Source organism: Mus musculus, chromosome 10 (assembly GCF_000001635.26).
Source record: "Mus musculus strain C57BL/6J chromosome 10, GRCm38.p6 C57BL/6J".
In the NCBI taxonomy this organism is placed as follows: Eukaryota; Metazoa; Chordata; class Mammalia; order Rodentia; family Muridae; genus Mus; species Mus musculus.
This window is the reverse complement of record NC_000076.6, coordinates 16,494,912-16,567,000: the sequence shown is the minus strand read 5'-3', so window position 1 is coordinate 16,567,000 and position 72,089 is coordinate 16,494,912.

Here is a 72,089-nt window from a genome sequence, read left to right as displayed (position 1 = left end):
TATATATATATATATATATATATATATATATATATATATATATGTTGAATAAAGAGTCAATTATATTTGTATTATTTAATTTTCTATTGGTGTGATAAAACTCCATGAACCACAGAAACTTCTAGAGGAAAGGTTTTATTTCATCCCACAACTATTAGGCAATACTCCAGTCAGGGCAATCCTAATAACTTTTACATGATATTCCAGTCAGTGCTAAAACACAAGGCAGAAACCTAGAAACAGTCAATAAAGCAGAGGCTTGGACTAATGCTTCTTACTGGTTTCTTTTCTTATATGTTTCAGGACTACCTTCCCAGGAGTTTTACCATTTACAAAAGACTAAGCCTATGCCTCATCAATCATTAATCAAGAAAATGCCCAGTAGTAGACTTTGCCATTGGCCAATCTTACGGGAGGGTTTTCTTAAGGAAGAGCACTTATTTCCAAGTGATTGCAACTAGGTACACGAAAAACTAATTCAAGCCAATCCTGGGCAAGAATCTGAGTTCTTAGGATAAAGACCTATGTTAGGAATTCTTATGGCAAAATGGCTACCACTAAGCCATACCTTCATTTAATTCTGATTTACCCCTACTTACAAAGCTTTGATAGTGTGGCTCCTTAGATGTTGAAGTTTTGTTTGTCTGTATAACTTACACACTTATTTTTTCTTATTGTTAAATCTTGCTGTTTATTCCAAAAAAAGTAAGCAAAAATTATTCAATTTCTTTATCAATTTAAAGATCACCTGTCTTAGTCAGGGTTTCTATTCCTGCACAAACATCATGACCAAGAAGCAAGTTGGGGAGGAAAGGGTTTATTCGGCTTACACTTCCATACTGCTGTTGATCACCAAAGGATGCAGGACTGGAACTCAAGCAGGCCAGAAAGCAGGAGCTGATGCAGAAGCCATGGAGAGATGTTCTTTACTGGCTTGCTTCCCTTGGCTTGCTCAGCCTGTTCTCTTATAGAACGGAGACTACCAGCTCAGAGATGGCCCATCCACAAGAGGCCTTTCCCCCCTTGATCACTAATAGAGAAAATGCCTTACAGTTGGATCTCATGGAGGCATTTCCTCAACTGAAGCTCCTTTCTCTGTGATAACTCCAGCTGTGTCAAGCTGACACAAAACTAGCCAGTACATCACCCTCATTTCAGATTTGTCAGATTTATTCATAAATGCAAAATTAATTCACCTAGGAGTTACTGATACAAACATCAAAGAATGGTGGTGGTATTGGCATACAGACAAGATAGCCAACCAAAAATAAGTTAAAACTAAAAGCAAAAAGTAGGAAATGATAGTTGAGAGTAAACTAGAGCACGGGTGGTAAATATTTTACTGCAGAGGATAGGAAGAACTCCTTCCTATAAAACTATCCTGTATTAATTGAATATACCTTGTAAAAATGTATTCTGACTCTTATTTAAATCTGTAGTAAGATTTCTCCTGTGAATATTTCTTCTCATAAAAAATAACATTAAAGGGCTATATAAAACAAAGCAACATAATGGGCAATAATATTTAATGGTATTTATAATTCATACAACTGACAACGAATTGACCTTTCTAATATTTAAAGAACATCAGCAAACAAATAAAAGTAAATTAAAAATAGACCAGCTAGCCATCTAATTTGTGAATCCAATTAATATTTTTGATATATATGTGTATTTTTTTATGTGAGAGGCTCTCCTGTATGCATGTTTCTATGCAACATGTCTCAGCCTGATACCTGCTAAGGGAAATCTGGTACCAGGGTACCTAATATTGTCACCAAAAGAGAACTATTCAGTCTTAAAAGTGAACTGACTTGCTCTAATCTCAATCCATAACAAAATGAATGAGCTGTATTTCATCAGAATAAATCAAGTATAAACCAATTTATTGTGAATCACATTCTTTTGTTTTTCTTTTTAAAAAAATGGTATTTCAAGTCAGGACAGAAGTAATCTTTAGGTAGCATGTCATTCCCTCTGCATATGTGTCTGTGTTGTGTTTTGTCTCTCTTTTTCTACTGATCAATAAATAATGAACATTTTTAGCTTACATGCTTCATGTTTCACAATAGACATTTACTTGAGGATGTTTTATGGTCAAATAACTTGAAGAATTACATTTAGGAAACTCGTTAAAATTGAGTAAGTTCCATTTTTCTAGAAATTCTTTAAGCCAGTAATAATTGAATTTGCATTTTCTTATTTAATATATAATGCATTATGTATTATTTCCCAATTATATTTCCAGAGAACACATATTGGGAAATAGGCCCTTATGCTAGTTATTTGAAAAGCACGGGAACATCTTGATGTATTCTCAGGTTCTTTTTTCTCTGTATCTGTTTTTCTCATTTTCACATTTCTGAATGTGAATCTTCTAGATTACACGGGCTCTTCAACAAGCCCAATTGTTTCTTTTCTTCCACATAAAATAATGATTCTTTTGCCTGAAATATTTTTCCATTTAAAACATGTTTAAACCCTGAGTAATTTCAAGAATCAAATTATACTCATCTCCTTTAGGAAAAAAAATTGTAATGTTCTTAGTCAGGGATAAATATACGCTTTTGAGTTCTCATAAAAACAGACCCCACTCTGTCAAAACACTTCTTAAAACTGAGTGTGCACCCTATGAGCTTGGATTATTTCATTACAGTGATGTCCCCAGCTGCAAGAGTGATGTCCCCAGCTGCATCCACGTATTGGAACTACATTGTTTACATATTCATTGTATTGATTGAATACTACATGACTCCATTCACATGAGGTGTCTAAAGTGGCAAAACTCAAGAGAGCATAATGGATAATGGTTTCCCAGGGCAAGTTGAATAAGTTCTGTTCACGTAGTAAAACAGCACCATGTTTATATTTAGTCGTTTCTTTTATTATTATTATTATTATTATTATTATTATTATTATTAATTTATTTGTGTGTGTGTGTGTGTGTGTGTGTGTGTGTGTGTGTGTGTGTATTTAGTACTTTGGTAAGAGACTAGATCTTTGTGAACTGCTCATCTCAGTGAAAACAAACAAACATTAAAAATACATGAGACAACCTAAGGATCATAGGTATATCTGTTTGCTATTTCCAGTCATGATTCCATGCTTGTATCCCATAATGGAGATAAGGCTTTACTTCCATGTGTTTAGTGATCCTGACTGACCGTGCAAATTTGTGTACTATTGCACAGGCAGTAAGAAAAAATTTAATATGAATTTATGCTACCCAAAGAACTTGCAAAAAACTAAAGTTAAAACGAAAAATGGTAGTGGTGGAGCACAGGTGACACAGCAGTTTGAGGAAGAACTCTCTAATTTGGGTTGTATTTTTCTTAGAAAAAAATTCTTAGGAAACATAACATACAGTGATGTAACTCAGTGTTAGTGAGAGATGCAACCTGTATAAATTTTTATGTTCAATACCTAACATCATGAATAAAAGAAAATGTTAGTTCATGTGTGACTGTTCTTGCTTGTAATATCTATAATCCCAGTTTTTGGAAGCAATAAGAATTGGAATCAAGGTTATTTTTTGGATATGTAGCAAGTTAGAGGTCATTCTGGTCATGAGGCACTGTTTCAAATAAGAAAGGATAACAACAAGGGGAAATATGAGTATAAAATCTGTTTTAACACAGTGTGGTTGAACAGAGTGATGGCCATCTGCCATTCCTCAATGGTCAGAGTATGTGCTTTTTCATGGTTGAAGAATATGGCTCTCACATGAGAATGCAATATCCTGTTTGTTGTTTTCTTGATTTGAGTTTATTTTTAATCATATGTCTCTGGTGGATTTGCACATGTGAGTGCTGGTCATTTAAGAGATTTGAAGAAGGTTCTGGAACCTATGAAGCTGGAGTTACAAGAAGCTTGTGAACCAACCACCTTGGGTGATGGGAATGAAACCTGATTCTTCTGCCAGTGCAGCACATACTTTTAGTGCTGGAGCATATGTCTCTAGATTGCAGACCACAGGTTTGTTGTTGTTGTTTGTTTTGTTTTAAGTACAGCTGAGATTGGAGTGTCCTTCAATCTGCTGTTTCTCATGGGACATTCATTCATATTAGTTAAAATTCAAAAGCAGGAAAATTTGAGGTGTTGTTTTCTGGTATTGCTCACTATTAATGTTCAAATGCATCAATTTGTGCACATTCACAAAGTATAACAGTTTAACCACAGTAAGGTTATTTTCAACCAAGTATTATAAGCTCTGTGAAGTATCTTCTTTTTCTCTGGATCTATCTTGGTTTCAGCTCATTAAGATTCTAACAGTGAGTATATCCCTTTTATAAATCAAAAGCTTTTAGTTCCATCTTCATTTGTAAGGAGGGAGGTAGAGGCAATTAAGTGGTGTTGTGGCTTTTTCATGCCTATATATACTACATAAATGGATTACCAAGGTCAGATTTTACATTTCCAGGTTTCAGGCATGTAGCTCTTTTGACCACAGTATTATAAAGGAACACCACCTTGCTAAGGGCATATCAGCACTTTCCCTTCATTCCAACCCTGATGCAAACGTTCATGACCATAGGAAGCAGCATCTTAACTGCAGATTTCCTTGCAGATGGATGGATTTTGAGGAATCATGAGTCTGCTTTTCTCGGAGTTTCTCTGTCAGTACGTGGAAGCAGATATAAAGAGTTTTAATCAGGAAACAATGGCTGATCTGACATCTGGAGTTCAACCCTATATATCCTGTGTTCAGACCTTAGTATAAGGGTTAATTGGTATAATTTTGTAGAGGGGTCATAACAGTGCCTGATACACTATAATATATATTATCATTATTTATTAACTGATAGAAGTTTCTTGTTATTATGGATATAGATCTCAGAACACATAATGTATGTTTTTATTGATGCACATAGAGGCTGAGATAAATGGAACAGGTGAAATAAATGTGGAGAAAGAGGAACACTCCTCCATTGTTGCTGGGATTGCAGGCTTGTACAACCACTCTGGAAATCAGTTTGGTGGTTCCTCAGAAAATTGGACATAGTACTACCGGAGGATCCAGCAATAACTCTCCTGGGCATATATCCAGAAGATGCCCCAACTGGTAAGAAGGACACATGCTCCACTATGTTCATAGCAGCCTTATTTAGAATAGCCAGAAGCTGGAAAGAACCCAGATGACCCTCAACAGAGGAATGGATACAGAAAATGTGGTACATCTACACAATTGAGTACTACTCAGCTATTAAAAAGAATGAATTTATGAAATTCCTAGCCAAATGGGTGGACCTGGAGGGCATCATCCTGAGTGAGGTAACACATTCACAAAGGAACTCACACAATATGTACTCACTGATAAGTGGATATTAGCCCAAAACCTAGGATACTCAAGATATAAGATACAATTTCCTAAACACATGAAACTCAAGAAAAATGAAGACTGAAGTGTGGACACTATGCCCCTCCTTAGAAATGGGAACAAAACACCCTTGGAAGGAGTTACAGAGACAAAGTTTGGAGCTGAGATGAAAGGATGGTCCATGTAGAGACTTCCATATCCAGGGATCCACCCCATAATCAGCATCCTAACGCTGACACCATTGCATACACTAGCAAGATTTTATCGAAAGGACCCAGATGTAGCTGTCTCTTGTGAGACTATGCCGGGGCCTAGCAAACACAGAAGTGGATGCTCATAGTCAGCTAATGGATGGATCACAGGGCTCCAAATGGAGGAGCTAGAGAAAGTAGCCAAGGAGCTAAAGGGATCTGCAACCCTATAGGTGGAACAACATTATGAACTAACCAGTACCCCGGAGCTCTTGACTCTAGCTGCATATGTATCAAAAGATGGCCTAGTCGGCCATCACTGGAAAGAGAGGCCCATTGGACACGCAAACTTTATATGCCCCAGTACAGGGGAACGCCAGGGCCAAAAAGGGGGAGTGGGTGGATAGGGGATTGGGGGTGGGTGGGTATGGGGGACTTTTGGTATAGCATTGGAAATGTAAATGAGCTAAATACCTAAAAAAAATGGAAAAAAAAATGATAAATAATAAACAGTAAACCTCAAATTAATGAAAGCCTTCTCGTGGTGCTCATTTGTGCACGAGCTTCTGCAGAATTGACAGCAGCCTAGTCACAGTACCACCCATCTCCTGTATGTCTTTCTATAGGTGAGGTAAAAGAACCTTTATAATGCTAGTAGTGTTAAGTACTTGCATATAGAAAAATGGGATTGTAAGTTCCAAGGATGAAATGAACAATTTAAAGGTGCTAATATTGCTCTCCATTTCCCCCACAGAACTGCTTTCTCAGATTCATCCCTTAGCCCTGCAAGGGAACACTAGCAGCAGCCCCTCTTCTCTGTCTTCAACCTTTTGTAGAACCCTCAAACCACTTTATCTTGACTTCCGTCATTCAACTCAGGTGGACTAATTCCCTTAAAGAAAGCTAGGGACACACAAACAGTCAATTGCAGGAAATGAATACATTTTTAAAAGAAAATCAGGAAAACAAAAATAATTGGCACAAATGATTAAATCTCTTAAAGTAAGCTGAGAGGAAAAAATAAAACAGTTGAAGGAAACAAAACTGTTCAGGGAAAAAAAACTGAAATAGAAGTAATAAAAGACATGAACTGAGAGAATTTTGAAAATGAAAAATTTAGGAGTATGAACAGAAAGTACAAAGGCAAGCTTCACCAACAGAATACAAGAGATGGAAAAGAGAATCCTAAGCATTGAAAATATGAAAGAAGAAATATATACAATGGTCAAAGAAAAATTTTAAATCTTCAAAAAAAAAATCCCTGTTATAAAACATCTAGAAAATCTGGGACTCTATGAAAAGACCAAACCTAAGAATCCTAGAAAGAGAGGAAGGAGTTGATTTCTAGCACAAAGACTTAGAAAATACTTTAAATAAAATCAGAGAAGATTTTTTTTTTCTAATCTAAAGAATGAAATGAATATAAAGATACAAGAAACACACAGAGCCCCCAATCAATTGGAGCAGGAAAAGCCCCTTGCAACATAATAATCTAAACAATAAATATATAGAACAAAGAAAGAATATCTAGCGCTTTAAGGGAAAAGGGCCAAGTAACACATAAAGGCAGACATACATGGACAGATATACATCAGATTCTAAGAGGCCACAGATGCCAGCCAAGACAAATATAACTAGCAATAATTTTAATCAGAATAGATAGAAAAATCAAGATATTTCATGATAAAGCCAAATTTAAATGTCAATAAATCCATTTCTACAGAAGATGCTAGAAAAAAAAGTCAACCCAAGGAGGTTAATAGGCTTTTTGAAAACATTCAACATCCTTAATCATCAGGAAAATGCAAGTCAAAACAACCTTGAGCTTCTACCTCACACCGGTCAGAATGGCTAAGATCAAAAATTCAGGTGACAGCAGATGCTGGCAAGGATATGGAGAAAGAGGAACACTCCTCCACTGCTGGTGGGATTGCGAGCTTGTACAACCACTGTGGAAATCAGTCTGGCGGTTTCTCAGAAAATTGGACATAGTACTACTGGAGGATCCCACAATACCTCTCCTGGGCATATATCCAGAAGATGTTCCAAGTGGTAAGAAGGACACATGCTCCACTATGTTCATAGTAGCCTTATTTAGAATAGCCAGAAGCTGGAAAGGACCCAGATGTCCCTCAACAGAGGAATGGATACAGAAAATGTGGTACATTTACACAATGGATTACAACTAAGCTATTAAAAAGAATGAATTTATGAAATTCCTAGGCAAATGGATGGACCTGGAGGGTATCATCCTGAGTGAGGTAACCCAATCACAAAAGAACTCACATGATATGTACTCACTGATAAGTGGATATTAGTCCAGAAACCTAGACTACTCAAGATACAAGATACAATTTGCAAAACGTATGAAACTCAAGAAGAAAGAAGACCAAAGTGTGGACACTTTGCCCCTTCTTAGAACTGGGAACAAAACACCCATGGAAGGAATTACAGAGACAAAGTTTGGAGCTGAGACGAAAGGATGGACCATCTAGAGATTGTGACACCCAGGGACCCATCCCATAATTAGCCTCCAAATGCAAGATTTTGCTGAAAGGACCCTGATATAGCTGTCTCTTGTGAGAGTACACTGGGGCCTAGCAAACACATAAGTGGATGCTCACAGTCAGCTATTGGATGAAACACAGGGCCCCCAATGGAGGAGCTAGAGCAAGTACCCAAGGAGCTAAAGGGGTCTGCAACCTTATAGGTGGAACAATATGAACTAACCAGTACACCCCAGAGCTTGTGTCTCTAGCTGCATACGTAGCAGAAGATGGCCTAGTCAGCCATCATTGGGAAGAGAGGCCCTGTATTAGTCACAGAACTCATGGATAGTCTCTATATACTACAGGAATTTATTGATGGCTTACAGTCTGCAGCCCATTTCCCAACAATCGTTCAGTATTAGCTGTAAATGGAAGTCCAAGGATCTAGCAGTTACTCAGTCTCACACAGCAAGCAGGCAAAGGAACAAGAGCCAGACTCCCTTCTTCCAATGTCCTTATATTGTCTCCAGCAGAAGATGTAGCCCAGATTAAAGGTGTGTTCCACCCACACCTTTAATCCCAGATGAAAGGTGTAGCCCAGATTAAAGGTGTGTTCCAACACACCTTTAATCCCATATGACCTTGAACTCAGAGATTTAATCTTCTGGAATCCATAGCCACTATGCCTCGAGATCTCCATACCAAAATCCAGATCAGGGCTCCCAATGGAGGAGCTAGAGAAAGTACCCAAGGAGCTAAAGGGATCTGCAACCCTATAGGTGGAACAACATTATGAACTAACCAGTACCCCGGAGCTCTTGACTCTAGCTGCATATGTATCAAAAGATGGCCTAGTCGGCCATCACTGGAAAGAGAGGCCCATTGGACACACAAAATTTATATGCCCCAGTACAGGGGAATGCCAGGGCCAAAAAGGGGGAGTGGGTGGGTAGGGGAGTGGGGGTGGGTGGGTATGGGGGACTTTTGGTATAGCATTGGAAATGTAAATGAGCTAAATACCTAATTAAAAAAAAAAAAAGAAACTTCTATCTTCAAGCTTCCAGATAAGGGTCACTGGTAAGCCTTCCAATTCTGGATTGTAGTTCATTCCAAATATAGTCAAGTTGATACCCAGGAATAGCCACTATAGGCCCCTTGGTCTTGCAAACTTTATATGCCTCAGTACAGGGGAACACCAGGGCCAAGAAGTGGGAGTGGGTAGGTAGGGGAGTAGGGGGGAGGATATGGAGGACTTTTGGGATAGCATTTGAAATGTAAATGAAGAAAATATCTAATAAAAAATCCACATGAAATACATATTCTCACACCAGCAAAACCAAAAGACATGAAACACCATGAAACACACACACACACACACACACACACACACACACTACTACCTCCACCAGTATGAGTACTACAACCAGCAGTACTGACAAGAAATTAACAGAAATCAACAATCACTGGACATTGAATGATATGATTGAATATCAACAATCTCAATTTCCCCCATAAAAGGCATAGATTAATAGAATGGATTCACAAACAGAATCATCTTCCTACTGCATATAATAAACACACCTCAGCACCTAGGGTGAACATTGCCTTGGGGTAACAGGTTAGAAAAAGATATTGCAATCAAATGGACCTAGGAAGCAAGCTGCTCCAACTATTTTAATATATTACAAAATAGACTTCAAAACAAACCTAATCAAAAGAAATGAAGAAAGACAATTCATACTCATCAAAGAAAAAAAAATCCACCAAACTAATATTTAAATTCTATGCACCAAACATTAGGAAACTCACTTTTATAAAAGAAAGACTATTACAGATTAAATCGCATATTGACTCTCACACATTATTATTGGGAGATTTAATACCCAAATCTCACTAATGGTCAGATTATCCAGAAAACAACTAAACCAAATTAGTCTAACAGATATTTACACTACATTCACTTAAACAGAAAAGAATCTACCTTTTCCTCAGCAAATCTTGGGACATTCTCTAAATTTAACACATACTAAAAGTAAAGCAGTCTCAACAGATAAAAGAAAATTGAAATAAATCCCTGAATCGTATCAGATCATCATGGATTAAAACTAGATATCAACAAGAGAAACAATAGAAAACTTATAAATTCATGGAAATTGAACAACACTCCTGAATGAAAAATGGATGAACACAAAAAGTAAGAAAACATTAATTTTTTTCTATAATTAAATGAAAACAAATACACAACATATTTAATTTTTTTTGTGATACAATAAAAGCAGTTCTGAGGATAGTTCATAGCATTAAGCTCTTATATTAAAAAAGAAAGAGATCTCATACTAGCAACTTAGTACACCTGAAAGTTCTAGCACAAGACACAAGCACTCCCATGAGGCATTAATGGAAGGAAAGGGCTGAAATCGACAAAATTCAAACAAAGAGAATATTGAATCAAACAAAGAGTTCATTCTTTGAGAAAAATGAACAAGATAGACAATTCTGATTCAAACAAAAAGAATATTCAAATTAATGAAATCATAAATGAAAGGAACACAGGATTAATGAAAAAGTCAGTAGTCCCTCTATACACAAATGAGAATTGTGCTGAGATCAATAAATTAAAAAAATAATAAAATAATTAAATTTAAATAGGGTACAGATCTAACCAGAGAATTCTCTGGAAAGGAATTTCAAATGACCAAGAAACATTTGAAGAAGTGTTCAACATGCTTAGCCACCAGGGAAATGCAAATCAAAACTACATTGAAATTCCATCTTACACCTGTTACAATGCTAAGATCAATAACAGAAGTGACAGCTCATGTTCAGGAGGATGTGAAACAGAGATAACTCTCTTCCATTCTGATGGGAAAGCAAACACTTACAACTACTATGGAAATTTGAATGAAGTTTCATTGGAAAAATTAAAAGTTGATCAACCTCAAGATCCAGCTATATCACTCTTGGTCAGATATCCACAGAACATTCCATTCCACCACACCAACACTTCATCAACTATGTTCATAGCAGCTTTATTCATAATAACTAGAAAAGGGAAAAAACCTAATTGTCCATCAACTGAAGGACGGATAGATAAAATGCGTACATTTACAACATGTTTAAAAAAATCATATCATGGAATTTGAAGGCAAATGAATGGAGCTAGAAAATTATCTTGAATGAGGTAACCCAGACCCAGAAAACAATGAATTTATGAAATTCTTGGGAAAATGCATGTATCTGGAGGATATCATCCTGAGTGAGGTAACCCACTCACAAAAGAAGTCACTTGATATGCACTTACTGATAAGTGGGTATTAGCCCAGAAACCTAGAATACCCAAGATACAACTTCCAAAACACAAGAATATCAAGAAGGAAGACCAACTCGTGGATACTTCATTCCTCCCTAAAATAGGGAATAAAATATCCATGGAAGGAGTTGCAGAGACAAAGTTTGGAGCTAAGACGAAAGGATAGACCATACAGAGACTGCCTCACCCTGGGGTCCATCCCATAATCAGCCACCAAACGCAGATACTATTGCATACACCAAGATTTTGCCGAAAGGACCCTGGTATAGCTGTCTCCTGTGAGGCTTTGCCAGTGCCTGGCAAATACAGAAGTGGATACTCACAGTCATCTATAGGGTGGAGCACAGGGCCCCTAATGGAGGAACTAGAGAAAGTACCCAAGAGCTGAAGAGGTCTGCAACCCTATATGTGGAACAATATGAACTAATCAGTACCCCCAGAACTTGTGTCTCTAGCTGAATATGTAGCAGAAGATGGCCTAGTTGGCCATCATTGGGAAGAGAGGCCCCTTGGTCTAGCAAACTTTATATGCCCCAATACAGGGGAAAACCAGGGTCAAGAAGTAGGAGTGAGTAGGTAGGGGAGCAGGGTTGGGAGAGGGTATAGGAGACTTTTGGGATAGCATTTGAAATGTAAATGAAGAAAATATCTAATAAAAAATTAGAAAAAAGAAAAAACATGGTATGTAATCACTTATAAGTGGATATTACCTGTAAAGTAAGGATAACAATGCTATAATACAGATCCAGGGAAGCTAAGTAACAATGAGGACTTAAAGGGGAGAATGAAGGGATCTTTCTGGGAAGGAGAAATAGAATACATTTTGTAGGGACTGGAAGAACATGAGTTTGAGGGTTCAGGTAGAATGAGATGAATAGAGGAAGAGGATTTTGGGAGAGATGACTGTAATTAGGGGACTTTGGGAGAATAATGTGGAATCTTTAAATAGTATATATTCACTAGTACTCTCCTGAAGGTCTCTCCCTCTCTGTCTCTGTCTGCCTGTCTGCCTGCCTGCCTGCCCGCCTGTCTGTCTGTCTGTCTGTCTGTCTGTCTGTCTGTCTCTGTTCTCTCTCTCTCTGTGTATGTGTGTGTCTGTATGTTCGTGTGTCTGTATGTATACATAAAATATTCTTTTAGACAACCTGTTGTTTGCTGCACAGTACTGCTATTGTGAATATTATGAATGCATTTTTCTAGTGACTAATCTTTTCCTTATTTTGGTGGAATTAAAATGGTAGCCATAACTTCACTGTACACTGAATAGCTTAGTGCATTGTAAAATGATAAAAATTCTGGATAATAGGACTTCAAACTCTATAGAAAGATTTATTTTCCTTTAGGCCTAGGACTCTTGCAATCCCCTTGGTGTAGTTTGCCAATTTATGAGATTTCAGGTGTGAGCTACAATAGAATAGTGGTACTTATTACTTTTATTTTGGGTATATATTTTTTGGGGGTATATATTTTTAACTCCCTGAATAGTTGAAATAGTACATAATTGATACAAGATTAGTTGCATGCCAGAGTTGAATAATTTGCATCAATGAAAATGGCAACATGTGGTTTTGATAAGTAAAACATCTTATGACATCACTCATTGAAAATCATTCCGAGGAAGTTTGTGACACACTTATGATTGAATTGTACATATCTGAGTAAACATTTTCTTTTCTAAATTAACACAACCACTTTGCATCTATCCATGGACCTCTCTTTATACAAGGTTAATATTTAGTACCATAAAATTTCATATTCTATAAAAGTAAGGTGAGACCTCATTGAAATCGAGTCATTTATGCAGAGCTTGACATCCAGGTAATCAGAACTTTCCAGGATTCCTTAGTAGCTATTTTATCCATGGAATAACCCTCTGCTGTTGAAGTGAAGACAGTGTGCATCTTGTATGCAGAAGAGCAGGGACATAAATTTATAACATCAGAGGAAAAATATGAACCCATAAATTCCACATGGTGAAACTGTATCCTGCTCATGCCTCCAAATATGACTCTGCTTGAACACAGGTCTCTTACACAAGTAATAACACAATAAAAATAATTAATGTGTGTTTCTAATCAAATATTATTGGTACATTTATTTATAAAAAAGAATGTTGGAAATGGACAAGCACACAGAAAAACAAGTAAAGATAAAGTTAGTAAGAAGCCTTATGACTAACCAAGGAATGTTGGCAGACCACCAGAAACTTAGGGTGAGGCAAGATGCTGGTTTGCAATCTCGCCTGTCAGCAGACTCCACACTGTCTATCTTGATCTCAAATTTCTAGCCCCCAAGAATTATGAGGCAATAAAGTTCTGTTTTCAGAACGGCTCATCTTTCTCTTGCCATGGCTCACTAGAGAGTGAGTACATGATTTCTTACAATCCTTACATCATTTTTGAAACTTTGTGATACTCCAATAATCAGAAAAGTTACCATTGCCAATTTTCTGGAACTATAAACAGGTTTCTGATCAAACCAAGGGTTGTTCTTAAGAAGGTCAAAGGAACTTGGTCAAATCTGAAAACAGAACTGGCAACTCTAAGAAAGATTGTTCCTTTGTCAGGAGGTTCCCTGACACTCCCAGGATACTGCAATTGTTTCAAAATGGCCTGAACAGGAAGCATACACTATCTAAGGGTAGATACCCTCTGTAGGACCAGTCAGGAAGGAAAGAGAGGACTCTAACTCCTAAGGTTCCTCTCATCTCTTGATGGTAGCTATTTGTCAGTAATAAAGTTAGTGGGTTATTTGTTTGTTTGTTTGTTTGACGATATGTCTGGCATTTCTATTTGCCTGTCATTCTATAAGGTACTTTCACTCTGTCATTTGTCCTCAGGATCTGTAATTATTATTTTGTTCCCCAGACCCTCAATATCTCCTTTTTGCTCAGAGATGTTTCTATTTTGCTGTTCTCTACTCGGGTCTAGAACCCTTCGTTTCTTTCCAGGGCCCCAGGAGGATCTCTGCTCCTTTCTCTTGCCAGTCACTGCCTGTTTTGATACACCCCTCTCATACTTCTAGCTGTCCTAGTCTGTCAGTAGTCTCGATCTCCCTGTGTCTCTGACTATCTGTGTCTCTAACTTGGTCAGTCTCTTAAGTCTCTTGTCTCCATCTGTCTCTCTCTCTCTCTGTGTTTGTGTTTCTGTCTATCTGCATGTGTATGTCTTTTTTCTCTGTGTCTGTCTCTCTCTGACTCTGTCCCACCTCCCTCCTTTCTCATTTTCATTCTCTCTATAATAGTGGCTTCACTTTAATTTCTGAGTGAGCTTCTTCCTACAATTTTTTGGACATCTCATGGAGTGAATTTAGCAGATGACCACTCCTGACCTCTGAAACACACTAAAGCTATGATCTATCTGTTTAGATGCAGGTTTCTGGCTCCAATTTTAGTGCAAGTAGTGTTTATAGCTGGATAACACAGGGGGTTACTTTTATCCTTATGTAGATAGCTATCTAGTAGTTCTTAGCACAAAGGAAGTCTACCAATAATAATGATGCTTCCACATTAATGCCAGCTTGAATTCTCCATGGTCTATGCTTTCTTTTCTCACACAACAGTGCAGTTGAACATATGAACTCACAGCGACTGTGACATGTACAACACCAGTGCCAGAGTAAGTCAGACAAAATTCCATCATGGAAAGTGGTAATAAAATCTTACTTCTAACTGAGGAGGTATTAATAATAACTTCTAGGAAAGATTCCTTTAAGGTGTATATCCTGTTTGGTTGACCTCATTTCTTTACATACTCAAATACTCAAGAGGAAATAAAGAACACTAACTGTACTTAAATGGTTTTTACAAATCTGGACACAACAGTGGGCTGGGTATAAAATTGGGGCACTGGATTTGGGAAAAGTTGGGGGTAGTGAAATACTACAAAAATGCAAGGTAATAAAATTCTCAGAAAAAAAATTCTGATATTGAATCTCACTATGTAGGCCAGACTGGCCTGGTATTCACTATGTAAACCAAACTAGTCTCAAATTCACAGTTATCTGTCCATGTCTGCTTCCCAAATGCTGAGATTAATGAAATTAATGAGTGTGTGAATACACCTGTCTCCAATCTTTTATAGACACCTCTGTCTACAGTTATGAGTAAACAAAGCCACATGTGCTTAAAAGATGTTTGGAGTTGAAGTCTTTTTATAGTGGAAATAATCATCACATTATGTATTTAGAGTAGAAACGAAAATAGAATCAATCTGAATATAATAAACACTATAAATTAAATATGTATAGTTTCAACCTTTATATTATAATATATATACACTGATAGATTTTAAATTGGGGGGTGTTAGATTGGACACTTGACTACATATGAAGTTTTTTGGCTGTCAAAAAAGAGTAAGAGTGGATGAGATGGCTCAACAAATAAGGGTGTATATTGTTAAGACCAATTATCCTGTGTGTCATCCCTACTACTGCATGTTCTTCTATGTTCTCCACTTGTGCACTCTTGCAAGCATACACCCAACACTAAATAAATGAATAAATAAATAAGTACTTAATCTAATAAACAAACTGATATATAGGATAACCAATGCTGAAAAGAGTATAGCCTTATCCATACATTGTTTTTTAAATATTAGTCATGCACCAATTCATCTTTAGGACTGTCAGATTCTCTTACAGTGTTCTATAACAGAGAACAACTCAATATTCTGAATTAGCTAACTTGCTTAAAGTATCATATTTTTGGTTGGAATAGTCTCACTGTTCATTCAGTTTAATTTCTTCATAATAATATCAATTACTTAGATACAGTTACACTATATCAATAATAATATCAAATGATTACACTAGACAATTGTCATATTATCAAATCAACTGTTTTTATTTTTCAAATAATCTACAAAAAAAGATTCTCATTGTTGGGCTGGTGAGCTAACTCCCATGTTGTTTTGGAGGGTTACATGCCCCCTATTAAAACTTCCATCTCAGTATCCATATTTTATGAGGCTAAAACTCAATAAAACTTAATTCATTTTGGATAGCTTTCTCTATTGTATTAGACCATGCAGTTTATAGGCATGGTGCCTTAAAAATAAATTCAACTCTTTGTTTTTCTTTAAATATCTCAGAATGTCCAGTGGTTGTGTTAGTTTTGTACAGTCTATGGTAATCCAAAATCCTATTTTCAAAAAATATTTTTATTCTGACATTTCTTTTGTTGTTGTCAAATTGCTTGCAGATTTTTCCTCCAGTGCCACATGCATGTTTGTTGAGTGTTTTTAATGGTTATTGAACTTGTCCCAAGTAGAGTAGTAATGAGTCTATTCTAAAAGAATCATGCATAATTATATAATAACAATGCCTAGGCATATAGCATAAGAAAATTATTCAATGGTAGTAGACTGTAAAGCTAAAGCTAATGTTTGTATTAGGACATTTTTGTGTGCAAAACCTGTGGTTACTGAGGTGTCTATGAAAACCTATAGAAGCTGCTAAAATATATGAATAGGGAGTAGAAGTATAATTTATTTATCCATGGCTGGCATATCTGTGTGTCTATTGATCAACTTACTCTTATCTATCACCATCATCATCTATCAGTCTACTTATCTTTCCTATTTATTTATCATCTGTCTATTAATAATGCCTAGTCACCATCTTTTTTACAAGTTCAGTGTTATAACTAGCAGAATATAATGAAGATTTCTAATGAAAGTACATGAAAGCTGTAGAATTTTTCTAGTGTATTGAGGTATGATCAATAAATAAAACTCTGCCATATCAAAGATATATGAGCTTTTAAAAATATACTCAGACCTAATGAAATGATTACCAATAGTAAATAAATCCACATATCAGTCTTTCACCAAGTAAGTACCCTTTAAGATTTTTTGGTGGTAACACTTTAAATCTTTCCTTTTGCAAATTTCAAGTGTGCAAACTTGTTATGAATCAAAATCACCATGCTGTCCATTTGGTCTCTGGTACGAGTTAATCTCATAATTGAAGATTTGATCAGTGTCTCATTTTCTTTCCCTACCAGACCCTGTTACCCACTTTTCTGCTCTTTGTTTCTGTGGCTTCTATAATTTTATAGTCTAAATACAGGTATGTTCATGATGGTTTGAAAATATGCTTTCATACATATAAACAAAGTTTCTGTTTTGTTCTAGAAGCTCAAATTTTACTGTTGTATTTTTTATTAGATATTTTCTTTATTTACAGTTCAAATGTTATCTCCTGTGATGGCTTGTATATTCTTGGACCAGGGAGTGGCACCATTTGGAGGTGTGGCCTTGTTGGAATAGATGTGACCTGGTTGAAGTAGGTGTGTCACTGTGGGTGTGGGCTTAAGATCCTCACCCTAGTTGCCTGGAAGTCAATTTTCTACTAGTAGCCTTTGGATGAAGACATAGAACTCTCAGCTTTTGCCTGTGCCATGCCTGCCTGGATGCTGCCATACTCTCACCTTAACGATAATGGACTGAACCTCTGAACCTGTAAGCCAGTCCCGATTAAATGTTGTTTTTTATAAGACTTGCCTTGGTCATGGTGTCTGTTCACAGTAGTAAACACTAACTAATACATCTCCTTTCCTGGTCTCCCCTTCGTAAATCCCCTATCCCATCCTCCCTTTCCCTGCTTCTATGATGGTGCTCTCCCACCCACCCATCCAATCCTGACTCCCTGCTCTGGTATTCCCCTACACTGGGGCATAGAGCCATCCCAGGATCAAGGGCCTCTCCTTCGTTATGACTGGGTTACCTCATTCAGGATGATATTTTCTAATTCCATTCATATGCCTAAGAATTTTATGAAGTCATTGTTTTTAATAGCTGAGTAGTACTCCGTTGTGTAAAAGTACCACATTTTCTGTATCTATTCCTTTGTTGAAGGACATCTGGGTTCTTTCCAGCTTCTGGCTATTATATATAATGCTGATATAAACATAGTGAAGCATGTGTCCTTGTTATATATTGGAACATCTTTTGGGTATATGTGCAGGAGTGGTATAGCTGGGTACTCAGGTATTACATTTTCTGAAAAACTGCCAGACTGATTTCCAGAGTGGTGGTACAAGCTTGCAATCCCACCAGCAGTCTAGGAGTGTTCCTCTTTCTCCACATCCTCAACAGCATCTGCTGTCACCTGAGTTTTTGATCTTAGCCATTCTGACTGGTGTGAGGTGGAATCTCAGGGTTGTTTTGATTTGCATTTCCCTGATGACTAAGGATGTTGAACATTTCTTTAGGTGCTTCTCGGCCATTCAATATTCCTCAGTTGAGAATTCTTTGTTTAGCTCTGTATAATTTTTAAATAGGGTTACTTGATTCTTTCCCGTCTAACTTCTTGAGTTCTTTGTATATATTGGATATTAGCCATCTATCAGATGTCAGGTTGGTAAAGATCTTTTTCCAATCTGTTAGTTGCCATTTTGTCCTGATGTTTACTTGATATTATGGACATGACACCAGAAATAAACATTGACCGTAGAAACCACATCCCTCATTTCCATTTTATAATAAGAAGTGCTCACATGGCCATATGACAATTTATTAAGTGTTTCCAATTTTATTTCCTTAGAAACATCCTTCAGATTGTTATGTACTGTTTCTTTTATGTAAAGTGGGTTCATTTATTTTCTTTACAACCATTATACACAATGGAATTATACTGATCTTATTCATTTGTATGATGATTGATCATACAAATGATCATTTTAATTTATGAAATCTAAACTCAACCATGAGCTTATGTTTTAAGTAAGCATCATGAAAAAGTAAAAACTAAATAAATGAATAATTTTACCAGTGATCATTCAATGGCTATACTCTATCTGGTTATAACAGTAAGAGAAAAGAAATACTAAATATCTAAATATTTTCTTCTTTGTCTTTTTAAAAATTAGACATTTGGAAACTAGTCTTCATAATTTCACTAAAGAACAAACATTACATTGTGTATGTGTGTGTCTTTGTGTAAACTTTTATGTCATTCATTATTCCCCTAGAAAATATTTTCTAAAATGTTTTAATAATTGATAACCTTTTATAAATTTATTATTTGAAGCTTTTCTTCTCCTATACATTCTGTGGTCCATTAATATCTATCGTAACTCAGTTATTGAAAATTGTTTGGAGATCATGTGATATTATATTAGACCATGCGCCCTTGACAGAGAGTGGACACACATACAAGAAGGAATATTGTAGTTGGATTATCTTTCATTATTATGATGGCTCTGAAATCGTACCATATATGTCTTATTAGCTGCAGAACATGGGGTGCTAGAAGTGTAACTTAGTGGAAGTCTGACCACTAAGGCCAGAGGAACATATAAGTAGAACCAATAAATTCTCAGTTTAAAGTTGCAGACTGACGACAACCTAGAACCTCACTGAAGCACATCCTAGATTCTCACCCTTCAGAAAGCAGACAGTTCTAGTGTCCAAGAACAAAAGGAGGAAGTCTATGAATTATGCATGAGAGCAAAGAATTATTGTGTATGACTCCTGCATTTCTTTACCATTCCCAGTTCCCTAGCTGGCCAGATATTGACTGTATGTGTTGAGTGGTGGTCTTCACACAACACTGTCTTGACACTCTTGCAGATGATACACCCAAGGTAATATTTCAACAGTTTCTAGCTAGTTCATCTAGCCAAGTCAACAACTAAAGTTTATCTTTACAAAATTTATAGAGTTTTATACCTATTATTATTGTTTCCTTAAACGGATATTTTAAAATATAAACATAACAAAGACAAAAAGCAAATCGTGTTCATATTAGAAAATCATCCTTCTCTCATTTTATATACAAACACATCCTGTTTTTAGAAATACATTTTGATAATTTTTAATGACACACGCCAAAATATTGGGATGTGCATGTGTGTGTGTATGTGTGTGTAGGTGTGTGTGGGTGGGTGAGAGAGAGAGAGAGAGAGAGGGAACCCTGGATTTATTTGCTTCTTTTTAAAATTTCTTATTCATTTGGCATGATTTTTATGTGTTAACATATATAACAAAACCATGAATGTCTTTCACTTTAGTTACACTAGAAAAATTCTCAAATGTTGGAAATAATTGATTTTTTGAAAACCCACAAACTTTAAATAGCTTTAGACATATTTTCTAAGAATTCACCATTTTCTTTCACATGCTAATAGATGTTAAATTAACTACTCTTTGAGCTTAAGAATGCTTCATTGACATAAATGCAGTTATAGCATATTTTGCAGATCCTTGCAGAGAATCCGCCAAGTCATATCACACTGACCCTTATCACTACCTTCATCAGGTATATCTCAAACCTTTTAGCTACAGAGTCTATTTTTGGTATTGAAAAAGCAGTTTGGTCACAAGCCCTAGTGGGATGACTGAAGGCTTTGGTAATGGGCCATAAAATCTTTCCCATCTAGGTCAGTGAGGGTTTTAAGACTGTCACTGAGGTAGGAGAAAAAAATAGTGATTCCTGCCATACAAAAACTGTCAAATTATATGAAATGAGAATATGGTCTCAATTCCAGGAGACATATTTTCCATCTTGTTCTTAACTTAAGATGGCCCAACACACACACACACACACACACACACACACACTCATTCCTCAGAAACACATTTCAATTCTTCCTAGGCTCTTTTAGAGTCTATTTCTAGTATAAGTCATCTCCTCTGAAGTCAGAATGTAGAAAAAAATATTTTGATTAATTTGCTCAGTCTTCAAACAATTTTCTTTACAGAATTCAGCTGAACATTTTACCTAGTAGAATCATGCAAGATCTAATTTGTATCCTATTGTAAAGTTTAGTAATTTTTAAAAAAAATACAAACTATTTTTTTACTCTAAACTATATATCCCCAAATACCTTATAATAATCTTGAAGAAACAACATTTTCTCTAAATGATTCCACCAAATCAAAACAGAACAAGCACTTAGTTTGATCAGCAAAGAATGTTGAAATTTACTTAAGTAGTAAAGAATGTGGCTGTCTGACTTTGGTATTATATTACACCTCATGGTTCAGGCATGTTGTTTGCCTTAAATGGTTTCACAAGCAGGAGGCTGACCCAGAGCAGATTCTCTGAGGCTGCAGCGAGAGCAGCTAAACAGCAGACTTAATGAGGTTGGAATTTCACACAGTGTCTTATTCAGGGAATTGAGGATGCCAGGGAGAGCAGTCCTGGTAAATTGCAGTTGCCTGGGGCTTTGCAATACCAAACAGAACCTTTCTCCACAAATAGTTTCTAGAAGTTCAAAAATAGTTGTCTATTATATTTAGGTTAAAAACCCAAACATGTGTCAAAGAGAGGATTCATGCATTCCCACTGTTAACACTGAACTATGGAGTTCTGTTTACATATCTCAAGTCAGGAAGGATCCTCAGTATGTCCTAATAGTCTTAGACAAGCTAGATGTAAATCCTTTCCCCAACAGTTTGTGTCTTTAAAAGCATCTACCAACCTATAAGGCACTTCTTGCTTATGCGACCTTCTTGGTAATAATAAATGCTTTACAAACGGTCCTTAAGGAAGATTAAATACTTGGTAGAGAATCGTGATGAGAATAGATATAGAAACTGGAAAGGTGGTTAGTTTTTATGTTGGTACACTAAAGGAGAACAGTTTCGACTTTTGACCCTTATCCTTGGCTAGAAGCCAGAAACCACTGGTCCTCTTGACAAGTCTGTCCTTGCTAAAGGCCTGGGATATAAAAAGGGTGGTCGTGTTTGTTAATTCCCTTGCCTTAAAAGAGAATCCAGAGAACCCTGACTAGAAAAAGCATGTGATAACATACCCAGAGCTGAAGGCACTCATATACCTAGTGGCCAACCAGATGGAACAGAGCATCCCAAAATCCATGCTACCCTAGGTCTACAGTAAGTCATTTATATGAAACACTCTGAGATTATTCTTTGCCCCTGTCCCATTTCTGAGGACCCACCCATTCTCTGCAGGGGTTCTGGCTTTTCTTCTCCTAACATTCCATCTGAAATCCTATAAATCACACTTCGTCCTCAAAGTCAGCGTTCTGGAATCTGTGAATTTTGCTCTATGATGACCAAAATGGCGTCAGTGACTTTTGATTTTCTGGCAGCCTGCCCCTGAGCTACAGCTAGTCTGAGACTAAACTGCTTCTTATTCTCTAGGATAAATCACTTTTCAGAATAGGCTGCATAATGAATGTTGAATGTATTAACTGAAGTTTCCAGAAAAAAACAAAAAAGAGAGAAAAAGAATAAAGCATTCACATTCTATAATTCTGATTAAGCGATTAGAACTTCACTGATTGTGGAGACTTGGCAGATTTCCAGGTCCTAAGACAAACTATCTTAGGGTATTTTCTTTAGTTTTTTTGAGTAGTGATCAAGGGTTTACCTTTGGTATGACCTAAAATTCTTGTGACTATTGGGTAAATAGTTTGGGATCCTAGCTTCTCCAAACCCAAAGACTAAGAATGCCTCCAAAAGCACCTGGGACTTTTAACAAATATATTCCAACTTTGCTTTAACCCCCACTTTTTTACATTTTTTAAAGTGTGTTGTTTAAGTCTTTATTCGTGTTATTACTATAGAAAACTCAAGAGGCTGTTACAACACAGAAAATAGACTTGTATGTAACCTGAATCTTTTTTTTTCTCTTTGTCTCAGGTCATGGTCCATTCATATTTGTTTTCAGAAAGAACATTTTGTTTTTCTCTTTGAGGTGAGATTTGATTTGTTTTGTTTTTTAGTTATTAAATGACAATGACTGTAACATATTCATATACATTTTGTTACACCGAGAAGTAAAATGATCAACCATTTTCATTCTGCCTGGTTTATCGGAAGTATTAAGATATGCATTCAACGGAGCCTATTTTATAAAATTAAGGACTAATTTAGAGAAAAGCAAGCATACTAGAATAGGACAAATCAATCACAAAAACAAACAAACAATTCAAAGACAAACAACTAAAGAGAAAGTTCAAGTCACACACCCAGCTGCAGAGAAACACTCATTTAAACACACAAAAATCCCAGAAAAACATATACCTGGACGAAAAGCTATAACACATACGACAATAGACCAGTGCATTTAAAGATAAAAAACCTCAAGACAAAAAAATGCCATTTAGTTTGTTTTGTGTTGGACATCTACCAATAGCTATTGTCTTAAATCAATATTTCTATGTATTTTTTTCATCAAACAGTTCAGACTACTATTTTTGTAATGAATGGATCTATTATTGAGGTTATTTAATCTACTAGAGAAGATTTTTTTCCTAAATATGCAGATTTATATGTTTATAAAGAACAAAGCAATAAATAAATGTTTATTCTTTATTATAAGTTCTCAACTCAGATACATGGAAAATAGGTGCTCATGGGAGTGACAGAAATCTTCTTTTAATGATCTCATTACTGCCATCCCCCCATGTCCTAATAATGCATTGATCTTGATAAAATACACAATTAAAACCATGAAATTTCCTAAGATAAATAAACTACTTAAAATGGTTTATATTCACATATGTAATTAAACTTTTTATTGAATGTTATTTTCAAACTCCTATCTATAAAATGCATCAGGAGGAGAAAAAATAAAATATAAATTTATATATTAATGGGACTGCCTACTTTAACATTTATTATAATTGAAGTAACACTCGGGTAGTATATTTTCAAATTATGATGACCAAAATTACATATGAAGAACAACAAAATAACGTGCTGCATTCAAAGTTGTAGTCAAGCCTTATATAGTCAAACAGGATCTTAAAATATGTATAAATTATAGGAAATAGCTATCTTATCTTGAGTTATTATGGATTAAATTATATCCTACTTCCTGCTAGCAAATTACATTTTAATGATAGATTCCTTGCTGGTTATTTTTCAGTAGCATAGCCTTTTCTTCTTGTAAACATGCAGAAAAAAAATTGATCCTGATATCTAATTAAAATGATGAGTTTATTTTCTCAAAAGATGAAAGTCAGAACTGAACGCATGCACGAATATATTTTCTAAACATTATAGTGTTAATTTACTTTCATTCTTTTGTTTTGTTTTGTTTTGTTTTTTTTGAGACAGGGTTTCTCTGTGTAGCCCTGTCTATTCTGGAACTCACTTTGTAGACAAGGCCAGCCTCGAATTCAGAACTCTGCCTGCCTCTGCCTTCTGAGTGCTGGGATTAAAGGCATGAGCCACCACCGCCCAGCTTTACTTTCATTATTTGTTGCTTTAACATTGCATCAATTTAGAGTGTGATATGACAAAATATTCTTCCAACTTGGTTACATTAAAATGAGCTCATTTAAATTTTATTTAATTATTATTACGATTTTTTTGTTTCCTGTAATTAATTTTTTCATTCTATATTTCAAAAAACATGAAGTGAAATGTCTTGTTCTATGCCGGGGCCTAGCAAACACAGAAGTGGATGCTCACAGTCAGCTAATGGATGGATCACAGGGCTCCCAATGGAGGAGCTAGAGAAAGTACCCAAGGAGCTAAAGGGATCTGCAACCCTATAGGTGGAACAACATTATGAACTAACCAGTACCCCGGAGCTCTTGACTCTAGCCGCATATGTATTAAAAGATGGCCTAGTCAGCCATCACTGGAAAGAGAGGCCCATTGGACATGCAAAATTTATATGCCCCAGTACAGGGGAACACCAGGGCCAAAAAGGGGGAGTGGGTGGGTAGGGGAGTGGGTGTGGGTGGGTATGGGGGACTTTTGGTATAGCATTGGAAATGTAAATGAGCTAAATACCTAATAAAAAATAAAAAAAAAAAACAAAAAAAAAACCAAAATGCCTATTTTATTTGATATACCATGTTTTCTCTCTCTCTCTCTCTCTCTCTCTCTCTCTCTCTCTCTCTCTCTCTCTCTCTCTGTGTGTGTGTGTGTGTGTGTGTGTATGTGTTTGTGTGTGTGTGTGTGTGTATTATGTGTGTGTTATGTGGGTTGGGAGCCCAGATGTCAAAGTTTAGTATCTTCCACCATAGTTGTTGACAGAAAATCTCCCACTGAACGTAGAGGTTCCTAATACAGCAAGATAAGCTGATTAGAAAGGTCCAGAAATCATTCTGACTGTTTCCCAAGTGAGGCTAACAGGTCAGCACCACTATCCCAGACTGTTGAAAATGTGTGTGGTGGATTTTAGCTCAGATTCTTATAGTTTTGTCGCAATCACCCTATTAAGTGAGTTGGATCTCTGGTTCTTGACTAATTGGTGCACTCTTGAATCAATGATTCTCAGGAGTCCCTGAAAACAGCTAATTTTTGAAGCTCTTCAGTTTAGTAAAATGGGCAAAAAGTTAGAAGTACAAGGGAAAAATGTGTTGACCTAGTCTGCCATCAATGGGAGGAGAGGCCCTTGATCTTGCAAAGATTATATATCCCAGTATAGGGGACTGCCAGGGCCAGGAATTAGGAGTGGGTGGGTTGGGGAGCAGGGTGAGGGAGGAGGGTATAGGAGATTCTCAGAGAGGAAACAAGAAAGGGGATAGCTAGAGAAAGTACCCAAGGAGCTAAAGGGATCTGCAACCCTATAGGTGGAACAACAATATGAACTAACCAGTACCCCTGGAGCTCGTGTCTCTAGTTGCATATGTATCAGTAGATGGCCTAGTCGGCCATCAGTGGAAAGAGAGACCCATTGGTCTTGCAAACTTTATATGCTTCAGTACAGGGGAATGCCAGGGCCAAGAAGTGGGAGTGGGTGGGTAGGGGAGTGGGGTTGGGGAGGGTATGGGGGACTTTTGGGATAGCATTGGAAATGTAAATAAAGAAAATACCTAATAAAAATAATAATAATAAAAAAGGGAATAGCATTTGAAATGTAAATGAAGAAAACATCTAATAAAAAGAAAAAGAAAGAAAAGTTTTTAAACTCTTCAATTTTGTTTTATTATAATTATTATAAATGTTACCCAATATACTAATAGAATTAAAAAAAAAACTGCACTGTCAGAAATAATGGAGTATTTCAGTATTGTAGTGCTACCAACCAGAGGATTCTGAGAATACACAGAATGTTCATTAGAGAAAAAAAAAATAACTGATAGTTTTGGCAGCATGGATGATATATCTTCCCATATTATTAGGCTTTTGATTGCTTGGTCAGCCGTTGGTGTCACTGTTTGGGCTGGCATAGATGATGTGGTCTTGTTAGAGGTAGGCTTTGTGCTTTCAGAAACTATAGATTATTTCTAGTTTGCAGTCCACAGCTTGAGGTGTGAGCTCTCAGCTCTTATTGCCACCATGCCTGTGTCCTGCCACAGTACTCTGACATGATGGAAATGGACTCTCATCCTTCTGCAATTCTTTACCCAAAATAAACCCTGTCTTCGATTAGTTGCCTTGGTCACGGTGCGTCATTGCAGAAGTAGAAAGGTAACGATTGTAAAAGCATTGCTATTCCATTGGTGTCTCAGAAGGGGGGGGGGGGGTTCAATGATCTCCTTCTCGTGGTGAATTTCCATATGCTCTAATTTCTACAAGTCTTCCACACATAGTAGACATTCTTGCAAGTGTACTGTGAAAGACCTGTACAAGAGTTTACAACCACTATGAAGTCGAGAAATAGTGTCATCACCCACCATGGCAAACTGAATAAATAAAGTCCTCATTCACCTCCTGGTGTATGTCAAAACTCCAGCAACATGCCATAACATGGAAAAATCAGAAAATGACAAGTTTTCTGCAAGACTTTTTCAAAAAGCTGTACAGAGACTTGGAGGAAATTACTCCAAAGACTAGCTCATGAAAGGCAGGAAAGCTGGGGGGGGGGGGTGTGCGGGGCGGGGGAGGGGAAGACCTGTATACAGTGGTAGATTTCTGATTCTATTCCTTGATGCAATACTGAATTAATATAGAATTGGAAAATAAAGAGATCATGAAAATGTATGATATTAAAGAACACTGATGAATAACAATTTACTTTAAACTAGTGTTATTTTGTGTTCCAAAGCTGAGTTTATTAAGACTTTCAAAGAGCAATAGGGAACTAAGAAATGCTGGAACTAGGGTAAATAGTTTTCCCCAAGAAGAGCACACAAATTGCTTATCAGATACCAAATGATCAACCCTAAAAAGAAAAATGTGAGTAACATCACCCAGAGTCAGCAGGTACTGCTCAGGATTATATATGTCAGCGCACATACATATATGCACACCATAACAACTAATAAGAAAGAGGCCAAGGATTTGAAAGAGAGCAGGGAGGGGCACAAGGAAGGGTTTAGAGGGAAGAAGGGTGAAAAGTAATTATTTTAAAATCTCATAAAGCATAAAGAAAATTGGAAGAGAACTCTGGAAATAGCATTGTTAGTGCCTTCCGGTATGGCTGAAAGGAAGATAGAGGATCGTGTTAGTGTCTTTACAGTCTTTGAATTTAGAGAATGCATTGAAATGAGAAACTGCCTTGTACAACTAAAAATAATTGTGTATGTAAGTGACATAAAATGATGACTATGATGAAAATCAGCCTTATCTCTTTAAACACATAAAGATATGAAGAAGAAGAGAGCTGGCTCCTTCATTATATAAAAAAATGTTAAGTATTGTAACCCTATTAATCAACATGCTTGCATTCACTTGGATAAGAGCTTAGCCAGCTTTGAAACATTCATATTTTCCAGATTTGCATGTTTTATTTCAGTATGTTTTCACTCTAGTAACAGTTACACAGAAGTAGCCTACAATTCAAAGAAGCAGCTTGAAACTATTTCTTAATGAGAAAAATTTAAATACACTTATAAACTCAGCATACCCCCTCCTTAAAATACAAGGAGTAAGGTTTTTTTCATTAAATATTCATTAAATCCCAAAGATATCTCCCATTATCAGCAAATTCTATATATGAATATTTGCACCTCTACCTACTGAGTCTGGAACAAAAATAATTCTTCCAATTTGAGAACAAGTAGCAATATTTTGAAATGGATTTCAGCTAATGAAATTTTGATGCACACAGGACTGATGTGGAGAAACACAAATATTACATCCACAATCACATAATTTCCTCCCTTTCAATTGCTCCTCTTAACAAAGAAGCCTAAAATTTCTTTATTTCTACCAAGGTGTAAAATAAAATGCTACAGTGCTGGGAATGTGCCATACAGATGTCCTTATCTCTTTAGTCTTGGCAGCACCTGCCCCAGGCAAGAATGTGAGGGAGAAGATTGGCAGTGGCACCAGCTACCCTACTTTAGGCAGCTTTTCCTTTTCCTTAGAGTATTTTTTCCCCATTCTTAAGGAACTCTCTATCCTGGTGAATTTCCCTGACCTCTGTCAATTAAATCAGTTCTTAGCAAAGGGATCAGTCACACGTGTTCATCCCTCACTGTCAATTTAAGGCAAAGTATTACTTTACTAAATTTCTTGACATTTGAAGCCACATTTCTAATTCTGGAATCTGTGGCTTTGTCCATTGGAAAAGTAAATCAATTACTTAAGAAAATCTGCCTTCTGTCTGTGTGTGAACCCTTCTCTCTCTCTCTCTCTCTCTCTCTCTCTCTCTCTCTCTCTCTCTCTCTCTCTCTCTCTCCCTCCCTCTCTCCCTTCCTCCCTCCCTCCCTCTCATACCCCTTTCTCCCCTCCATCCATCTTCCTCTTCCTCTTCTTCTGTAGCTGACAGATATACAGGATATACTACTGCCATTTCTATAAACAAACATGACTGATTGAAAGATTAGTACCAAATTAGTGATTCCTAGGTCACCAATGAATCCTCCTGACCACTCAGGCAGCAGTGACCAGCGACAGCAGTCAAAGAACAAGGAGCCTGTCGCTGTTTGCAGATCTGACTCAGCTTTATGACCAGTGCAACACATTGTTCAAGCTGAGCCCTGTCAACCTTAATTGTTTCACACTAGAGCAGTGAGGCTCCTGCTGTCATTTCCCAGTTATTAATATTGATTCATGTCTGCTATAGTGTCTCCTCAAAGCCTTTCATCTGCTCACATTTGATAAGATTATTTGAACTAGTTCACATACTCATACAGCAACTATTTCACACCCGCCAGTTTTCTGTGCCACCATGTAATTAGAACTACATCTAGGCATTTTACTTCAGCCTTTTGTAGTGAGAACACTGGTAAACCAGCTCTTTAAGAGTTCCCTCTTCTATAGGTGGAACAACAATATGAACTAACCAGTATCCTCAGAGCTCATGTCTCTAGCTACATATGTAGCAGAAGGTGGCCTAGTCAGCCATCATTGGGAAGAGAGATCCCTTGGTCTTGCAAACTTTATATGCCCTGGTACAGGGGAATGCCAGGGCCAAGAAGTGGGAGTGAGTGGGTAGGGGAACAGGGATTTGACTAGACTGTACATTCTGTAAAGGCACGATATGCAGAGAACCAGGGTAGGCCTATAGTGTACATCCATTATCATCCAGAGTCAATAAGGATTCTGTATGGGAGCAGGAACTTGGTCTGTAAATGATTTGCCTTGTAAGGATGAGAAACGCAGATCAAACCCCGTAGTCTGAATACAGAAAAACAAGACAAAAACAAAGAGAAAACAAACAAGAAAAACTAGATCGGGTAGTACGTGATGAGAATGTGACAACAGACACAAATACAAACACACGTGCCCACTTACATGCTCACACTCAAAGAGCAACACTGCCCCCCCCCATATATGTTTAATATTCATTAACAAAATTTAGAAAAAATGAATTAGAGATAATATATGCATTTTGGTTGATACATAATTTCAAATTATCAAAATTGAAAGAAGAAATGCTTGTGGAGATATCTGTAGATTTATATCTTCTATTCTAAGGTGATTAGCAAGCTTGAGAGAACAGGGAGGACAACAGTATACATTTCCTTTCTGCTTTTATATATGAAACATTGTACAAGGGAAATTGGGCTCATATTTATAAAGACCAAAATTATTCTATGTGAAATATTTGTGCATTGCCCTGGTACATAAATATATTCTCTTTTCTTCTCTCTTCTGGGATTTTAGGTAAAATAATCTTATGGGTGGGGGGGTGAATTTTACAATGATTTTTGAAAAGCTTTTTTTTTTTTTTTACTTTGTTTTTATTGGTTTGTTTTGTTTTGTTTGTTTTCCCCTTTTCTATTTTGTATTTATTCTACATACCATTATGCCTCTCTATCATCCCATTATCCTTATCCTTCCCCATTCCATTATTCCTATTATGATCCCACATTTATTTTTATGTCACATATGCATACCTGTTTTATGTATTTGTAAAAATATAGACTTTTTATACATGAGGAAATGTAATATTTTTAACCTCTGAATCAGATTCAACTTGCTTAACATGATGGCCTCCACTTACTTCTATTTTCCCACAAATGACAGTTTTGTTCTCAAGTAAATCCTCTGTGGCTGTACAAATCCTGTCTTGTCTATGTGCCATCCTTGCCTTATTACATCTGTTGATAGACACCTATGCTGACTCCATAAGGTCCTTATTAGTGCTGAAGTCAATATGGAATGCAAGTGCCAATGTGATATGTTGACTTGGGGTTCTTCAGATCCATTCTGGGGGTAGAGATTCATAACTTAACTGTATTTTCATTTTTCTGTAAAGTCGCCATGCTACTGTTCACAGTTTCATTCCCACAAAACACTTGCAAAGGCTTCCATTCTCCACACCTTCACCAGAATATATTGTTTGTTTTTATTGGCTGTTGGAGAGGTGGACTTTTGTTGTTATTTTAATTTTTATTTCCCTAATAGAAAGTGGGGTTAAATTTTATCCATACACTTGTTGGCCATTTCTGTTTCATCTTTTTGGAGCTATTAATTATTAGCACATTTAGTCTCTTGGTTGTTTTAGCTTTTGTTATTTCAGTTTTGAGCTATTTGCAGATTCTAGCTGTCCATCTACCTTCACATATATAGTGAGCAAGTACTTTCTCCTGATCTGAGAAGTGTTCTAACCTGACTGGCTCCGTCAGTGAGCAGAAGCACTGTAATTTCATGAACACTCCTTGGTCAGTTCTTGGGATTCTTATCTGAGTGATTGAATTTTTCATCAGAAAGTTCCTGTACATGTTGAAGCATTCACTCCAACTGTTCCTCTGATAATTTCATTTTTGGGTTTTACACTAAGATCTTTAATCAATTTGAAGTTGATTTTTGTTCAGGGTTATAAGATGGGGTCAAGTTTCTTTCCTCTATTTGTGGATATTTAATTTTCACTTGTTGAAACGACAGCATATTTTATCCAATGTATTACTTTAGCACAAATACTTAAAATCATATGGTTGTAAATAAATATATTTAAATTGGGTTCATTATTCTATTTCACTTTTTAATTCTTTCCATAGAATTATTTACATAAAATTGTTTGCATATAGCATGACCTTTTCTTGGATGTTTTATCTTTGCAGGTTTTCATTCCTTTTGTTTTTCTCCCTGCTCCCTTCACTCAGTTCTTCTTTCATTTGACACAAGGTCTCCTTTGTGGCTAACATTGGTCTTAATACTTGGTCTTCCTGTCCCAGTTTTCCTTTGCTGGAATCAAATTCTTTTAAAAAGCATGTCTAGTTATGCAGCTTTGTCTTGCCTTAGAACTATTATCTGAAACTGGACAGCTCTACATTACCTTACATCCTTGATAAGATATCCAGATTTCTGTATAAAATTATTCATTAAATAGAGATTGAATATATAAGACTAAGCCTCACTTAATTTTCAAAATGAGGTAAAATATTAAAGATTTTAACACATGACTTTCAGCTGTCTTCAAATTAAAAGTAATAGAGGAGAAATAGAATTAGATATTTATCCATTTAGAAGATTGAATTGGGCAGTCATCATATTTGCAGAATTGTATTAAGTGTAATTTTGTTATTTGTAAAATATTAATAGAATGATAATAATAAACACTAGACATTGAATAATTATTATCATGACTGCAGAAATTAATTTAAATTTAGTATGTTGATGAACAACTATTCTCAGCTATTTGCAGATCTCCTCCTATGGGCATAACTCCAAGTCTCACTGTCATGGCTAATATGTTTGAACATGTCAGTTTTGAGAGTTGGAAACATTTAATAATTATTTTCTAAATTGCACCTAAAGTCTTTAGTAAAATAGGGTATGATTTACAGTAAATTTTCTCTTCCATATTTTTGCAATCCATATTTCACCTTATCAAGGAATAAATCTTTTATTGTCATCATCTTTTACTCTAGTCAGTGCCAAGTGATGAATCTAACATAACATTTTATCTTTTCAACTCTATACACAATGTATATCTGAAGACCCATATCTCCGGTGTAGAACTGCTTGCTTATGGAAATTAATTTCAATAAAAAAGATAGTAAAATATGGCTCTAACTATCTAAACTATCTTCCTATAGAGTCACAAAGTTTTCTTTCCAGAAGATTCACCTGTGTTTCAAGATAAGACACAAGTACAAAATGTTGGAAAACAAACAAACAAACAAAAAATACAAAAAACAAAATACAACAAACAAAACCAGAATTCTTCCTAGAGAGCATCTATCTTAAGGTACATTGTGGTAATAACCAATGTAAATACATTTAAACTAAAAACAAATATAGAAAAAGATACACAATATGTAGCTTTTGTTTGGTTCATATGAATAGTTCCAGATGAATTGTTGCTCCATCAATAGAGAAACTGGGCAATACAGAAGCTAACAGCTTCTGGGACAGGCAGGAGCCACAGAGCTTCTGAGGCAGCCCCCTTTTCGGGCTCCAGACATCCAGCCAACTTCCTGGCCAGAGGATAGGAGTCCACCCGGCCCAGGAGGGCTTTGCCTCAGCATCAGTGGGAGACATCTTGGTTCCAGGACTCCGCTGAAAGTAGTCTGCACAGGTGAGAGTGTGCACTACAGAAGGCTAACAACTTCTGTGACAGGCCAAAGCAACACAGCTTCTGAGACAGGTCCTGTTTTGGGCCTTCATCTTCAGCCAGAAGGGAGGTCCGAATGCCAGATATCTGTCTGTGTACCTTCCCTGTAAGAGGAGAGTGCTCTGACCACTGAAACTCAGAGGAGAGACCTAGTCTCCCAGGTCTGCTGATAGAGGCTAACCGAATCACCAGAGGAAAAATCTCTAACCAGAGACAACTATAACAACTAACTCCAGAGATTACCAGATGGTGAAAGGTAAATGTAAGAATCTTTCTACCAGAAACCAAGATCACTCACCATTATCAGAACCCAGCACTCCCACTTTGCACAGTCCAGGGAAACCCAACACATCCGAAAAGCTAGACCCGGATTTAAAAGCATATCTCATGAGGATGGTAGAGGACATCAAGAAGGACTTTAATAATTCACTTAAAGAAATACAGGAGAACACTGCTAAACAGGTAGAAGACCTTAAAGAGGAAGTACAAAAATCCCTTAAAGAATTACAGGAAAACACAAACAAACAGGTGAAGGAATTGAATAAAACCATCCAAGACCTAAAAAGGGAAGTAGGCACAATAAAGAAAACCCAAAGTGAGGCAACACTGGATATCTAAAACCTAGGAAAGAAATCTAGAACCATTGATGCGAGCATCAGCAACAGAATACAAGAGATGGAAGAGAGAATCTCAGGTGTAGGAGATTCCATAGAGAACATCGGCACAACAATCAAAGAAAATACAAAATGCAAAAAGATCCTAACTCAAAACATCCAGGAAATCCAGGACACAATGAGAAGACCAAACCTACAGATAATAGGAGTAGATGAGAATGAAGATTTTCAACTCAAAGGACCAGCAAATATCTTCAACAAAATTATAGAAGAAAACTTCCCAAACCTAAAGAAAGAGAAGCCAATGAACATACAAGAAGCCTACAAAACTCCAAATAGACTGGACCAGAAAGAAATTCCTCCCCACACATAATAATCAGAACAACAAATGCACTAAATAAAGATAGAATATTAAAAGCAGTAATGGAAAAAGGTCAAGTAATATATAAAGGCAAGCCTGTGAGAATTACACCAGATTTTTCATCAGAGAATATGAAAGCCAGAAGAGCCTGGACAGATGTTATACAGACACTAAGAGAACACAAATGCCATGCCAGCCCAGGCTACTATACCCAGCCAAACTTTCAATTACCTTAGATGGAGAAACGAAGGTATTCTACTACAGAACCAAGTTCACACATTATCTTTCCATGAATCCAGCCCTTCAAAGGATAATAACAGAAAAATCAAAACGAAAACAAAACAAAAAAACAATACAAGGACGGAAACCATGTCCTAGAAAAAGCAAGAAGGTAATCCCTCAACAAACCTAAAATAAGACAGCCACAGAACAGAATGCCAACTTTAACAACAAAAATAATAGGAAGCAACCATTACTTTCCCTTAATATCTCTTAATATCAATGGTCTCAACTCCCCAATAAAAAGACATAGACTAACAGACTGGCTACACAAACAGGGCCCAACATTTTGCTGCTTACAGGAAACTCATGTCAGAGAAAAAGATAGATACTACCTCAGAATGAAAGGCTGAAAAACAATTTTCCAAGCAAATGGTCTGACGAAACAAGCTGGAGTAGCCATTCAAATATCTAATAAAATCGACTTCCAACCCCAAGTTATCAAAAAAGAAAAGAAGGGGCACTTCATATTCATCAAAGGTAAAATCCTCTAAGAGGCACTATCATTTCTGAATATCTATGCTCCAAATACAAGGGCAGCCACATTCATTAAAGTAACTTTAGTAAAGCTCAAAGCACACATTGCAGCTCACACAATAATAGTGGGAGACTTCAACACACCACTTTCACCAATGGACAGATCATGGAAACAGAAACTAAACAGGAACACAGTGAAACTGACAGAAGTTATGAAACAAATGGATCTAACAGTTAACTACAGAACATTTTATCCTAAAACAAAAGGATATACCTTCTCAGCACCTCATGGTACCTTCTCCAAAATTGACCACATAATTGGTCACAAAACAAGCCTCAACATATACAAAAATATTGAAATTGTCCCATGTATCCTATCAGTTCATCATGGACAAAGGTTGCTCTTCAATAACAAAATAAATAATAAAAAACAACATTCACGTGGAAACTGAACAACACACTTCTCAATGAAAACTTGGTGAAGGAAGGAATGAAGAAAGAAATTAAGGACTTTTTGTAGCTTAATGAAAATGAAGCCACAACATACCCAAACTTATGGGACACAATGAAAGCATTTCTAAGAGGAAACCTCATAGATCTGAGGGCCTCCAAAAAGAAACTAGAGAGAGCAGACATTAGCAGCTTGACAATACACCTAAAAGCTCTAGAAAAAAAAAAAGGAAGCAAATTCACCCAAGAGGAGTAGATGGCAGGAAATAATCAAACTCAGGGGCGAAATCAACCAAGTGGAAACAAGAAGAACTATTCAAAGAATCAACCAAACGAGGAGCAGATCCTTTGAGAAAATCAACAAGATAGATAAACCCTTAGCCAGACTCACTAGAGGGCACAGGGACAGCATCCTAATTAACAAAATTAGAAATGAAAAGGGAGACATAACAACAGATCCTGAAGAAATCCAAAACACCATCAGATCCTTCTACAAAAGGCTATACTCAACAAAACTGGAAAACCTGGACGAAATGGACAAATTTCTAGACAGATACCAGGTACCAAAGTTAAATCAGGATCAAGTTAACGATCTAAATAGTCCCATATCTCCTGAAGAAATAGAATCAGTCATTAATAGTCTCCCAACCAAAAAAAAAAAGCCCAGGACCAGATGGGTTTAGTGCAGAGTTCTATCAGACCTTCAAAGAACATCTAATCCCAGTTCTTCACAAACTATTCAACAAAATAGAAACAGAAAGTACTCTACCCAATTCATTATATGAAGCCACAATTACTCTGATACCTAAACCACAAAAAGACCCAACAAAGATAGAGAACTTCAGACCAATTTCCCTTATGAATATCGATGCAAAAATCCTCAATAACACATCAAAACAATCATCCATCCTGACCAAGTAGGTTTCATTCCAGTTATGCAGGGAGAATTCAATATACAGAAATCCATCAACATAATCTATTATATAAACAAACTCAAAGACAAAAACCACATGATCATCTCGTTAGATGCAGAAAAAGCATCTGACAAAATCCATCACCCATTCATGATAAAAGTTAGAAAGATCAGGAATTCAAGGCCCATACCTAAACATGATAAAAGCAATCTACAGCAAACTATTAGCCAACATCAAAGTAAATGGTGAGAAGCTGGAAGCAATCCCACTAACATCAGGGACTAGACAAGGCTGCCCACTTTCTCCCTACCTATTCAACATTGAACTGGAAGTCCTAGCTAGAGTAATTCAACAACAAAAGGAGATCAAGGGTATACAAATTGGAAAAGAAGAAGTCAAAATATCACTTTTTGCAGATGATATGATAGTATATATAAGTGACCCTAAATATTCTACCAGAGAACTCCTAAGCCTGATAAACAGCTTCAATGAAGTAGCTGGATATAAAGTTAACTCAAACAAGTCAATGGCCTTTCTGTACACAAAGGATAAACAGGCTGAGAAAGAAATTAGGAAAACAACACCCTTCTCAATAGTTACAAATAATATAAAATACCTTGGAGCGACTCTAACCAAGGAAGTGAAAGATCTGTATGATAAGAACTTCAAGTCTCTGAAGTAAGAAATTAAAGAAGATCTCAGAAGATGGAAAGATCCCCCATGCTCATGGATTGGCAGGATCAATATAGTATATAGTAGACAGCATTTCAACAAATGGTGCTGGCACAACTGGCATTTATCATGTAGAAAAATGCGAATTGATCCATTCCTATCTCCTTGTACTGAGGTCAAATCTAAGTGGATTAAGGAACTCCACATAAAACCAGAGACACTGAAACTTACAGAGGGGAAATTAGGGAAAAGCCTGGAAGATATGTGTACAGGGGAAAAAAATCCAGAATAGAACAGCAATGGCTTGTATTGTAAGATCCAGAATCGATAAATGGGACCTTATAAACTTGCAAAGCTTCTGCAAGGCAAAAGAAACCGTCAATATGACAAAAAGACCACCAAGAGATTGGGAAAAGATCTTTACCTATCCTAAATCAGATAGGGGACTAATATCCAATATATATATTAAGAACTCAAGAAGGTGGACTCCAGAAAATCAAATAGCTCCATTAAAAAATGGAGCTCAGAGCTGAACAAAGAATTCTCACCTGAGGAATACCCAATGGCAGAGAAGCACCTGAAAAAATGTTCAACATCCTTAATCATCAGGGAAATGCAAATCAAAACAACCCTGAGATTCCACCTCACACCAGTCAGAATGGCTAAGATGAAAAATTTAGGTGACAGCAGATGCTGCCAAGAATGTGGAGAAAGAGGAACACTCTTCCATTGTTGGTGGGATTGCAAGATTGTACAACCACTCTGAAAATCAGTCTGGCGGTTCCTCAGAAAACTGGACATAGTCCTACCAGAGGATCCAGCAATACCTCTCCTGGGCATATATCCAGAAGATGTTCCAACCGGTAAGTAGGACACATGCTCCACTATGTTCATAGCAGCCTTATTTATAATAGCCAGAAGCTGGAAAGAACCAAGATGCCCCTCAACAGAGGAATGGATACAGAAAATGTGGTACATTTACAAACTGAAGTACTAGTCTGCTATTAAAAAGAATGAATTTATGAAATTCCTAAGCAAGTAGATGGACCTGGACGGCATCATCCTGAGTGAGGTAACCCAATCACAAAGGAACTCACACAATATGTACTCACTGATAAATGGATATTAGCCCAGAAACTTAGGATACCCAAGATATAAGATAACAATTTGCAAAACACATGAAACTCAAGAAGAACGAAGACCAAAGTGTGGACACTTGGCCTCTTCTTAGAATTGGGAACAAAACACCCATGGAAGGAGTTACAGAGACAAAGTTTGGAGCTGTGAGAAAAGGATGGATCATCTAGAGACTGCCATATCCGGGGATCCATCCTATAATTAGCTTCCAAACGCTGCCACCATTGCATACACTAGCAAGATTTTGCTGAAAGGACCCAGATATAGCTGTTTCTTGTGAGACTATGCCGGGGCCTAGCAAACACAGAAGTGGATGCTCACAGTCAGCTCTTGGATGGACCACAGGATCCCCGATGGAAGAGCTAGAGAAAGCACCCAAGGAGCCAAAGGGATCTGCAATCTTATAGGTGCAACAACAATATGAACTAACCAGTACCCCCCTGGAGCTCATGTCTCTAGCTGCATATGAATCAGAAAATTGCCTAGTCGGCCATCAGTGTAAAGAGAGCCCCATTAGTAGTGCAAAATTTATATGCCTCAGTACAGGGGAATGACAGGGCCAAGAAGTGGGAATGGGGGGAGCGTGTGTGGACTCTTGGGATAGCATTGGAAATGTAAATGAAATAAATACCCAATGAAAAAAGGAAAAAATAGAGAAACTGTCTGTAATATAATAGGGACTGTTTTTATTTTTCAATTGTGAATATAAAATTTTCCAAAGTAATTTTTCAGGTCAAATATACTAGTTTCTTAGAGATATGGTAACTACATGGCCCAAACACAAGAATTTTATAGCTTCATTATTTTAGAGTCTAGAAGTCAAAATTAAAGTCCTGACAGAATTAGTCTTCTGAGAACTGAGTCAAAAATACAGTTCTAAATTATTATCTTTGAATGTGCACATAATGTTCTTCCTAAATATCTTAACATCATCTCCTATGCAGTTTCTTTATATATAGATGCCCTATGTCTAAGGAATATGAGTCCTCCAGCATTGCATTCATACTGATGACCTCACTTTAATTGATGTGATAAAGTCACATCCTGAGGCTCTGGTGGTTACATTTCAACATAGGAGTGTGGGAGGATTAAGGAGGCATTATTCATCTAACAGATTTATTGATGTATCATTTAAATTGATTCATATTAACTCGTTGAAAGTAAATAGAAATGCAATCACACCACCACAAATAAAATATAGAATATTTTTCTCATCCCAACATAATCCCATAAGTTTCTTGACTGCTCACTCTCTTTACAATGTCCCCTTCTGGTAACAGCTGACTTGCTTTCATTGGTGCAATTTTGTCCTTGTAAGTATGTGACTGTATTAGTTACTCTTCCCTTGCTCTAATTAAAAAACAAAACAAAACAAACAAAAAAACCTGGATTTAGGAAGTTGATATTAATGGATAATTGTAATTTCCTCCTCTTCATTCAGCCCATACCTCCATCTTTGGGCTGAGTTATTTATTTATTTCCCACAGTAATGTTGAATCTTCTCACTTCAATTAACCTAGTTCAAATAAATGCATTACAGATCTCACTGATTTATTTTCTTCCTGTTTTCAAACCTCACAAGTCGACAATGGGGATTAACCACCACAATTATGAATTCATATATATATATATATATATATATATATATATACATATATATGTATATATACATACATGCATATATGTGATTTTTGTATTCATGTTATTATGTGAGCATATACAGGTGTTTACAATCTTGTTGGGTAGTTTCTGTCTCCAATACACAACTTTTACACTTAATTCCCTAAGAAATAACTACACCATTTCCCAAAATGATCATGTAGTTTGGCATATTCTGTAACAATTGCATCTCACTTGAGATTTTATTTTCTGGTTTAGTTTGAAAACAACATTTCTCCTCACAGTACATGTCAGCCTGAAAATTATTATGTATCCAAGTCTGGCCTTTTGAACACATGATCTTCCTGCCTCAGATCCTCAGTGTGCAGCATACTGATGTGGTACAATGACTATCTATTTTCTATAAATTTCTTGTCAATATTGAGCAGTCTAGAAGGCTTGTTCTGGCTTCTTACTATTGCACTGATTTAGTTTCTTCAACAATTATTAGTACGGAATGCCTTTGTTGGGGGGTTTACTTGTTAGCTGCATTCTATTTTTGAGTTATTTGCAAATTTTTCATTGTTTTATTTTATTGCTATGCTTCTGTTAGTTTGAATTATTAGAATTTTTGAGTTCTCTTTATATTCTACTTCAGATAATATAGTACATATACAATTTTTGTTTATTTCAATTGCTATTGTTCAATAAAAAGAAGCAGAAATTAATGTATATATGGTGTATGAAATGCTCACATCAGATTATGTTACTTAATTGTTCCAGTATTACTATTAATTTATGTTGGAATTTTGAAAAAATGTTAATCTTTAACATATAGATTCCTCATTTTCTCATCTTGACAAACTGAGCTCACCCAGACTCCGTGATTTCTTTAATCATGGCTACTTTTTACTTTTCTTTACATTTTGCTTAAGAGAAAATATTGTTTCTTTTCTTTTCTTTTCTTTTCTTTTTGTTGTTTTTTGTTTTTTGTTTTTTGTTTTTTGTTTTTTGTTTTGTTTTGTTTTTTGTTTTTTTTTTTTTTTTTTTTTTTTTTTTTTGAGACAGGGTTTCTCTGTGTAGCCCCTGGCTATCCTGAAAATCACTCTGTAGACCAGGCTGGCCTCAAACTCAGAAATCCATCTGCTTCTGTCTCCCAAGTACTGCAAGAGAAAATATTCTTATATTAACGACTATCATACTTAATCATTTCATATTTTTGAGAATTTAAAATTAGCTGGAAGACTATTGAGATCCCTTCTTCATGTTTGTGTGTTTGCGCACACATGTGTGAGCAGAAATTTCTAAAGATATTTAACTAGGGAGGGAAGACCCACCAGGAATGTAAACTGTATTGTATAGATTGGCTAAGGACAAAAATCAATTAAAATAGTTCAAAAGGAGAAATTCAGGCATTAGCCAGTATTTCCCTTTATACTGCTTCTTCTATAGCACAAAAAAGATCTTCCATAATTTTTTTTTTGTGGTTTAAAGATCTTTTATGAATGTCAGAATATTCCAGAGGCAGCAAGCATGCTTTGCCTAAATTCTGTGGATAACTGGCTCCTTTCTGGATAGTTAATATTGTTGTTAGATGTGGCTTGAAGACTAGCCCATTCATTGGTCTTTCTTGTCAACCAGTTATTTGCAGAAAGTAACTGAAGTATGTGTGCAGTATTGTTTTGTTTTTTTTTTTAATAAGAAATTAACTCACCTATAACTGTGTTAAAATTTCTTTAGATTTCTCTTTATGATCATGTGCTCCTTTACCTGAGTTCAAAAGTGAGACAATTTCTATGTTATGTTCATTTCTTAGTTCCTTGCTATTTCTTGTAGCCTAAATAAAAATATCAGGTATTTACATAAATATATTACAAAAACTATAAAATGTCATTATGTGACCTTGTGTGCTATTTATTTTCAAAGAGGATATTCAAGCAGAAATGAATCCTTCAACTGAAAGTAAATTAAAATCTACAGAAATGAGAAATTTTCAAATCAACCCCACAGTTTCCCATAAAGAAAGCAGATGATAAAATGATTTTCTGAATTGCGTATATACTATATCACAATTACGTTCTATTCCAAGTACTACATATTCCAGAGTGGAGTTTCTAAAAGTCAGTGCATGGCTGTCATCTCTTCTAATAGTGGGTAGTCTTTCATTGTTTGTCTCTGTGGACTTATAGAAACATCAGCCTTTCCTCTCTCTTCACTTCTATCTCTGTTGCTCTGATTGCTTCACACTGTACCCCCAATGATCACATTTTAGCCACTTGGTGCCATTTTTATGTTCCTTTAATGTTCTTTTAAAAATACTTCCTCCACCCCTGATTGGTCTTACCTCTTCTGGAATACTACATACGACTATAACATAAAGGTTTCTCCCAGGCTCAGAGAAAATTCTTCATTTTCTGGCCACCCTTTCCAGTGCTGCAGGTACAGAGGTGTGTTACCACAGTCCTAGATCAGAGTGTACCTTTCTCTATGTAGCCTCCCTTAAACCCTGAAAAATGGACTGCATTGCACCAAAAACTACAGTGTATCAATCACAGGATTTATTAGTGCTGTTTCCTGATTATTTCTTCCATATTACTCTAAAGAAGCAAAAGGAAGGAAAAACATGGGTATTGTGTCCATTGATTACATACCGAAGGACTTAAAAGAAATTATAGTTTTCCTACCACCTAGATACAGGTTCAGGAACTTTGGATACATTTCTTAAATTTGAGTGGATAAATGTATGATGTCCTTATAATTATTTGGTGAGAGAAAATGATGCCTAAAAAGTGTCTATTTAATATTTGTGAAATACTAGGCAGTAGCACTTGTTCTTCTTTTCCCAAGATGCTACCTTTATTTCTGAGTATATGGCTCATTTCTCTTTCCAAAAGACCTCATTATCCTCTTACTCTATACTTGGTGAGTAACATCAGTGGGCAGATGCTCATAAAAGAAAACCAGGATTGAAATAAAGGATGACATCACCAGGCTCCAGTCTCTTTTATACGATCATTATAGCACCCTGACTCATTTCCATCAAACTGTATCACTGAAATAAAAAGGAACAAGTTGGACTTTCAGTTTGGATGCAGTTGAACAAAAAGATGATTCTATTTCAAAGGCTTCCTCACAGCCTCCCATTGCCTAGTGTGTTGGTACATGTGCTCACTTCCCAATGCTTTAGCAACTTTAGTGGTTCTGTCTTCACTGGCTTTTCAACCATAGATACTTTGACTGAGAATGAAGACTTATATGTGGCTTAAGGGAGACATAATTAACAATGTGAATATTGTTACTGTAGACAGCAGCTAATGATAATGGAGTGGTAACAACATGACAACTAGCTATTTCTAAGAGCTATTCGTTCTCTACATTTATGGAGGGGGTGTAATCAGATTAAAAATAAAATAAACCTGAAAAATTCAAATAAAAAAATCTGAAACATCTCAAAGAAAATATCAAACTTACTGAAATAAATGAAATAATTCATTTTTCAACAACAAAAAAATGGTAAAGTTCTTAAAAATGCTGTGGTTAAATGACAAACGAAAGGTGTTGTAAAGGTCTGTGCTGTGTCTGGATTTCCAACATATTGTGATCAAATAAACTAATATAAAATGAGAAAATTTAATATTTATTAGTTAGGTCATAACTCTAAACTTTACAGTCTAAACCAATTACTGTTTATTATTTATATATTACAAAATTTAAGTGTTATCTATATTTTTTCTCTGTATCTTCAAAGTAAGTAGGATTGATATCTGCAAATGCCAAGTTCTGGAGGGAAGGGTTTGCTTCACTGTAATCATTCTTATGGGAAGCATAAATGTGGGAGTGAGCCAGATTTGATAATTGGTAAAATATCTCATATATACTGCATGAAGTTTTGTTACACTCTTTTTCATCTTTTCGGTGATTTAAAAAAAAATCAGTGACAAACATCTAGAAAACTACAGTCTGTGTTTAAACAAAACAAAACAAAACAAAACAAAAACAAACAAACAAACAAACAAACAAACAAAACCAAAAAACCCTCATTGCTTTTTACAGAATTATTTCATCTCCTTTACAAGGAGAATAAATATCCTATTTAGTTATGCAAAACTTTGCAATTGGAGTAGTATTGGAATACTTTCATTAATAATGCTTCATTAAGCCCACCTAGCAACACAGAGAATTGAATGTTGGCAACATTTTGACTTTATTCTATTCCTTTTTTGCTAACTATAAAACCACATTTGAATTTCACTGCTTGAGTATTTATAATGACATAATAAATCTTTCCACTTTTCTTCATTTGAACATTTTTATCACATTCTTTTTCATCTATCCTTGGCTTGCTCCTCCCAGATTATACCCAAACTACGCACCAAACCATATTCTCTTTTCTCTCTTAAGATAAAATTTGGAAGTGTGACGAAAGGATGGACCATCTAGTGATTGCCATATGCAGGGATCCATCCCATAATCAGCTTCCAACTGCTGACACCATTGCATACACTAGCAAGATTTTGCTGAAAGGACCCAGATATAGCTCTCTCTTGTGAGACTATGCCGGGGCCTAGCAAACACAGAAGTGGATGATCACAGTCAGCTATTGGATGGGTCACACGGCCCCCAATTGGGGAGCTAGAGAAAATACCCAAGGAGATAATGGGAACTGCAACCCTATGGGTGGAACAACAATATGAACTAACCAGTACCCCAGAGCTCTTGTCTCTAGCTGCATATGTATCAAAAGATGGCCTAGTCGGCCATCACTGCAAAGAGAGGCCCATTGGACTTGCAAACTTTATATGCCCCAGTACAGGGGAACGCCAGGGCCAAAAAGGGGGAGTGGGTGGGTAGGGGATTGGGGGGGTGGGTATGGGGGACCTTTGGGATAGCATTGAAAATGTAAATGAGGAAAATACCTAATAAAAAAAAAGATAAAAGAAAGAAGTAATTTATGGCAATTATCATCATCGTCGTCGTCGTCATCATTCACAACAACAACTACAACAACAAGGACATCCACTAAAAAATGTGGAGTCTGATTTGTGTTGTTTAACTATTCTTGAATGTGGGGGTTGACCTAGGGTGTACATTCAGTGTCAATCTATTAAAGAAAAAAGTTCTCTTTCTCAGAAGCTATCATTTATGAATGCATTTTGGTTAGTAGTGATATTGTGTCCTTTCTCCTGGGGCAGACTGTTAGCTAGTCTGCTCCCCTGGAGATACCATATACTGAACCATCCCAGAGGATCCACTGCCCACAGGACAATTAACACCACAGCCTGAGGTTTCCAAGGAGATCTGATGCACACAGGGCAACTGGCATCCCAGGAGATGTGCTACACACAAGGCAACTGAGCAACTGACTGCCTGCTTGTCTGTTGCTCTGAAGACACCACAGCATGAAGGCATCCTAGGTGCTCCTCTGTACACAGGGCAACTGGGTAACAGACTTTACAATCTGAAGACCTCCTGGGGGTTCTGTGGCATGTAGGGCAACTGACCAAACAGACTGAAAGCCTCCATGAAGTTCTGCTGCACACCGGGAAACAGAAAAAACAGTCTGTAGGCCCCACTGGAGAACAGCTTCACACAGGACAATAGCTTGACTGGTCCTCTGAAGACCCATTAGTCTGAAGGCCTCCCAAGAGATCTACTTCAGCCAGGGCAACAGATCAGCAGTTTCTCTGTCCCTCTGAAAAGCCCCATTTGGAAGGCCCCACAGGTGGTCTGCTTCAGCCAGGGCCACATGCCTAACAGGAGACCTGAAGCAAACTAGGGACAAAAGAGGCAGACTCCAGACTGAGCTGCCCAGCAAGCAAACACCAGGGACAACCAGATGATGAGAGGAAAGTGCAAGACCATAAGCAACAGAAGCCAATATTTGTGGGCATCATGAGAACCCATTTCTCCCACCACAACAAGCCCTGAATACATGAAATCATCTGAAAATCAGGAAGCTGGCCTAAAATCCTATCTCAGGAAGATAATAGAGTCCTTTAAGGAAGATTTAAATAACTCACCTAAAGAAATACAGAAAAACACAGGTAAACAGGTAGAAGTCCTTAAAGTGGAAACAAATAAATCCCTTAAAGAAATACAGGAAAACACAATCAAAATGGTGAAGAGTAGAAGGCAGAAAATAGTCAAACTCAGGGACAAAACCAAACAAATAGAAACAAAGAGAACAATACAAAGATTAAGAAAATATAAAGCTGGTTCTTTAAGAGAATCAACAAGATACATAAACTAGCCAAACTAATAAAAGGGCCCAGAGGCAGTGTTCAAATTAACAAAATCAAAACTGAAAAGGGAGACATAATTACAGCAATGAAGGAAGTCCAAAAAAATCATTAGATTGTACTACAAAAGCCTACACTCAACAGTACTGGAAAATATAGATGAAATGGATGGTTTTTAGACAGATAAAAACCAAACCAAAGTTAAACCAAAGTTAAATCAAGAGCAGGTAAACTATCTAAACAGACTCATATTGCATAAGGAAATATAAGAAGTCATTAAAAAACAATTCCAAGAACACATCAAAACCATAATTCAGCATGATCAAGTAGGCTTCATCCCAGAGATGCAAGTTTGGTTCAATATATGAAAATCCATTAACGTAATCCACTATATAAATAAACTCAAAGAAAAAAATCACATAATCATCTCCTTAGATGCAGAAAAAGAACTTGACAAAATAGAACACTTGTTTATGTTAAAAGTATTGGAGAGATCAGGAATTTAAGGCCCACAACTAAATCTAATAAAGCAATATACAGCTAACCAACAGCCACTATCAAATTAAATGGAGAGATACTTAAAGCAATCCCACTAAAATTAAACATGAAACAAGGATGCCAATTCTCTTCCTATCTAATAATATAGTACTCAAGAGCTAGCTAAAACAATAAGACAATAAAAAGAGATCAAGGGGATTAAAAATTGGCAAAGAAGAAATAAAGGTATCACTGTTTGCAGATGACAAAATATACATAAGTGACCCTAAAAACTCTACCAGAGAACTTCTTCAGCTGGTAAACTATTTCAGCCAAGTGGCCAGATATAAAATTAACTCAAATAAATCTGTAGCCTTCCTTTATACAAGTGATAAACAGGCTGAGAAAGAAATAAGTGAAATGATTCCCTCCACAATAGCCACAAATAATATAAAATATCTTGGCGTAACTCTAACTGAACAAGTTAAAGACATGTATGATAATAACTTCAAGTCTATCAAGAAAGAAATCGAAGAAGGTCTCAGAAAATGAACAGATCTCCCATGCTCAAGAATTGGCAGAATTAACATAGTAAAAATGATCATCCTACCAAGGGCAATCTACAGATTCAATACAATTCCCATCAAAATCCCAATACAATTCGTCAAATGCATGTAAAGAGCAATTCTCAAATTTGTCTCGAAAGGCAAAAAACCCAAAATAGCGAAAACAATTCTGAACAAAAAAAATAACGGCTGAGGGTATCACCATCCCTGACCTCAAGCTTTACTACAGAGCAATAGTGATAAGACAAACACAAACAAACAAACAAAAACCTTCATGGTATTGATACAGAGACAGAAACTCTGATCAGTGGAATAGAATTGAAGACCAAGAAATAAACTACACACTTAAGGACTGTTGATCTTTGACAAAGATGCCAAACATGTACAATGGAAAAAAAAGTAAGCGTCTTCAACAAATGGTGCTGGTCTAACTGGCTGTCACTATATAGAAACATGAAAATAGAGCGATATTTGTCACCTTGTACAAAGATCAAATCCAAGTGGATGAAGGACCTTAACATAAAACCAGATACACTAAATCTAATAGAAGAGAAAGTGGGAAAGAGCCTTGAACTCATTGACAAAGGGGGAAATTTTCTAAGCAGAACTCAAATGGCTCATGCTCTTAGATCAAGAATTGATAAATGGGATCTCATGAAACTAGAAAGCTTCTGTTAGAGTTAGCCAATAAGGCAATCGGCAACCTACTGATTGGGAAAAAAAAAATCTTCACTAAGCCCACATTCAAAAAAGGGCTAGTATCCAAAATATATAAAAACTGAAGAAGTTAACCAACAAACAAACAAACAAATAAACAAAACAAAACAAGAGAACCCAATCAAAATTTGGAGTATAGAATTAAATCAAGAAGGAATCTTGACTAGTTGAGAAGCACCTAAAAAAATGTTTAAAGTCCTTAGTGATCAGAGAAACGAAAATCAAAATGACCTGAGATTCCAGCTTACACCACTCAGAATGGCTAAGATCAAAACCTCAGGTTACAACACATGTTGGAGAGGATGTGGAGAAAGAGGAACACTCCTCCATTGCTGGTGGGATTGCAAACTGGAAATCAATCTGGAGGTTCCTCAGGAAATTTAAATTAGATCTACCTGAAGACCCAGCAATACTACTCTTGGGAATATACCCAAAAGATGCCCTACCATGCCACTATGTTCATAGCAGCCTTGTTTGTGATAGGCAGAAGCTGGAAACAAGCCATATGTCCCCCAAAAGAAGAATGCATACAGAAAATGTGGTTTATTGACATAATGAAATACTACTCAGCTATTAAGAATGAGGATATCTTGTGTTTTATAGGCAAATGGATGGAACTAGAAAATATCATCCTGAGTGAAGTAACTCAGACATGCATGGTAATGTACTCACTAATAAGTGGATATTAGCCTAAAAAATACCCAAGATACAGTCCACAGAACTCAAAAAGGGAAAAATGCTGAAGGGCCCAAGTGAAGACACCAAAGTCCCACTTGGATGGGAGAAGAAAGCAATCACAAGGGAGGATTGAGGGAGGGACCTGGTTAGGAAAGTTGACGTGGGGGGTGCAGGGTGAGGGGACCCTGATATGGTTTTGTGGGGAAAGGGAAAGACTGAAGCGCTGAGGGTGAGCAGAAAGAATAAAAACAGGCAACCTCAGTGGCTAGGAGGTTGGGGGACACTACAGAATGTACAAGAGACCGTGGAGGTGAGAGACTTTCAGGACTCATAAGGAGGGTCTTTAGGCAAGTTGCCCTATGGTGGATAGAGGGAACTTGTAGAGCCCACCTGCAGCAGAAAGTCAGGGCATCAAATGAGAGATCGGTTGCCATTCCACAGTCAAAATTCTCGCTCATAATTGTTCCTGCCTGAATGAAAATGGAGAAAAACATGAAGAAAAGAAGGTCCAGTGGGATCCACCTCAAGGGGAGGCCCCAAAGCCTGACATTATTACTGATGCTATGGTGTGCTTACAAAAAGACCTATCATGACTGTCCTCTGAAAGACCCAAGAAGCAGCTGAAAGAGTCAGATGCAGATATTTGCACCCAGTTAATGGACAGAAGCTGCTGACACCTGTGGCTGAATTAGGGGGAAACTGGAAGAAGCTGAAGAAGAGGATGACTTCTAGGAGGACCAGCAGTCTCAATTATTCTGGAACCCAGAGATCTCTCAAAAACTGGGCCACAAATCAGGCAGCATATACTAGCTGATATGAGGCCCCCCCCCCCCATATATATACAGGAGAGGACTGTGGGCTCTGTGTTCAGTCAGAGAAGATGCACCTAACCCTCAAGAGATTGGAGGCCCCAGGGAGTTTAGAGGTCTGATGGTGGTGAGGGATGGAGACATCCTTGTGGAGACAGGAAGACTGGGAGGAGGTATGGGATATGGAACAGTTGAAGTGGAGGGTGGACCAGGAGGGGAATAAAATCTGGAGTAGAAAGAAAGAAAGAAAGAAAGAAAGAAAGAAAGAAAGAAAGAAAGAAAGAAAGAAAGGAAGGAAGGAAGGAAGGAAGGAAGGAAGGAAGGAAGAAAGAAAGGAAGGAAGGAAGAAAGAAAGTGATTTTATCTCTATATATATCTGCATAATAATTTGTGGGGAAATAAAAAAGTAAAAATCATGAGGATTTTGAGAGAAGTGAATGAAAATAACTGCAAAGAAGTTCTGGGAATGTTGGCGCATGCTTGTAGTCACAGCACCCAGGATTCTGGAACCTGAGGATCTCTGTAAGTTTGAGCCAGCCTGCTTCCCATAGCAAGTTCCACAACAGCCACAGTTACATAGACAAATCCTGCCTCAGGGAACAAAAACAAAAAGTAAGAAAAACTGCAGTAAAGGGAGAGTTTAGACTAAATTTAGGTTATGGGAGTGTGGTAGCCCAGGTCAGCAACAGGCACTGAGGCCAAGTTTGGAATAGGCCAGTTCAGTTAACTTCTTTTTTCTTTTTTTCTTTTTAATTAGATATTTTCTTTATTTATATTTCAAATGTTATCCCCTTTCCTGATTTGCTCTCTGAAAACCCCCTATCCCCTCTGCCTTCCCCCGTTCACCAACCCACCCAGGCTCACCAACCCACCCATTCCTGCTTCCTGGCCCTGGCCTAGACATTCCCCTATAATGGGGGCATAGAACCTTCACAGGACCAAGGGCCTCTCCTCCCATTGATGCCCAACTAGGCCATCCTCTGCTACATATGCAGCTAGAGGCACGAGTCCCACCATGTGATTTCTTTGGTTGGTGGTTTAGTCCCTGGGAGCACTGGGGTTTTGGTTAGTTCATATTGTTGTTCCTCATATGGGACTACAAACCCCTTCAGCTCCTTGGGTACTTACTCTAGCACATTCATTAGGGACCCTGTACTCAGTCCAATGGATGGCTGTGAGCATCCACTTCTGTATTTGTCAGGCACTGGCAGAGCCTCTCAGGAGACAGCTATGTCAAGCTTGTTAGCCAGCTCATCACTGTTAGGCATCCACAACAGTGTCTGGGTTTGGTAGTTGTATATGGGATGGATCCTCAGGTGGGACAGTCTTTGGATGGTCATTTCTTCAGTATCTGCTCCACACTTTTTCTCTATAACTCTTTACATAGGTATTTTGTTCCCCCTTCTAAGAAGGATTGAAATATTCACTTTGGCCTTCCTTCTTCTTGAGTTTCATGTGTTTTGCGAATTGTATCTTGGGTATTCCCAGCTTTTGGGATAATATTCACTTGTCAGTGAGTGAATATCATATGAGTTCTTTTGTGATTGGGTTACCTCACTCAGGATGATGCCCTCCAGGTCCATCCATTTGTCTGAGAATTTCATAAATTATTGTTTTTAATTCTGAGTAGTACTCTATTGTGTAAATGTACTATTGTTTCTGAATACATTCCTCTGTTGAGGGATATCTGGGTTCTTTCCATCTTCTGGCTATTATAAATAAGGCTGCTATGAACATAGTGGAGAATGTGTCCTTATTACATGTTGGAGCATCTTCTGGGTATATGTCCAGGAGTGGTATTGCTGGATCCTCCAGTAGTACTATGTCCAATTTTCTGAGGAACCTCCATACTGATTTCCACAGTGGTTGTACCAGCTTGCAATCCCACCAACAATGGAGGAGTGTTCCTTTTTCTCTACATTCTCACCAGCATCTGCTGTCACCTGAGTTTTTTATCTTAGCTATTCTGACTGGTGTGAGGTGAAATCTCAGGGTTGTTTTGATTTGCATTTCCCTGATGACTAAGGATGTTGAACATTTCCTTAGGTGCTTCTTGGCCATTCAGTGTTCCCCAGGTTAGAATCCTTTGTTTATCCTGTTCCCCATTTTTAATAGGGTTATTTGGTTCTCTGGCGTCTAACTTCTTGACTTCATTGTATATATTGGACATTAGCCCTCTATCAGAATTAGGACTGGTAATGATCTTTTCTCAATCTGTTGTTTGCCTTTTTGTCTTATTGACAGTGTCTTGTCTTTTGTCTTACAGAAGCTTTGCAATTTTATGAGGTCCCAGTTGTCAATTCTTGATCTTAATACCTTGGTGTGACTCTAACTAAACAAGTGAAAGATCTGGATGATAAGAACTTCAAGTCTCTGAAGAAAGAAATTGAAGAAGATCTCAGAAGATGGAAAGATCTCCCATGCTCGTAGATTGGCAGAATTGATATAGTAAAAACGGCCATCTTGCCGAAAGCAATCTACAGATTCAAAGCAATCCCCATCAAAATTCCAACTCAGTTCTTCACAGAGTTAGAAAGGGCAGTTTTTCTTGCAAAGATCATATGCCCCAGTACAGGGTAATGTCAAGCCCAGGAAGCAGGAGTGGGTGGGCCAGGGAGCAGTGTGGGGGGCATAGGGGACTTTGGGGATAGCATTTGAAATGTAAATGAGGAAAATATCTAATAAAAAAAAGAAACCAAAAAAAAAGAAAAAAAAAGAATGCCAACTCCAGATATTTGTGAAAAAGTTTAGTCCAATGGGATATATGTTTATTGTGTACTATGTATCAGAAATATTAGTACATTGTTATAAATGCTCATGTAAAATACAAATGGCTTTTCCCTCTTAAAAATAAAAAGAAAGGGCAATTTGCAAATTCATCTGGAATAACAAAAAACCTAGGATAACAAAACCTATTAAGTTAACTTCTATCAACTGGCTTTATTACTACCCCGTTTCAGTTTAGCCTCTAGTACAGACAGTCAGAGAGTCCTTTTCTCAGTTTATCAGAAGCACGACAGTACTTTATTTTCTCAGGAAACAGCAGGAAGGGATACATATTAAGGAAGAATTTGCATGTCATTATGCTTTGCCATCTGGAAAATTCCTACAGAGAATTTGGTAACATTTTTCTTTTCCTTAAATCTTATCTAAAACAGAAAAGATTCTCATAAAAATTGTTGATATTCAAGTCTAAGAAAGGCAATATAAATGAGGTTTGTTTTGTACCAATAATTTTTAAGGCCAAAGACACTAGAAAAAAAACAAAATGTAATTTTTAAAAATAATGATGAAAATAAAATTTTAAAATATTAAAATAGAATAATCATCCTTTTGCATTGGCAGGGAATATACATTTGAACCATTTCTAAATAGTAGATCTCAGTGAAAAATTTAAATGAATATATGTGGTCATAAAGGAAAATAAAGCCAGATCCAAGGGCCTGATATTCTTTATAGGAGAGTGTTATAGTATTGAAAGGGAAATAATAGAAAAAATTTTACAGTGAGTGAAAAATTTATAAGAATATTGTCAGTTACCGTACTCTTGTCTTGAAAAATATTTTGGAAAATCCTCAAATTTGTGGACTATAAACAGTCCTATTGTATAAGGGCTTGAAATTCTATCCTCAGAAGACACACTGGGTAACCTAGAATACCAAAAATAAAAATAAAAATGTTTAATTTATGTAACAGGGTCAACTCGTTTGTAGAAACATTAAAATAGCTGGGGGGAATGTGGTTAAATGATTAAGTGTTCAGAATTCATTTTAAAATTTTATTGTTATTTTCTGTTATGTTTATATGTGAATATGGGTTTGCGCACCTGAGTTTACGTTCCACAGAGGCAAGGGGAGAGAATCAGACCCACAGAGCTGAAGTGGGAACAGAACCTCTCTATCTCCAGTGTTATTATTGTGAAGACCTCTTCCCTTCCCTTCCACCTGAATTCTCACTCACATTGATCTCTAGGGTTTGCACTGCTTACTAAAACAGTGCTGAAAAGTGGACAGAGCTAGATATGTAATAAAGCATGTAAAGTGTTTAAAATTGGCTATACCTAACATCATTTCTTCAGTTAATATCATCATTAACTCACAGTTATTCCTGTCACTGTTAGTAGATGAGTTTAATATGATGAGGAAATAAGCGTTTTTCTCATCACAATAACTAAACACCAACTTCATGATTGTCTCAAAACACCATTGGCTCTCAGTTGATGAAGTAGGACTTAAGTGGAGGTGACTAACAGACTGCTTCTTGGTATTATGTGTAATTATCATTTACTGTTCAACTATTACCTGCACTTCACAAACTTACGATCTGGCATCCAGTGGGTTAGAAAAAAATGGGAATAAAAATTCATACAAAGTTTTGATGATTTATCCTATCACTTCCTAATGCCAGAGTAGGTCTGAATTGGGGCTCCCTGTGTGGGGTGAAGACAGACATACTTTGCAGTCATGTCTTCTATTATAAGCACACTAAGTCCCAGCTTTTGCAGACATTTGACTTTTGCTTAGCTATGGAAAGACAGGAAAGAAATATGATTTTTCTGTGCTTTTACCAAATATGATTTTATATATCCCACCATGCCACAATTACATCCTTTCTTAAGAGTATAAAACTGCTAGCAAATGGCTTGACACATTTAATATTAAATAACTTGATAACATTAGTTTAAAAGAGCCCTCTGGAAGAGAAGAAGTATACATTCAGAGTAGTATAGATAAGTTCTTCCATTGATTATGCTGCTGTTAATCCAACATTTCTAATTGCAGAACATAGTGTGATATCTCATAGGTGCCATAAAACCTTCCCTGGTTTCTCTCTATAGTGACCACATCAGTGATCCGCAGGCCAAGCCAAGTAAGCCTTATAAGACTCGGAGATCAGGAAGATGCTCAAGAGACTTGCGAGATATTTAGTGGTGCTCCTCTATATGTATACTGTGTTTGATAGTTTACTCAAGATGATTGCAAAAGTAGTCCATATTCCCTCAAGTTCCATATATGTGGATAGACCAGTACTTTTCAAATAAAAGGACTGAGTTATTTTTGTGAGGTTTGGCAAAATTCAGAGCAGCACATGCAGAGGTCATATCCAGATTTCACCTGTCCTAGAATTCAATGGATTTCTCCTTGCTGTGTGTATGTGTGTGTGTGTGTGTGTGTGTGTATATATATATATATACATACATACATATATATATATATATATATATGTATATATATATGTGTGTGTGTGTATGTATATATATATATATATATTTATATATATATATATTTCATTTTGTTTTTTTTTTAATTTTGTTTTTAAATTAGGTATTTATTTCATCTACATTTCCAATGCTATCCCAAAAGTTCCCCACCCGCTCCCCTCCCCCAGTCCCCCACCCTCCCACTCCCACTTCTTGGCCCTGGTGTTCCCCTGTACTGAGGCATATAAAGTTTGCATGAACAATGGGCCTCTGTTTCCACTGATGGCCGACTAGGCCATCTTCTGATTCATATGCAGCTAGAGACATGAGCTCTGGGGGATACTGGTTAGTTCATATTGTTGTTCCACCTATAGGGTTACAGATCCCTTTAGCTCCTTGGGTACTTTCTCTAGCTCTTCCATTGGGGACAGTGTGATCCATCCAATAGCTGACTGTGAGCATCCACTTATGTGTTTGCTAGGCCCTGGCATAGTCTCACAAAAGACAGCTATATCTGGGTCCTTTCAGCAAAATCTTGCTAGTATATGCAATCATGTCACTGACAGACTTCAATTATGATAAAACACTCTTGAAGTTGATTTCTGTTCTCTCTCCCCTGCACTCCCTGTACATAGTGTACAAGGGATGCAAGGGGTTGGCTCACCTTTCTCAGAAAATAAGGAGATGGGAAAGTGGGGGAAGAACTGAATGACAGGGTATGGGAATATAAAGTGAATAAATTAATTAAAAAAAAAAAAGAACTCTTGAGGCAACATTAGCCCCTAGCCTGTAAAAAAGAACCATCTCACAGATAGTGTTAAATACTCAACATCCAATATGTATGGATTTTAACACCATTTTCTGAATTTACTTTAACATTTTGATTTTCCCTTTAAGTCATTACTTACGAATACTTTTTTTTTTTTCATTTTTGATTTTGTTTTTGTTTTTTTGGTTTTTCAAGACAGGGTTTCTCTGTATAGCCCTGGCTCTCCTGGAACTCACTTTGTAGACCAGGCTGGCCTTGAACTCAGAAATCCACCTGCCTCTGCCTCCTGAGTGCTGGGATTAAAGGCATACACCACCACGCCCGTTTTTGAAATGAATTAAATGCATGTAAGCACTCTTGAATTGTAAAAACCTCCAATGATAAGCCAAGTTAATTATATTCAAAATTAAGTGTAGGACAATGTTGAGTAGTGGTAGAGATTTCTCCACTCTAAACCTAAAGATATTTGAATGTGAGGTCAAGCTCAATCTATACAACTTCTAAGAACTTTAAAATTAAAATTAAAAATTAAAATTAAAAATTTAAATTTAAATTTAAGTACTGGGTTGACAAGTAAACACATGAAGAAGAAGCACATACTCTCTCTTCATGGTAGACATCTTCATATATAGGGCTCATGTGTGAGGTGTGGGAGCTGTTTCTTATGAGCATAGAACAGAACTGTTTCATACCTGGAAGCATGGCAGACAGTGCCTGATCTTGCATGAACATCCTATTAATGATCCTTACAAATTTAAGAATGCAATTTTCTATCTTGTTAATGATACATCCTATCACATTGAAGTTTTCTCTAATGCTTATGCCTTCAGCTAGAATTAAAATAGAAATTACTAAAAACCTATAATAATTATTTTGTAATAGTCATTTAGTCCACACACTCTATTTAGACACTAAAAGATTTGTCTTAACCATAGAAAGAAAAGAATAGTCAGGAAACTGATATAAGATTTTCAGAAATAATACACATAACTCATTCTTCTGAGCCCTAAAGAGAACTGGCCCCACCTTCCTTTTTGTAAAGCTATGTTCCATTGGTTCTTAGATTAAATTCAATACTGACCGTTGCCCCATAGCACTGTGCATATGGCATTATTTATTTTGCCCTTTCTTTATCCTCCTTAAACCCATCATCCTACCTAATTCTACTCATTGGAGTGCTTTGCCTGAACTCCCTGTAGTATTACAAATTGCTCTCCAGGTTTAGTTTGGGGCGGGGGTATGGCAGAGCTTCTCTGCTTAGGTGGCTGATCGATTATGACACCCACTTCTCTCAACTGGATGAAGCCACATGCTTTGCACCTTACCCAAATATGGCATGACAGTACTTCTCATTTTATTATGATCTAGATAGTAATTTTACTATTCCCTTGTTCACTGTCAAAAAGAAATTAACTATTGTAAGTAAAAGCCATGCTCATACTTAGGGCATGATAAAAGCAAATATGTATACCAGTTTTTCCCAGTGTTATAGTGTGCATTTGGAGGTCTTGTTATTGTAACTTTCTGGAGGAAAAAAAAACATTATTTTTGTAGATATGTTATAAACTTGCACCTAATTAAAAACTGCAAGACAAATGGAAAGTATATTTATCTTTCATGTAATATATTTAGTCAATTGATCAGACTATTTTAGCATAACTACACAGATATGTAAAAAGAATAAAATCTAATTTTGTTCTTTCTAAAAAAATCAGCTAATAAATTATTTTTTCTCACAGCAGACATCTAACATAAAGATTATAAAAGCTATCTCAGGTTAGAATGTAGGTTTCTCCTTCTTGAAATACATAATCATTGTGTGAATATTTCTATTGTGTGTAAAACTAGAGTTTAAACTATTATATGTTGAATATAAATTTTTAATGCCTCAAGTTACATTTTAATAATTTTTCTGTATAGATGGGTAAGTGTGGGGGTACAAATATGTCACAGCATGAATGTTGAAGTCACAAAGAAATTAATAGAAGTCAATTCACTCCTTTTGCCAGATGAATCCCAGCAATCAAATTCATGTTGTCAGGTAGACATCTTTACCTGCCATTTTTCTGGTGTCTATTAAGTAAAATTTTCATGAGGATCTTTCAGTGAATTGCATAGAAGTCTCAGGACAACCCTTGGTACATAAATGCACATTGATTTAATGTTAATAATACATAATTATATAGGAATATATGTATATATAATGCATTTATCAATGATCATTGCATGGAATGGAGCCAATTTTTGTACTTCTCTTGTTTCAGAATATAATTTTGCCTTGAAATATAAAATATAAATCTAGAAGTGGAAAAATATAACCTTGAGAAGCCATTTTGTAGTGAATGAAATTGACAAGCTGTCTATCATGGGAGATGAGAAAGATGATCTCCATTGTTACTGTGGTTCCTGATAAAATGATGCCTTAGTTTATCTTGGTCTTTTTCCCTGTACAATTAAACATAGGCACTGCTTTTTTTTTTTTTTTTCCCTGAATGTCACTAACCGAGTTTTATCTTACTTTTTATTTTATTTTTATTTTATTACATGTGTACTTAAACATATTTCTGGGAACTTAGTTAATACTTGTATCATTTCAAGATATGTCATTTTGTATATTCTTTTAACATTGGAAATTTTAAAAACTTACAATGCAATGTTGTTTCTCTTAATTGGAGTGAAATCCGTGAGCCATATAGTTTTCACATTTGGTGTTCATACACAGAAAACATAGCAATCATTTATATCATTCATACTTTATTGGATATTTAGTAATTGCCAAAAGTTACTTATAATAATTCACTTATCACTTATTAAATGTAGCCTGATTTAAGCATCTAATTTTATTTATTGATTTTATTTATTGAATTATAAATATCAGAATAATTATTCATACTTTGATTTTTCTGTGGTTTAAATACCTAATCATATACACATAATTTTAGTTAATTTAGATAGCTGTAAATGGTATATATAAAGTAGAAGGAATTCAGGATACTCCTTTAACCACAGTCACTGAGAGGAGAGTCCTGTGGGTGGATGGAAAACTTGCATGTAACTGAGAGTCCAGAGAAACAGGTGGGTCTGAAGTGGATCACATTAACTTATAAATGCTTTCCAAACACTTGGCTTTTTCTCAAAAGTAATTTTGGCAAATTGAATGACTTCCTTTGTTGTTTAATAAATAACAGCAATATAATCTCTAACCCACATTGGCATTTATCTATTGCTTGTCATTTATAACTTCTGCATGCTGAACAGATGTTAAGACATGGTATCCCTACTAGCTCTTTGTATATGTGTAGGTGGGAAACATTATATAGAAAATAACTCATTATAAAATGTTATTTGTTAATATATTTATATTAAAAAAAACGACAATTAGAATGAGTCATTATTCTCTGGAAGTCAGGTTTTCCCCAGTGCCTTTCTCACTGTTGGACACATTACATGTTTTGCTGTTAACCATTTCAAAACTCTGGTGACTCATGACTATAAATAAAACACTGAATATTCGTCAAACTTTTCAGCACATGGTAAACACCGTGGAATTTTTTATGGGGGATTTTTTTTAAGGTTCTGCAATCCACAGATTTTTGAGTGCTTCTGTTTGGAAATGTGTCTTTTAGCCTCAGGATATAATTTTCATGCCCATGATTTGCGAAGTTGAAGAACCAATCCGTATGTCTCTAATCATAGGAGGCTTTAGAAATGTGTGCTTTGTACACATGACAGCAAATGTATTCGTTTACCTTGGCTATGAGTGGTTAGTACTGTCTCCAAATATTGTTTCCCCTGAGCACAAACTGCCAGTGGTACTGATATAATAATATAGTGTTGTTTGACATTGTTATTTCTAGATACTATGGTATAAACAAGTATTGCATACACACTGGAGTAAGGAAGATCTCTAGTTTTTCCCTCTTTGGTTATTTTGGGCTTCGGTACAGATGCAGCAGTATCAAGGACTGCTTGGCTATAATCCAGACTCTTTCTCCATGAGCTCACACATGTACACAGCCTCTTTACTCAACCTCTGCTTATTTTTCCACCTCATAACAAAACAAAGATGATGACTGTCCTAGGAAAATTCTTATCATGGGCGGGGTTTTTTGAGGGTTTTCTCCTGCAGAATACCTAAGAGCATGGTATTTCCTTGTTGATGATAGCTGTACAGAAGAATGTGTGTGACACCCAAAATGTAATATTTGGAGTTTAGATCAGATAGGAAGTTTCTATTGTGTAGGAGTTTTCTTTTAAGAGAAAACATCTCCACCTGTTGATGCAGAACTTAGAACTGACTCTGATTTACTAGTCTCGTGCCTCTGTTTGCTAAGGATAGAAAAGAATCTTCAATTTCTTGTGATATTTGCTTCAAACAAATAATCAATATCATATGACATCCACATTTACAATCTGATATGCTGTCTATGATAGGCATATGGAATAAACATGAAACATGACAGAGCAAGTGAATTCATTCAGCACATGTCATAACATTACCATATGCAACAGAAAAACTGAAATTTATATAAAATAAAAACAGGTTATACAGTAAGGGGACAAGACTCATCATAGAAAATATGAGGCCAGATTCATGACTTATGGCTTCATTAAAGAACACTTTACATATATCTATTATGGTTGTAAATTTGTGAATTTTGTATTCATACACCAATATAGACAACATCAAGAAGCAAACATGTGTATATGTATTATGTGTATTTTTATAAATGTAACCATCATATAAAATAATAATTTTATTTGAAAACCAGAAAGACAAAAAGATTGATGGAAATATCTTTATTTTTTTCATGTTAAGTAGTTCAGTTATTGATTGATTGACTGTGGCTTTCACTGCTCCTCAGGAAGAAAAATGTTGTTCGGGTGTAAAAAATTATAGGTAGAGGTGGAAAAAAGTAGTCAAAACTTTATTCACTCAGATATCGATGCTTTCTCTAAGTCCTATAAATTGGCTTTCTAGCAGAGTAGACTAACTCACAGCCATATTCTTTCCCCATACACACAAACACACACACACACACACACACACACACACACACAAACACACACACACACACACCACCTGCTTTCTATTTTTAGGTTTTGATTTTTTAAATTTTTCATTTAGTTGTTTTTTAAACTTAAAAATTGAGATTATATTATAATTACAACAGCTTCCCTTCCCATTTGTCCTTGAAAGCGTCCCATATACCTCTCCCAACTCTGCTTAAAATTCATAGCCTCTTATCTTTTTCAGCAGCTGTTATTGCATGCATATATATATATATATATATATATGTATGTATATATGTGTGTGTGTGTGTGTGCATGTGTGTGTGTGTGTATATTTCTGAATATAACCTGTTTAATATGTATAATGTTACCTGTTTGTATGTTTTTTTAAGGCTGACCCTTAGGTGTTGGATAACCAAATGCTGGTCTCTTCCCTGGAGAAGATTATTTCTCCCACTCTGAGCATTCTTTAGTTGCCTGTAGAGCTTTGTGTATGTATGATTGAGGGCTTACACACTTTTGCCATTCTACTTTGGCATGTTTTCTTATGTGACCTTTATTCAGTTCATGTTTGGGCAGTTTTGTTGATGAAACCTTGTGTGTAGCCTATGATATCCTTCACAGATAAAATTTCACAGTAAATTCCTTGATTTTTCTGACTCTTATAATTACCCCCACCCCACCCCACCCCACACACCCTTCTTCCAAAATATATCCTGAGCCTTAGGTTCTAGAGTGTTTTGTAGATATAACCATTGATTACCAAATAAGAGCAGGTATTATTTTCATGTGTATTTTTTCTTCTGAATTATATCACTTATTCAACAAGGTGTTGTCAATTACCATGTCTAATTTGTGACTAATAGAAGAGCTACAAGAATCCATCTTTTTATCAAATAGTTCTCTTGACAAGTGTAAATCTTAATCTGGTTGTGGATTACATTTTCCTCCTCAGGACTGTTTAATCTTAAGATCAAGAGAAGAATTAAGAGAGTTTTTGGAGAAAAGGAGCAAGGGGCAGAGGGAGAGAATAAGAGATTGAGAAATTGAAAATGGGGATTAGACCGAAGCACACTCTAGTGTGCACATGAGAGTACACACTGGAATTTGAGATGTCTGTTTCATAATCTTCTGGTTCCAAGAACCTGGAGGAAATATTTTAGTTTTTCAGATTCAAGTTCCCAATGTGAGGCATGATGGCAGTTTGAAGAAGTTAAGTAAAAATCTGTTTTATCACACCTGAGTAACAATTATGGGATGGTAATTTTAAAATTACCTTCTTATATTTATAAAGTTTGAAAAATATGAAGAAATACTCGTGAAAACATCTAAGATAATACTTTTGTGATAGTGATATATATAACAACATGTGTGAATGGGAATATTTCATATTCAGGGCAAAAGATATCAAAATAGAGTTTTGCTTGGTGTAGCTAAATACATACTACATCGATGATGAGAAATACATACATCATTGGCAAGGCTTTGGGTCCAGGGCATCTTATCTGTGGACATCATAAACGCAAAGCCCTGTGAGTAGCTCCCTTGAGATGTATTTTGATAAAATTAATACACCTAGAACGGAATCAGAGAAATAACTACATTCCACAAATTACTAGAAATGATTTTGCTGTGTTTGGAAGCAAGACAGAAGCAGAAATTATTTCAAGGAGGCCTACGAATATAAACAGGATAATGATTAAAATAATAATTATTGTTCTTTAATAGTAGCCATTACCTATATAATAAAATAGGACAAAATAAAAGTGATGTGTAAAGCATGAATCCTCAGAATGTATTGCTGTATTGTTCATATTTTCTTCCATGTTCTGAATGTCTCATTATATTCTAGATAATGGATCCAAGTGTTCATTCCTTTCCTGGTGCTCACAATCTCACAAAATTATCATATTTAATTAATGCGGAAGTTATTGGTACTAGCAGATGTTAATAGAAGACATGTCTTCCAACATCACAAGTCTTGCACGCGCTCAACTGGCCAGGAAGAACGACGCTGCAACAGGATCCTTCTGCACACGTTTATTGGGAGAGCATTGATTGCATAGGCGAAAGAACAACCCCGAACAAGGAAAGTGATGCTGCTTATATACCCCTCCATGTGACATGTCAGCTCCAGATTAGCTGCTCACTCATCACCCCACTACTATGCCCCGGGATGGGCAGTGACTTGGCATGAATTTACTCTTGCACCTGCGCACATTACTTGTTTACCAGTTAGGCACAGCGGAGGCTCATGATGGCAATTGCTCACAGCTCTCCACATCTCCCCCATTTTATTTTATTAAAACACAAGCCACTCTTTAATGGATGAAGATAGAGGTCGAATCCCTAGTGTGCAGAAATAGGGGCCATGTACAGGATTAGCTCTTAGGCTCACAGGCTTTTACCCAGAGCAACCCTGACCTGCTCCTGTGCCGTTTTTCCCTAGAGGAGGGACACTTGGACACTCAACCCTCATGCAAATCGACTTGTCTTCTAGGAGTGCCCAAACCTCTGAGTGACTCCTATGCGGTGCTTAGCCCAACAATCCATAAGAGTCAACGACCTACTCACTCGTCCCTGTGCAATGAGTCTAGCCTCTAGGGGTGCAAGAGCTGAATATGGCCTAAGGCGAGCTTTAATTGTTGAGTCTCTCTCATTTTCCACAGAACCGAGGAGCGCAAGAGCAGAGAACTCAGATGTCAATTAATTCTTAAGCAAGGATAGCCAAATTTCAGGGGAGGCCCCTTGTTCAATGGCTGCAAGTGCTTAAGTGATAATGACCTTGTCACGGTTTTGTTTTGTTTTGGGTTCTGAGCTTGCAGACCAACCAGAGCATGGACACAAGTCCACAGCAGCAAACAGAATTACCCCCACCCATTCCTTAAAGTAAGAAAAAGCAGAGGTAAAATTGCCAACAATGACGGATGCTATTCGAGTTCCATTAAGGCTTAAAATCTGGCGTTAGATGTAAAGAATTGAGGAAACACCCGAATTCGTCAACGGCATAGGTTTCAGGAACACAGATCTCTTCAGTTTTCACTAGCGGGAGCACCTGCAGCCACAGGAACATCCACATCCTCACAGCTCCACCTGCCCTGAATTGCTCTGGTCAGCCTCTCTGGGACCTGCAGCTGTTCTCGATGATCCTGAGGAAACACAAACAGACCCTCTCTCCCAAACCAATTGAGAGCGCTCCTCTCTCACCTGATTCAGTGCCTCATTGTCTCCCTGGAGTTCTACAACACTGTCAACACCTGTGGGCAATGATTTCCACACCCTTATGGCAATCTGATTCACCTGCTCAAATACCTGCACTGGATATCCTGTCTGTTGTTGTGCAAATCAACCGTGATCAAGCAGCATATCTCTATCCCATGCAAATTCAGCTTGATCAGTGAAAATAGGACATCCCAGCAAGGAGAATCTAATCTCTCTCCAAATCCCCGAACAGAAGGTCCATCTAAAGTTTTAACCAATTATATTTTTCAACATAAAACACAAAACAATAATCATACACCAAAAACAGACAATAGACAGACAGGGAATAAAACTTGGGGTCTCAAAGGGACACAAATATCCTATCCAAAGCTAAAAATATCTCCAGAGGAACCAGAGCAGGACGTCTCCCGTTTTTATTCTGTCCCTAGGAGAGCTCTAAAATAACTTTTTTTTTTTTAACTTATTTTTCTACGCGTGCCTTCTTTTTCATTTCTCTTTGTTTCTGATATGCTTCCCTGGTGCTCCTGCAAAAGTCATTGCCCTTCCTTAACAGCTAGCTCACATTTCTTGTCCTGGATAAAGCGTCCTTTAGGTACTCACTTATCTACGTGAGGTTCTTAGCCCCAAGGTTGATCCACAAGTTTATCTACACTTGCTTTATGATCTTATGTGTCTGTCAAGCTATCCCCAGCAGATACACTCATGTCCAGGGTGATGAAAAATTAAGGCAATAGCATAATATCAAGGCTAAGAAAGAAAGCAAGCAACACAACCCCAATGACAATTACTGGACCTACTGCATAAGAAAGCATACCTCTCAGAGACTCACATTAATTTCCTTTTACTTATGGGTACCCCTGTTCCCCAGCTGAAGAGTTCTGAATCCACGCAGTTGAATCCTTCTCAACAGTCTGTGTTGAGGGAACACTTCATTACCACAGTTCCCCAGCTGAAGAGTTCTGAATCCACGCCAGATCCTTCTCAACAGTCTGTTTTATGGGAACCTTTATCAACCACTCCTTCCCCGAGATGCAGTTCTGAATCCTCCCTGTAGCAGGGGGTCTTCGCTCGTGCCTGAAGATGTTTCTCGTCTTGGGTTTCAGCACCATTTCTTGCACGCGTTCAACTGGCCAGGAAGAACGACACTGCAACAGGATCCTTCTGCACAAGTTTATTGGGAGAGCATTGATTGCATAGGCGAAAGAAGAACAACCCTGAACAAGGAAAATGATGCTGCTTATATACCCCTCCATGTGACATGTCAGCTCCAGATTAGCTGCTCACTCATCACCCCACTACTATGCCCCAGGATGGGCAGTGACTTGGCACGAATTTACTCTTGCACCTGCGCACATTACTTGTTTACCAGTTAGGCACAGCGGAGGCTCATGATGGCAATTGCTCACGGCTCTCCACACATAAGGACGTTTATTTATTTTTTGAAAAGCAACTTTAAAATGGATGTACCTCAGCAATGAAGTCAGTCACAAGACAATGCAGAACTAGGTCCCTAAGTCTACCAAAATCTGGATCTTATTAATAACTTCTATTCAACAGATAAAGAAAGACAGAAAAAAAATAGAATGAAAGACAATTGTCTACACAGCACAGAGAGAGAAATGATTGCCTACATTTACTAACCTCTGATCACATCATTTTGAAGGTATGTGGTAAAAAACAACCCACCTGTGCCCTTGGAGGAGTGAAGTTGCTAGTATTTTGAATGTTGTTCATTCTAGTAAGCTGCACTGCATCTCATATGATTTTTTTTTGTACAATTCGCTAACCACATGAATTTGAAAATAATTTTAGGCTTCCTTTTCTGCTGTATAATTTCTTTAGAGTTTTTATTCTGTTATTTTGTCGGTTTCAACAGAGTTTTCTTTTTCTACTGAATTTCGTATTTGGTAGCTATCCTTTGTAATTAATAAATATCTGTGATTTGTGTACTCTTAATTTTGACCTTGTCTCTCATAGCTAATATGTTCAATTGTAGTGAAAATATGTTATCTCGGGTAGTTTTATATTGCTTTTAAGAGACATTGTGACTAAGTCAACTTATAGAAGAGTTTGTTACAGCTTGTAGTTTCAGAGAGTGAGTCCATGATAATCATAGTGAAAATGCACAGAGGCAGGCAAGCAGGCAGACATAACATGAGAACAATAGGTGTGACCTTTCCTCTTGAGATACAACTATGAGACAGAGAGAAAGCTTTTGAAACCCCCAAACCATCCATAGTGGACTACCTCCTCTGACAAGGTCATATGTCATAATATTTCCCAAACTGTCCCATCAACTAGAGACAAACATTAAAATATATTTGCCTATGGGGATCATTGTCATTAAAACCACTATTCCAGTATAACAATTATTTTTCATAGGTTTGTTTTCTATGTTTCATACACAAAGATATCTATCTATCCATCTATCTATCTATCTATACACACATATACGTGTGTGTGTGTGTGTGTGTGTGTGTGTGTGTGTATAGAAGTGTGTGTGTTTCTCTTGTATTATCATGTAGACATTTAGTAGTTTTTCTGGTTTACATTTAGGTCTATGACTCATTAGTGTTCATTTTTTTCATATAGTGTTAATTTTCTTTAAACTAAATTTGTAAATTGGATACTTCATACACATGATCCCATGAGTACATACTCATGTATATGTGCATGTGCCCAGAGAAGAATATTGATTTTGTTTTCTTCCTATTTAGTTCTCGTCCTTGTTTATTTGAGACAGGTTTTCTCAAAGAACTAAAATCACTATTCTTGCTAGACTGCCTGGCAAGCAAGCTCATGGGATCCCTGGATGTTCACCCACTGATGCTGGGATCACATGCCTATGCAGTCATAGCCTGAATTTATAAGGGTTCTGGATATTTAAACTCCAAGCCTAATATTTTCACAGAAAGCATGCTTTCCCACAAAGCAATTTCTTCCTTCCCCAGTATTACCTTTGGAAGATACTCTTTTACCCATTGAATTATATTGTCCTTTAGTAAAGATTAGTTGGTTAAATTTATGTCAGTCAATTTTTCTGTTAGGATAGTAAGTTTAATGAAACCAGCTATTATGTATGTTGAACTCATCAATTAAACAATGGCTATATAGGTGGATAAAACAATTTCATTAGTTTTAAATATGAATAAATTGAATCTCAAGAGAAAATTCTCAACTGTGTATATATGTTTATTTAGAGCTTAGACTTAAAACCAGATTGATAAGTAGAGAATATTTCTAGGGTGTATAATTGTTTCTATGACACTTTGTTTTTAAGTTTTTGAGAAACCTAATTTAGATATTTTGAATTGGTTTTACCCAGTGAAGCTGAGACTTATCAGTAGTAGAGATTTGTTTGTTTGTTTGTTCTGTTTGTTTTGTTGTTTTATTTTTGCCTGCCATTGCAGAGCATGCTATCTTGAGGTTGGCATTTTGCACACTATTACGAACTATTAAGTTGAATACGCAACACTGAAGAAAACACCCAAGAAAAGCAGCTTTTCATTGGGAGGCATCAATCCTGTGACTATAAATTCCAGAAGAATGAAAAACATGATTTTTTTTTGTTCTAGTTTGAGGAATTTATTTAAAACAAAACAGAAAGGTCAAGTCTCAGGAAGACATTCTGCGAAAGATGTAGTCTTCTAATTGAAAAGTACTTTTAAGTGGCGTCAAGAAGAATAACCAGTTGTCCATGGGAAACTATAAACTTGCATGGAGAAGCTGAATGAATTTTATATTATAACATAAAAAGAGAGTTGAACCTCATCTTGTAATCTTTTCATGGTACTGAAATATAGAATGAAAATAAAAGCAAATAATTGCAGATTTTATGCTCATATTTCAAATTCCTCTCAGCTCACACTAACCTGGATGTCACTAATTTGATTTAAGTCAATGCGTCATCTGACTTGAGGCTGTCATTTTGCCCTCTATTACACATTTAGGAATAAATACCTCTCTGAGGCATGAACTTGATGAAACACTCTAAAACATTTAAGCACTTAATCAAAATATCACAAATATTGTAAAAATACCTGTTTCATTTACCCATTTGCTTTATTAGTGATTGTAAATTTGTAAGCAGATCTCATCACATAGACAAAGAAGACACATAGTGGAGTGCCCTGTAATGCAGATATGTTTATCAAGCTCTTAGACTGACTAGAAATGTATTTTCTTGTTACTTTGATAGCAGAGCGGTAAGCACTTTATATCTCAGATCAATAGACAGAAATATGTATTTTACTGGAGAGAAGCGAGCTTTTGTATTGTCTTAAAATTCACTTTGCTGTCATAGGAGCTCATTTTAAAGTCTCTTTCTTGTCAGCAATAATATTTTGTTTCAGTCTGATGCATAATATGTTTCCCCTTTGAGAAAACTACTCATCTTAAATAGAACAAAGTTTCAAAATGGCATATTAGATTGATCTCTTATTCTTTGTGACTACAAGCTTTAACTCTGGAGAAAAACTAAGACTAACAAGAAAGACGATGGAATTTCACATTAAGAAACCTGATAGCTAAAGTTCCCTACAAAAATAAGGCTGTGACCAAAGTTGATACCTTTGTGTTGAGGTTATCATTGAGAGGAAAATAAGCAAGACTGGAACATTCAGACTTTGTATATGTGTCTATTTAAAGGACTTTTGACATCACAACCATGTGCTGTTGTCAGGGAAGAAATGGAAAATCTAGTTACGACTGTCTAGTAGGTCTATCATTATTCAGGATGAAAATACTGGTTAGTCATTCACTAACTCAGAATTCTCCCATTTTAGCAACTTAATACAATGTCATGAAACAACTACCACAGACAGTTTATAACAAGACTCCCTGCCAAAAATACATACTTGTAAGGAAAACAGGAAACACAGAAAGAAGTCAACCTTAGCCAGTGCTCTGAGTCACTCCTTCCTGTAGATTCATCTATTACAAAACTCTATTTTCACAAAACATCTAAAGTAGGGCAGGGTTGGCATGCCTGTAATCTCAGCAGTTGTGAGCTGACAGCAGGAGTTCAAGGCCAGTCTCAGCTATGAGATGAGATAGAACCCAATCTAAGCTATAGCTACTCTTTTAATAAACAAATAAGTAAAAGAGCTAAGAGAGTTCAGCCGAGCAAGGAAAAGATTAGAACCTCACAGTCCTAGTGATATCCCAAGCTTTTATGTATGTATTTTCTGGGTGAAATTAAGAGCACACAAATTTTGCCTTAGACAAATTTATTCTATTTTTTATCTAATGAAGCTTCCCCAGGTCCAATCATTTCCAAGATATAGCCCGGAAGTGAGTTGTCACAATGATCTAATCATTTAATACAGGGAACAAATTCAGTGAATTGATATAAAAGTGATACAATGAGATATTGATTGTGCTGATCCACACCAAAACCAAGAGGTCTTTCCAAAGATAAAAATAATAAATACAACTAATTTACTTTATTTAGAATTTTTGAAGTTCACTCATTGAATTAATCCTTAGATTGTAAGACCATCACATTAAAAATTAAAATAATATTACAATTATGACATCACTATTACAAACTGAAGCATATATTTGCTTTGTATATGTATTTGAGGTTCACAGGTGAAATAACTTTCCTTCAAAAAATTGCATAGCTAGCCAACATCGATGATAACTAATGAACACTAGTGGGATGCGAGTCAGTTTTAGGCTTAGCTGTAATCTACCATTTGTAGGCTCTGGGTTTAAAGATTTGTTACAGTTGTGAATCAGAGCCCTGAGCTGGGGCCAGGAACTTGCCATGCTGGGATGCCTGACAATTTAGTATTTTGCCTTGAGCAAATGAATAGCCTCAGTTATCAGGATAGCAGGGAAGCTTGGAAAGAAATGCAAACACTCAAACTATACGGTATATAACCATACCTACAGTCAGGTCAGGGTTAGGTGGAGATCACTGCACAGGCTTCGGTGCCAAGGAAAGTCTAAAAATTCTTGGGCACAAGATATCCTGAAATATTCCATGGCATCTCTCTCTCTCTCTCTCTATTTATTTGTTTGTTTGTTTGTTTTTTCAGGACAGGGTTTCTCTGTATAGCCCTTGCTGTCCTGGAACTCACTTTGTAGACCAGGCTGGCCTCAAATTCAGAAATCCGTCTGCCTCTGCCTCCTGAGTGCTGGGATTAAAGGCTTGGGCCACCACGCTCGGCTAATGGCATCTCTTTAACAGAGAAATCCCTGCTTCCTCTGAGATAAGTGGAACACCCTATGAATTGATATGTGACCAGGGCTAGATTTGCAGGATCTGTCTGGGTAGCAAGAAGTTTCTCAAGACCTCGTTTGGTTAGATCTTTGAGCTTGAGGAAAAGGCCCTTGTAGACATTTCTGTCTGCATTCCCTTTCCAAACCCCATATGTGTTCATAAACTCTCAAACAGCTCTTTGAAGCTTATACAGGGATCCTAATTTGTTTTCTTGGATGTATTCTTTCTTGACCTGGATCTCTCTGAACTGACTGGGGCTTTTTTTCTTTCCTCTTGCTCATGCTCTTGATAGCTTTATACTTTGAAGAAAAATATCAGAAAAGATAGTCTTTCTCATTGGTGCTATTCTCACTGAAGGGAAAATTTGAGACTCACCTGGTGTCTATTTAGGCTGGCAGTTCAAAGTCCTAGTGTCAAGACAGTATATACTTTTTAAAGTGAGAGTTAGAGAAACGTCCCTTACTTTAACTTTTGGGTATTTCCCTGCATATCTAACTCAGAATCATTTCTCACTTTCTTCCCTTTCTATAATGTGAGATATACATTCTCTACCATTGAGTGACAGCTGCGACTGGCCTCCTTCATTATGTGATACTTTAGTATATCTGTTAAGTACCTTGGAGAAAGCAGTGATGTGCAGAGTAGACTGTTTTAGGAATTCCTGCAGTCTCAAGTAGTTAAGGACGAACAGAATTTCTTCAGTGCCAACTGGTATATGCTTTCCCCTTCCAACCTCAGAATGAGGAGGGCTTATTGCATATCATCATATCTTAAGAGCAGAGGCATATTGTTGATAGCTTTAAGTGTAGAGAGAAAATGGAAAGCATTAGAAAGCATTGATTTTCCAACTGAGAATCCATCTCTTCCTATATGTGTTGAATTGGTTTTCTAGAAATAATAGCAACTCAAAACATTGCATTCATTTTAACCTTCATATTTCCTTCATATTTCCACCATAAGTGGTTTTTTTGTTTTTTGTTTTTGTTTTTGTTGTTTTACTTTGAGGATTCAGGTAGTAAGGGTTAATCAGGGGATGCATACCAGCGTTGAGGCATTTGCCTTGTATGGCACTGGCCAAGGAGAGTACTTACTGAGACTATGTTCCAGGTTCACACTAGTCAGCACGGACCAAATTTTGAACTAAACAAAGAAGACTCATTGAGGAAGAGTCTGCATCAGGGTTCACTTATGATTTAGCCTGTTCTGTACTTAGGAGAGCTGTCACTGAAGAGTCTGTTTTGAGTTCACGCCACTCAGCACTTTAGACAAGATCAAATGTTTCTCTGTACCCGAGATCAGCAGAAATTTTAGACACACTGAAAAAAGCATTTTATTGTCAAAAGAGAGAATATATCCTAAAGTGACCCAGCCTTGGGTTCTAGGATATATAACACAGAGGATGGCACAGTCGACCTTGGTCCATGTGCCCCGAGGCTCTTCCCTGGAACTAAATAAACATTTTCAGAATATGTTTCAGAAATGAGATGGAAACCCTTAAGTCACTTAATCATTTTCTAATAGTCTTTGGAAATAATTCAGATAGAATATTGCTAAAGCTTAGAAAATTTAAAACAAAATCATGTTTGACCCACTTTTTGTTTAGATGGATTTTTTTTAAATCTCTTGCTGACAATCCTGATAGCTTTATACTTTGAAGCAAACGAATCAAAAAAGATAGTCATTGGATACATTATTTTGAGTCTGAAAGTTAGTTTAATATTATTTTTAAAAGATTCTAAACATGTATGTTTTACTTGTGAATACTTTCCCATAAAATGCTATGAAGTGATATGATCCAGGGTTTCTAAATGTCCATAAAATATTTGAGTAGGGGCCAGAGAGATGTTAAGCAGATAATAGCCAAGCTTGCAGATCCAGTTCCTGATCAACATGGGTGAAGGAGAAAAATGACTTCTGCAAATTATCATCTGCCCTCTCCCAGTTCATATGTCCATGCACATGCACAAATAAATGTAACAAAAATTTCAAAATATTTCATTTTTATAATTCATAATTTTAAATACTTCAAAATAACAAGTTTATTTATGTTTACATAAAGGAATCCATCATCTTTGTAAGATACTAACTATGCACTCATGGGTAGACCTATTAACTGCTATTTATAATAAATGAAAAAAATCAACATATTCTGTGCTTTTGAAAGACAGACATAGAGTACAGAGAAGAGATATAAATGAGAATTTGGGTCACTTTCAAGACAGTCCATTTCATTATAGTGCGAAATCTTTCTTACAGGAAGCTATGTTTAATTATTGAGGAAACAAGTCATCAGAATTGCGCGATTTAATTCATCACAGTGGTCCAGTGACTTTCAGTTTCCTTCTAGGCTATTATGGGTAGCTGGCTTTCACCAACTATTCGCAAGCCACACTTAACCACCAGATGTATTATAGCCTTAACTGATTAAATATGCATAGAAAGAATTAATTAAAAATGTAAACATACCCTTCTTTTCTAGAAATAATCCCATGCTGGTATCATAAATATTCTTTCCTAATAAACAGGGAATTATAA